Here is a 72,089-nt window from a genome sequence, read left to right on the forward strand (position 1 = left end):
CTGCAAAATTATAATCTTGACGCCTATGGATTAGCCATCATTTTACAATTTTAAAACCATGGCGACGGTTAAGGCATTTATCATGCCATTCTCTGTATGAAAATCTCATATAGTCGTCATGGTATAACTTTCAGAAGCATGCCAATAGTTCAGAATAGTTAGTCCACATGGTTTTAATCAGTAAACCATGATGAAATTTGATGTCACTATTAAAATTCGTCATTTTGTTTCAATTCTAACTTGTCGATTAGTTGTTGTCGGCATGTTATTTCTCAATCGAGCATGACGACTTTTCATTGATTAAATTATGATATTCTAAATTCCTTCTCTCATTTGAAGAATTAAACCAAAAAAACTTTGTGCAAGTCCATTTTAAGAAGTGTTTGACTAGAGTAATCATTTTGTTACAAAATTCTCGAAAATGATTTTTTTTTTTCAAAAAATTCATCCAATATAATTCATAAATTAAACCTAACAAAACTAATAATTCAAAAATTTACTTAACTAGTTTAATGTAATTATATTTACTTAAATAATTAAATAGATTAATGCTAATTAAATAGGGAAATTTTTATTATTAATAAAGATATATAGTTAAGGGGCATTGGATTTTACTTCCAAATGACCCTATTTGTTTTATAACGTAGCTCCCTGTTAAGAAACTTCATACATGGGATTCACATTTCAATAGAGGGGCTTCATATGGATTCCTAGTGACTAAAAGCTGGTTATGGGTGTCTTAATGGTAATCAACAAACCAATGACGTTTGAAACAGTTAGATTGATTGAAATCAGTAGAAGATTAGGTTTTAGAACCATTTACGGTTGGGTTTTCCCCAGGAAAACCCCAATCGTAACTGTTTTAGTTGGGTTGTTCCCAAAAAATCCAACCGTAACTAATTTACAGTTGGGTTTTACCCCAAAAAAACCCGAGTTACAGTTGGGTTCGACCAAAACCAAAAGCTAACCGTAAAACCAAAAAACCCAACCGTAATTGGTTTAAAATTGGGTTCCCTCAATTTAACCTAGTTGCAGTTAGGTTTTCATCATCACCTAACCGTACATTTGTCTTACGATTGGCTACGAAGGAAAAACCCAATCGTAAACCGTTCTGAAAAGTATGTAAACTCAATCTTTTTACTAACTTTCACCAATTTTGAGAAATAAAAAGAACAATGGTTGGATGATTCGAAATCTAAGGTTTTAGTTGGAAAAAAATCTCCAAAAATTATCTCTGTTTTTTTTTTTTGTAATTTTCCTACCCACCAAAATACTACACTTAATCTGATTTTTTTATCACCAACTATATAAAGAAAAACTTATCAATCTAATTATTAGTTAATTAATTATTATTTTTTTGATTAGAAAGGTTGATCGTATTAAATGAAAATGTAAAGAGGCCTAATCCCCATTTTATGTGTTTCTTACATTATCTGCAGTTGATGATTACTTTCCAGTGAGTTACAAGTTTTCTAAAAGAATTAAATTGAAACCATTTTTGACTTGTTCCCCATTTATAAAATAAAAGCTTCACTTCTGTAATCACCATTTTAGCTTCTCTTGGTCTCTTGTGAGCCACGACTCTCTTGTTTCGTTCATCCATATTGACCAGCAAATTGCAAATATTAATAAAGGCCAAAGTTTTCTGCCCCTATTCCTTCCTCTGCGAAATTTCCAAGCTTCCAATGAAGTAATGAGAGTCTCACCTTGTACCCATCTAATATCATATCCTCTGAGAAAATAATTCCACACTTTGGAGGCATATGCACAATGTAAAAACAGATGGTTCACTGTTTCTGGTTGCAACTGGCACATGAGACATGGTTGATTTTGTACCTGGCATTCCCTTCTTATCAAATTATCCAAAGTTAGTATGGAATTTAAAGTTGCTGACCACAAGAAGTACTACACTTTAGGAGGTACATATTGAATCCAGATACAAGAGACTGGAATTTGATACGGAAATGCTGACAACTGCTCCACCAACCATTTGTAGCATGTTTTAGCACTAAATACACCTGCAAGTGTGCATCTCAGCTCATCTGTAGCCTCATCATCTAAAACTGGGGGAGCACCCAAATCTGCAAACAATGCGATCATTTTTGTGGTTTCATTATGTGTCAGATTCCTGCTCAGTTGGATGTTCCATGCTACATTTTTCACTATGTCTTTGACAGTAGCCTTCTCCTGTTTTAACAATTTATACATATTTGGATATTTTAGCTTTAATGGCCGAGTCCCAGTCCATTTATCCCATCAAAAATTGATTGCATTACCTTTGTTAACTTTTGTGACTGTAATTGCCTCCAGAATTGGTTTATGTTTTTGTATGCCTTTCCAGATGCTTCTCCCTTGAGGTTCTGAGTTATCCTTTATCCATAAATCTTCTTCCCGAGCTTTCATTTTTCTTGTATCACTCTTCTCCATAAGAATTTCTTCTTTTCTCTTGTGAATCTCCATGACTATTTTGATAATAGATCTTTATTGGTAAGTCTGAGATTTCTGATTCCAAGACATCCCATTTTCTTTGGTGTGCATACTCTATCCCAAGCCACCAAATTAATCTTCCTTGCATCTGCTGTTGAACCCCACAAGAAGTTTCTCATTATCTGATTGAGTTTATTTTCCACACTTGCTTGCATAGGAAAAATAGACATATAGTATATGGGTAGACTTGGGAGTGATGTTTTAATCAGCAAAACTTTTCCTGCTTTAGTGAAGAATCTTCTCTTCCAAGGTGCAAGCTTCTTCTGGAATTTTTCAATAATTGCATCCCATATTTCAGTGCATCTTGTTCTTGCTCCAACTGAAAGTCCCAAATATTTTAGAGGTAAACTTTCAATCCTGCACTTTAGAATATCATCCATGGCTTCTATTTTGTGATCAACTCCTATACTGATGACAACACTCTTGCTGAAATTTACACTTAAACCAGTGATAGCTTCAAATATTTGAAAAATTAAGACTAAATTCTCAGCTTCCTCTTCTTTGGCATCTAAAAACACAAGAGTGTCATCTGCAAATTGTAGGCGTGATATCTGTATAGAGTTGATTGAGAATCCTGATATCATATTCAGCTGCACAACATTCTTCATCAGTTTTGAGAAAATTTCAGCTACTAGAATGCATAAGAAAGGGGAGAGAGGATCTCCCTGCCTTAGCCCTTTTTGGGGTTTGAATTTTGTTATAGAAACTCCATTTATTAACAATGAATGTTGAGCTGAGGTTACACACCATTCCATCCAGCTAACCCATTTTGGTCCAAATCCTGAGCTTTGAAGTACATTCTTTAATGTTTGCCAGCTAACATTGTCAAATGCGTTTTGAATATCAAGCTTGCACATCACTCCCGGAGTTTTACCTTTAAATCTAGAATCCATCAATTCCCCTGTAATTAAAATACTGTCTAGAATTTGTTTATCATCTATGAAGGCTCCTTGATTCTCTGAAATTAGTTTTGGCAGCACAGTTTTAAGTCTTTGAGAGAGTACCTTGGAAATCACTTTGTATATACTGCTCACACGACTAATGGGTCTAAAGTCTTGTGGGTTACCCACTTGCTTTTTTTGGGGAATTAATCTAATGAAGGAACAATTGGTTCTCCAATCTATCTTCTTTTGATCTTCAAATTCCTTGATAACTGCCATGAAATCCACTTTTATTACTGCCGATGCTATCTTGTAGAATTCCATATTATACCCATCAGGTCCAGAGGACTTGTTGCTTTTGAATTTTTTTATAAACTTCCATACCTCCTCTTCTTCTATCCTTCTTTCCATCCAAGTGCTCTCTTCAGTTGAGATTTTGGAAAAAAATTCTTCATTCAGCTGAGGTCTGCAAGTGCTGTCTTCTTGAAATAATTTGAAGAAGTAATTTGAGATTTAATTTCTTATATCTTGCTGACAAAAATTATCTTCCCCATTTATAACAAGCTTTTGGACTGTATTTCTTCTTCTCCTACCATTGGTTAGAGTATGAAAGTACTTAATATTGGCATCTCCCTCTTTGAAATGCTGAGTTTTTTCTCTTGCCAACCATTTTCTAGTATTGTTGAGATTTATTTTCTTTAATTCAGTTTTCCATTCCACTCTTTCATGATATTGTTGAGTAATATGAGCTGAAGTTTCCTCTACTGTGTTCATATCATCAATTAAAGTTTTGAGTTCTTGTTTCTTGTCTTCCATTTTCCCATAAGTAACTCTACTCCTTCTCTTCAGAAATAATTTTAAATTTTGTAGATCCAGAGTTAATTAAATTATTAACACTAACTAAATAAGTACTGTTTAACCATTATAAAAACATTTTAGATAAATGGTTTTGAAATTACTAACGAGTGTCGGACCCATGAACGGACACGACACGGTTAAGAAACTTCCCGACACTCGATGGACACGCCACATCACGTGTCGCGTAAAAAATTGATATTGGACACATTGCGGACACCAATTGGACACTTTCGGACATATCATAAATGATTTATTTTGGTTTACAAATTCAAAATAAACTAAATGTGAGGCTAATTTATTCTTGTTTTAGTCAAATCAAACATAGTTCATGAAAAACTTTACCATTATTACATTATTATTAATTTTATATAATTAGTAATAAAATATTTTAAAAATAAGAATAATTATTTTCTTGTGTAGATTGTAGTAATATTTCATTTAAATGATGTGAGTAAGCAACCCGTTTTTTTTTAGATTTGACGTGTACCCGTAACCGTGTCGTGTTGTAACTGTGTCCCGTGTCCGTGTTCGTGCAACATAGATTTGATCCCAAGGATATTACTAGATCTAGATGAAACAAATCTAACAACTATAGCTATTCAGGACACACAGATTATATAGTTAGAGTTACACTGAATAACAGTTCCAACTTCCAAATGCTCTTCCAACTTTTTCAAAAAAAAAGAAAAGAAAGAAGAAAAAAATCATCGCGTTTTTAGGGGCCACTCAAAAGGATTTAGGGGCCAACAATAAAACAAAAAAGGTCCCCCAAAGGGAAAATGTAGCCAGCCCTTATCTCGCGTAATTCGTAATGGCAAAATTACCCTTATATATTCGGAGGATATGATAACATTTTTATCCTCCGATTTCAATCGGAAGACAAAAATTTACCCAGACTTCCGATTGTAGTCGGTGCAGTATTAGAATGATTTTTGTTTCATTGTTTCCATTTCCTTTTCATTTTTGAGTTGTTAGAGTTATAGAGAAGAAGGTGAAGGAAAAAAGGGAAAACCCATTTTATCACTACAAAAATGGATGGATATGAAGAAGAATGTGAGAATCATGGCGAAGACGATTTAGGGTATATGTTGAATGATCCAAACTTTTGTGGAGAGGAAAACCTAGAAGACCCTTTCATGGAAGAAAATGGAGAATCGCCTGATATTGAAGCTAACGATGCATGTAAAACACAGGTATTGTGTTAAGAAACTCAAATACTCGATTTGCATGCGTTTGTGCGCTTTTGTAAACAAGAAAAACCGATTATTGCATGCATTGAATGCCATGAACTACCCAGATTCGGTAGATAATTTCTCGAATAAACTTACGAATATAACACACGGAGTACCAAATATGTATATTCGGTAGTTCCAAGATAGTAGTTTACTGCCGAATATGAGAAAAAACCCCAAACTGGTTTTCCAAAAAAATCTACATTCGGTAGTTATGTAGAGTTATTTACCTCCGAATGTCCCCAAAAACGAATTCCTCAAAAAATTTCAAAACTCGGTATTCTTATCCTTTACAATCGGTAATAGTTTAACATTATTTGACTGCCGAATATAACAGTGGCCTCAAAATAAAATTTCCGAAAACTTGAAAATCAGATGTTTATCGATTAAAGTTATCTCCCGGTTATTTATATTCGGCTGTTTTACTATATATTTTAGATTCCGATTATATCATTTTTTGCACTCAGTAAACTGTGTACATTCATTTGCATAAATCGGGTGTTTTGGGTAACTGATAGGATTCCGAATATAGTATATTCGGCAGTTTGACTTATTTAATGACCTCTGATTATTGTATAATAATTTGTTGCTTTCATATGCAGGCCGTTGAAGAGTTTGTTGATGATTTCTATTTGAGGCCCGACACTTCCCTATACTATGCAAACGATTTGGTATACTCATTACTACTTTTTTTTTTCAAAATTTATATGTTAAATGGTTATGCTTATTAGATTTGTTTTGTTTTATGCACGTTTAGACATTTGGAAGTAAGAAGGAGGCAAATGAATGGCTTATGAACAAGGAAAAAGATAACATGTGCGTGGTAGTTCAAAATAATCATGTTAGTGACACTCGATTTGAAATGATTTGTGAGCGAGGTGGGACGCGAAAGAGTCACGAGGGAAAGAATAGTAAGTACGTACGGAAGACGAATAGGAAATACGGAAGCAATACCAAGAAGATAGGATGCCCATTTAAGATTGTCTTCTATAAGCCCGATGGTATTAAAGGTAAAGAGTATAAAATGTATAAATTTGATAACGGTTGTCACAACCATGATGATCCGTTGGATTTAATTGGACATGTAATGGTTGCCAAGTTAAAACCACATCAAATGCAGACGGTGAGGTCTATGCGGATCCAAAAAGCGAGTGCGATCTTAAGTAAAATAAAGGCGGACGACCCCGACAACTTGTCTTCTTTGTCTACAATTAAGTCGGCCCTAGCTACGATCAAAAGGACTGAATGGGATGGTAGAACGGTCATGCAACAATCGGAGTGGTTAGCGGAGTTACACGGCTACACCTTGAGAAGGGAAGAAAAGGATGGTATAGTGGTTCGTATTTTCTTGGCACATCCCGAAATGATCCAATTGGCTCAATGCTTTCATCAAATTTTGTTGATATATGCTACTTATAAGACAAACAAGTATAACATGCCGTTGTTGAACATTGCTTGCCATACTTCGGACAAAAACACGTTTACGATTGCATGGGGTTTAATGGATCATGAGAACAATGTGAGTTTCATTTGGATGTTGGAGACGTTGAGGTCCATTTATAACGGTGATAATTTTCCAAGGGTTATTGTAACGGATAACGATCAAGCCTTAATGCATGCAATAGCGGTAGTGTTTCCGGAAGCCCAAAACTTGCAATGTACGTGGCACATTCAATGCAATCTGAAAACCAATTGCCATCATCATTTCCAAGCTAAAAGACCAAGGAAGGGTACAAAGAGGTCAAAGGAAGAGGATGAGCGCATTAGTAAATTAACCGTGGAAGAACGTAAGGAAGAGGATAGGTTATTTGAAGAAAAGTGGAAGGAGGATGGAATTATTTGGAAAATGTTCATGAAAGCATGGGACAAAATCGTTTGGTCGATGACCGAGGAAATTTACGAATGTAACTTGAAGAAATTTGAAGATGAATACGGCACGGACTACCCAAAACCGGTTGATTATTGTAAAAAACAATGGTTAACGATTAAGGAGAGGTTTGTGTTTGCATGGACATATGAATATCGTAACTTCAAGAACGAGGCGACAAGCATTGCGGAGGGGTCTCATGGTCGACTAAAGAAAATACTAATTGGTAGTCAAAATGGAGTTGTGTCGATCCAAGAAGCAATCCATGAATTCACCAATCGTGATCTCGTAAAGATTAGGAAATGTATGCAATTTAGTGTACACCAATTCCCGATGGAACATATTAAGGAAAAATTGCTTCTAAGGGGAGTTGTTCATAAAGTTTCAAGATGGGCAATAAATCGCATGATGAAACAATTGAAGTTATACAAAACTTATGATGACGAGAATACGGTTTGTGTTTGCAAGGATATGATAGGTATTGGACTCCCGTGTCGTCATAAGTTGGGTAGGTATGTTGAAGTGATTGACATCAATGATATTCATCCATTTTGGAAGCAATTAAATTTCACTCCGAACACCCCGGTAGTTGATGGTCCGTCTTTCTTGGAGTCGGAATTGTGTGCACGAATAGCCGAGCGTTACGCTAAATCAAACGGCACCAAAAAGCAAATATTGATGCATAATTTGGAGGAAGCCCTTCACCCTTGTTTTAAGGGAGGTTGATGAACCTATTAAGCAAAAGAACACCGGTGGGCCGCACACCGAAGTGTCGAGGACCATCCAAAGAAAAGAGTTGAAGGAGTATTTGTCTAATAAAAGAATATTGTCTAGGCACGAGCGTTGGGAAGCCGAATTTGAAGATGAGCCGGAACCTAAGAAAAGAGGTCGTCCAAGAAATGATCAAAGTGGACCAAGCACCCGACAAGTAAGGCCAAAGATCTCTACAGATCCTTCTCAAGTAAGTCAACCCAATGTTGTCGAACAAGTTGTTGAGCAAATGAACGCCTCGCAACAAACCCAACCAATGGAAATTCTTACTATAAAAGAGGACAAAGGTACTCTTCGTTGCCCTAGAGATCTTAATGGAAGACCAAATCGATCCACATATACAATATACAAAGAGTATTGGGAACAACTCCCTCAACTTATCATTCCATTTGTTTTGTCGACCGACGAGGTTGATGGGGATGGAAATTGTGGGTTTCACGTTGCTACGAAACAAATGGGTTACTTTAGAGAGGCGGATATCGAAGATGTCACCCAATGCCAATATTTAAGAAATAAGATGGCGGTACAACTAGTGAAGGACAAGGGTTTTTATATGGAGATGATGAGGCGAGTAGATAGATACGACAAAGAACAAGAGTTCAAAGACTTAGTTGCGCGTGTGAAGTGCCGAAAGGGATTGAAGACAATCAGATCCAAGTATTGGATGACAATGCCTAAATTTGGATATCTCCTAGCGGACGTTTTGAATTGCGTGGTACATTTCTTTGTTCCTCCTATGTATGGACTTAGCATGACGTTTGCACCCACAATAACGGCTTGCGACGAGTCGGTTAAAGATAGAAGAATCATAATGGCATTTGTGAATGAAATGCATTTTATCGGTTTAAGAGTAAAGAAAGATTGTTCGTTACCTCCGTTAAGTAAGTGGCACGATTACTTCCCGATGAACCATTGCAAGGATTGGGTGAAACAATACGAGTCCAACATGGTTGATTGGGATCGCGTTATGGACAACAAATTTCCCGCTGAGTTACTCAAATTGATCCCCTCGGATGATGACGATGTTTGATCGTTTTTTTCTTCGAACATATAATTTGTACAAGTTTTTTGGAAACTTTTTTGTGAAGATATATGATTTAATCGGTCGCAAAAAATACAATGTTGTCTCCCGAATGTAGGAATCGGGCTCTTTGATACACGTTTTGATTCCGAATATTATAATCGGTTGGTAATAATACACGTTTTGATTCTGAATATTATAATCGGTAGAACTCTTAAATATCTATCTACCAATTTGGTGGGTATTTCGAGGCACAACTATAATTTTTTTTGAAACTATGTAATCGGAACAACAGTATTATAACACTTCAATCCGATTAATCATATTCGGGAATTCCATATTTTATCAAACCGCCGATTAATATTAAAAACTTGAATTTACAGCACTCAAACATCACATGTTATTCTTTTTTCCCAGTTCGATATGCAACAATCAACGCGGCTTCGAAATGTAGAAACGACTCTCCTCTCCACTTGGAATAAGCATCTTGTGCCGCAAACCCGTCGTCTCTGTGCCTAGAAAGAATACGGTTGTACTCGGTGTACAATTTTATAACATGGTGCACCCTTGAAGAAACATGGTATGGTTCATAATTGTGGCGTGGCTTCTTGTACTTACCAACAAAAGGACCCAATGAAACGTTAATCCAAAATATACGATCGTCCTGCTGTTCTTTGGGTAGATCTTTCACAATGTAATAATTTTTTATCCATTCAGTCTCTTCCTCAACTTGTTTTAATATTTCTCTATGATGGAATTGTTCTTGACCTCGCTTCTTAGCCTTGATTTCCTCTTCCTCCTCCTTCGCTGCCACTAACGATGGTTTAATTTTTTTGGGTTGTTTGTTCCTTTTTTGTATTTCTTCTTCCATTGCTGCAATTGATATAGTTGTTCGCTTGCATCTTCGAAGTATGTTGTCGATTGATGATGGACTTGCCATTGAAAAGGTTTTTCATTATGATTTTTTACTCAATAATAACTGAGAGGGGTTACCCTCCTTATATAGATTAGAGTTCCAACGGCTCTAATTTTTGAAAATATGGCCGTTGAGGTTTCTGAAAATATGGCCGTTGAGGTTTCGTATCAATGATGAACTACAATCGGTTGCTAACGATACACGTATTCCCTCCGAATAGGACATTCGGTAGCGAACTTAAATTTTTTATCTACCGATTAGGTTGGTATTTCTAAACACGACTATATTATTCGGAGGATAATTTTTTTTTGTAAAGTCCCGAATGTACGATGGCCCAAAAATCAGAATTTGGGAAAAACTGATACTTTTCAAATTTTGAACTTGCAATAATCGGAAGTAAACTTAGTTACCCAAACTTCCGAATATGGTTTGTCTAACCTTCTATATTGGCCCTTGGAAACCTAGAGCCATATCATGGTTTGTTTTGAACTTGTAATATTCGGAGGATAATTTTTTTTTGTAAAGTCCCGAATGTACGATGGCCCAAAAATCAGAATTTGGGAAAAACTGATACTTTTCAAATTTTGAACTTGCAATAATCGGAAGTAAACTTAGTTACCAAACTTCCGAATATGGGTTGTCTAACCTTCTATATTGGCCCTTGGAACCACCTAGAGCCATGACATGGTTTGTTTTGAACTTGTAATATTCGGAGGATAATTTTTTTTTTTGTAAAGTCTCGAATGTACGATGGCCCAAAAATCAGAATTTGGGAAAAACTGATACTTTTCAAATTTTGAACTTGCAATAATCGGAAGTAACTCAGTTACCCAAACTTCCGAATATGGGTTGTCTAACCTGCATGGTTTGTTTTGAACTTGTAATATTCGGAGGATAATTTTTTGTTGTAAAGTCCCGAATGTACGATGGCCCAAAAATCAGAATTTGGGAAAAACTGATACTTTTCAAATTTTGAACTTGCAATAATCGGAAGTAAAACTTAGTTACCCAAACTTCCGAATATGGGTTGTCTAACCTTCTATATTGGCCCTTGGAACCACCTAGAGCCATGGCATGGTTTGTTTTGAACTTGTAATATTCGGAGGATAATTTTTTTGTAAAGTCCCGAATGTACGATGGCCCAAAAATCAGAATTTGGGAAAAACTGATACTTTTCAAATTTTGAACTTGCAATAATCGGAAGTAAACTTAGTTACCCAAACTTCCGACCTATATGGTTGTCTAACCATGCATGGTTTGTTTTGAACTTGTAATATTCGGAGGATAATTTTTTTTTGTAAAGTCCCGAATGTACGATGGCCCAAAAATCAGAATTTGGGAAAAACTGATACTTTTCAAATTTTGAACTTGCAATAATCGGAAGTAAACTTAGTTACCCAAACTTCCGAATGTACAACACAAATCATTGTCATTTATCTGCTCTTCTTTACTTTACGACCGTGACTACCTCCCAGTCCTGCACGACCACGGGTTTGAGCACCTTCAGCGCTCGATGAAGCTCGAGTTCTTTTACCCGTCTTTGATACTGCCACCTTGGGCGGATGCCTCTTCGTGACTTTCTCCCCAAACTGGGCAGCATAATCTTCGTTATCCATATTATCAACTAGGTCTCTAGCCTCTTTGATCTTCTCAGCTGGCATGGGATCTCCGCTCTTCAGGCATGCAGTTAACATTTTGGAAACACGCTTGAACCTAATCACCTGTTTTTTATACGTAATGACATAACATCAAACGGTAATTACCTAAGATTTATAGGAATAATATAAAATGAACAAAAATATAAGAACACGCACCAGTTTATCATAACCAACTGGTTTGTCTTTGATGATACAATTATAACTTGAACCCGCCGCAGTAGTGTTGGATTTGATACGTTGTTATACCAACTCATATAGTCTGGAGAATTTTCATCACCTCGGGTGGTTCGTCTACCAGTGTCGATAATGAAGTCATTCCTCTTATCCCAGTTATCAAGAACAGTAGGTGGGCCTGTGTGAATAATCGTGAGATTATCACCACTAGAAGAGCACAACTCCAACTCCAATTTGTAGTAATCCCTCATTTTCTCCACAGGTTGATGTTGTATATACCCGTGTTGTCGCATCACCCTAGAGGGGTTATACATCACATATCCTGTGGGGTGCCACAATGGTCCAAAATAAAGGGACAAGTCCGACCGAACATCTATATGCCCACTGGATCGATCTTCCTTGTATGGATCAAAGCATACGTCCGAGGCCTTCAATTGGTCCAAAATCTCCCTCATGCGAATCAACTGCTGCTCTTTTGTCCTAGAACGGCTGTCTTCAAATATATACTTTGTTCCTCTAGGAGTACCTTTGCACCACCCCGGGTTCTCTCCGGCCAACTTCAGGATAGGGAAGTGGTCATAGATCCATGCCTATATACATAAGAAACCAAGTTTTAGTAAATAGATTGTGTATATTCGGTAGTAATTTCCAAACATTATTTCCGATTATATATAATCGGAAATAAAATTGAGTACCTATCCACCGAATACCCAACATTCGGAAATAAATATGGATCATTTCCTAACGAATATGAGTCATTTGGAGTTCAGTAACCTATAGTTTTTCTGGCCTGTATATTCGATAGTAATATCAAAAGAATATTTCCGATTATATATAACCGGAAATAAAACTAAGTACCTAGCCACCGAATAACCAACATTCGGAAAAAGAGATGGATCATTTCCTACCGAATATGCGTCATTTGGAGTTCAATAACCTATAGTTTTTCTGGCCTGTATATTCGGTTCTAATATCAAAAGAATATTTCCGATTATATATAATCGGAAAACAAAATAAGTACCTAGCCACCGAATAACCAACATTCGGAAAAAGAGATGGGTCATTTCCTACCGAATATGCGTCATTTGGAGTTATGAATATGCATCATATGTATTGTCTACCGAATAACTATAGAGTGAGTTATAGAGTTAAAGAAAAAACCTGCAATAGAGCCACGTTCCCGGCAACTTGGCAGGTTCCTAGCCTCGAATCCTTTCTCAACTCTTCCATCAAGAATGCTAGGCATGCCGTGCCCCAAGAATAGTCACCGACTTCATGGAGAGGATCCAAAAGTTGTATAAGGTTGGCGTCGATCCGGTTGCCAGAAGTATTGGGGAATATGACACATCGCAATACACAAAGGAGATATGCGGTAGCAGCGTGGTTCACTTGCTCATCAGTTAACGTTCCATTCTTTTCCTTCTCCAAGGTGCCTCGGAACATATTCGTCAAAGCTGTAATGTTGATCTGTCTTGTTCTGTAACTTGCATGCCTCCTAAACTCTGCTGTTGTTGTCTCTTCATCCCAACCTAAGCACTTTTTAGTTAGAGCATAAAGTTGTGCCCAACTTAACTGCTTTGTGTAGTTAAACTTCACAGTTGTGCCTTGGTCGGGAAGGTTAAGAATCTGCACAACATCATCCAGAGTAATCGTCATCTCCCCAAACGGCATATGGAAAGTATCGGTCTCAGGATACATTCTCTCCACGAACGCCGATATGGCCACACGATCATGTTCCAACAATGAATTCTCGGCGGCATTAGCTAACCCCGAGTTGGGAACAATTGACTTGAACCTTTCACATTCACCGGATAAAGGCCACACAAGCATTTTTGTTGGTGCGGCGGTAGGTTTGAGTAGACGGACCGCATCTTGATGATCCTATTAAAGTAAATAAAAAAATCCTTAATACAAATATTACGATATAACACATAGACAATACATTAATAAAAAATAGTAATTTTATTACCTCGGTTTCGTATATTTCTCTGGCCCATGAGTCTTTGTATCTAAATAGCAATTTTCCTCTATCCGCCGGTAGCCCAAGGATTATGCCTGCTGGAATACCCTTCTTCTTCAAGTGCTGAGGGACAAGATGTGATGCTTTCTTAGCAATATCCTTCTTTACACCATCTTTTCCTTTTTTGGCTTTTTGGGTACCACTTGGTTGTCCTTCTTCTACTCTTGGCACTGGATCAACTGGTTCAATTTCATGGTGGGGTGTAACTTGTGGAGAAGTTGGTTCTGCACTTTGTTGAGCGGCTTGTTCAACACTTGGTTGCACCCCTTGTTCACTTCCTTGTTGTTCTACACTTTGTTCAGTACTTGGTTGCACTCCTTGTTGACTGCTTTGTTCTTGTAAGCTTTGTTGAGCACTTGAATTATCTTTGGCACTCCTTTCCCTCCTAGCACTAGCTGTCACTTTCTTCCTCCTTTCTCGACTTTGTCTAAACAACAAAAAAAGGAACAATATTTACAAACTATACAATCCGAAGACAAAGTATGGAAATATAACCCGAATGTACACATTCGGACGTAAAAAGACACATATTGTTCCCGAATACTAAACAATCGAAAGCTAACTAAACATATTTACAACCGAATATGCATCAATTGGAGTTCAGAAGCTCTAAATTTTTCATCCTACACAATCGGAAGAAAAAGTACAAAACTATAACCCGAATAAACAAATTCGGAAGTAAGAAGACACATATTTTTCCCGAATGAAAAACAATCGGAATATAACTAAACATGTTTACAACCGAATATTCATCAACTGGAGTTCGGAAACTCTAAAATTTTATCCTACACAATCGGAGGTATAAAACATTATATTGTCTTCCGAATAAATACTGGCCCCAAAATGGGATTTTTCCTATATCAGAAATTTTGAGATTTTTTCAATATATATATATATATATTCGGTAGTGAGTGTACTTCCGAATACTGTGTGTCTACTTAAATATATTCGGGAGCCAAAAAATTCATTAAACTACAGATTATTACCAGTTCGTATCCAGGAAGATATGGCCAACAATATTCGGCCGATAACCATCAAATATTTCTCCAAAATACTGTCGATGTTCTTGAGAAATGAAGAACATGACTACATTCGGAAGTAAATAAGCATGATATCGCCCGAATCTGGATAAATAACCGAAAACCCTAGATTTTTTTTTTCTCGATTCGTCGAATTAAAGCGAAATAAACCCCAAAAATGATAGATTCTTACCTAATTGGGGCCATTTGAAGTTGACGAAGTGTTTGACTATCGGAATCGCAACCACCGACTACATCGACGGGTACTTCTTCTTCTTCGCGTTCTTCTTCATTTGCAGCAACAATTTCTTTATTTCTTGCTAAAATCCCAATCTTTGGATCGATACCCCGAGCAACGTTTTTGGTTCTAGGTATGTGGGTTTCATTTCCCTTATCCATTGTTTTATAAACGAATCGACGATGTTTTGATTTTACGATTCGCGGCGATGTTTCGGTTGAACACAATAACGAGGGAAAGTTTTTTTTTCTTCCACAATCGGAAGATAATATGAAACTGGAAGAAGAAGAGTTGAAATGAGTAGAATTTTTTTTGATTTGGTTTTTATACAGTTTTACCAGAAGGGCATTTATGTAACTTCAATATCATATAGGGTATTCCTTAACTAGAGTCTTTGGCTGGGTATAAATTGATGGCCCCTAAATCCTTTCGGGTGGCCCCTAAAAACGCGAGTAAAAAAATCCCTGAAAATACCAAAATTCTCCAGTTTCGCCTGTAGCTGTATTTCTCCTCACTCACTCGTATACAATAGCAAAACCCTTGTTCGATTTTCGCTCAATTTCATCATACCTCATCTTTTTGATGCTGTTCTCGATATCCTCCATTCTCTTTCTGTAAACAAAAAACCCTAGAAAAGATTTTCTCATCCTCCTGGATTTTGTAATTTTGAGCTTCAAAACCTGAAGAAGATACACAGCTGAAGAGCTAATAATACCACTTCCGGTAAGTGATTCTCTTTCTTTATTTATCTGTAACTCAAAATGATAACGCTTTGATATGTGAAAATCAATAGAACAATAAGTAACACCATTGGAGCTATATTGAAAAGAACTTATACACCATGGAGTTTGAGCCTTTAACTATAGATAATGCTGTAATAGAGTTTGATATGGGTTCTGGGGAAGAAGATGGAATTGATATTGAACACCCAGATGAAGAAGAAGAGGATTATGGTGATCAAATAATGGAAGGTTCAATTAGTCAAGATTTCTTTGCTTCTGACTTGGACTCAAATCTTGAACCTTTTGAAGGTATGGAATTTGAGTCTGAAGAAGCTGGAAGGATTTTTTATAATTCATATGCCCGTCGAATTGGATTCAGCACTAGAGTTAGTGTTTACCATCGATCTCGTCGTGATGGTGCAATAATTTGTAGACAGATTGTTTGTTCTAGACAAGGTTTTCGGCATGATAGGGATAGAGATGGAAATAGCAGTGAAAGTCGATCTAAACGTCAAAGAGCAGTTACTAGAGTAGGATGTAAAGCGATGATCATGGTGAAGAAGCAAGATTCTGGAAAATGGATTGTGTCTAAATTTGTGAAAGAACATAATCACGAACTAGTACCTCCGGATAAAGTGCATTCCCTTCGATCACACAGGCACGTATCAGGACCTGCACGGAGTCTAATTGATACTCTCCAGGCAGCTGGTATAGGACCTAGTGGTGTCATGTCTGTTTTAATAAAGGAATCTGGTGGGGCTAACAATGTTGGGTTTACAACTGTGGATTGTCGTAATTACATGAGTGGGAGTAAGCAGAAGACTCTTGGGACTGGAGGTCAGCATGTTTTAGGTTATCTGAGAAAAATGAGAGCAGAGAACCCTAACTTCTTCTTTGCAATTCAAGGTGATAATGATCACTCCACTGGGAATATACTATGGGTTGATGCAAATTCTAGGATGAACTACAACTACTTCGGAGACACAGTTACATTTGACACTACATACAGGACAAACAGATACAGGGTTCCTTTTGCTCCATTCACAGGGTTGAATCATCATGGACAACCTGTATTGTTTGGTTGTGCTATAATTCTTAATGAATCTGAGGCCTCTTTTGTTTGGTTATTTGAGACTTGGCTTTCTGTGATGTCGGGAACCCATCCTATCTCAATCACGACTGACCAAGATAGAGTTATACGCGCAGCTGTGTCCCATGTCTTCCCAAACACTCGCCATCGGTTTTGTAGGTGGAGCATATTTAGAGAAGCCCAGGAGAAGTTGTCTACTGTTTATCAATCATATCCTAATTTTGAAGCAGAATTTCGTAAGTGTGTTAACATGACTGAGACAATCGATGAATTTGAGATGTGTTGGGAAACGCTACTCCAGAGATTCGGTCTTGTGGAAAATGAATGGTTTCAGTCGATGTATCTTGTTAGGGAACAGTGGGTTCCAGTGTATCTGCGGGATACTTTCTTTGGTGATATGTCAATAACTCAAAGTAGTGATAGTATAAACTCATATTTTGACGGGTATATAAATGCGTCGACAACTATACAGATATTGGTTAAGCAGTACGAGAAAGCCATAGCAAGTAGGCATGAAAAGGAAGTTAAAGCAGATTATGATACATTAAACACAGCGCCAGTGCTTAAAACCCCTTCACCAATGGAGAAACAAGCAGCAAGCCTCTTTACCAGAAGAATGTTCATGAAATTCCAAGAGGAATTAGTTGAGACTCTTGCTATAACTGCTACTAAAACCGAGGACTCAGGGACAATCACCACGTATCGAGTAGCCAAATTTGGGGAAGATCACAAGGCTTACTCAGTTTCGTTTCATGTTTTCGAAATGAAAGCGAGTTGTAGTTGCCAAATGTTTGAATTTTCAGGAATTGTCTGTAGGCACATGCTGGCAGTTTTCAAAGTAACAAATGTTCTTACGCTGCCATCTCAATATGTGCTGAAGAGATGGACGAGAAATGCCAGGAGCGGTGTGGTAGTGAATGAACGCGCTGTGGAATTGCCCAATAATTCTCGGGAGTCATTGACTCTGCGTTTCAACAATCTACGCCAGGAGGCAATTAAATTTGTGGAGGAAGGAGCTAAATCTTTGCATACATATAACGTGGCAATTGAGGCTCTACATGAAGTTGCCAAGAAAGTTGCTGCTGCAAAAGGGCCGGGTATTGGCGTTGGATCTCTGGTAAATGGAAGCCATCAAGAAGTTAATGCCAGTGAAGGAAATCAGTCAGGACAGTCTCAGTCTTTCACCCCGGTATGTCTTTTCTCATAATATATAGTCTGACATTTGAAATTTATATCCATTTTCTTCTATCAACAGTTACTGGTCAATTATCCCACCGAAACATACTCCTCTCTTTCCGTTTCTCTTCATTAGATGCATAGTTTTTATCCCAGCCATGCAAGCCCATTACCAATGTAGTCCTGTTGATGAAAGCTTGAATCTTTGAAAGAAATAAGCTGACATAATGTAGATGGATTGTTATTTATCCATGAATACATAGAAATAATTACTCTTGTTGTGGGTCATTTTACGATCATAGATTAGGATGCATTTTAATTAGTTGTATATGTTGCCACTTAAACTTTTGTTGTTGCATCTATAACTTATACACAAATGTTCCCTCTTTCCTTCTCTATATTTGGTTTTCCTGCAGCTAGAGATGATGTAATTTCAATCCTTTAAAGGGTGAATTTCCCTTATCATTGATGTACCTACTCACCGTAACATTTTCAAATAATTTGATTAGTAAATTTCCTCTCATTCTTGTCCTGGATATTGATTCTGCCTCCTGTAAGATGTTTATCTTAGCTTATTTTTTTCTTTCCCTGATACACTGCATTTATTCTTTGATGCGAAAGCTAGCCAAATAGCTGGCACAGAAACATTCTATATAGTCTAAAAGCGCTGGACATCTCTTTTCCATATACCTACAGTTAATTGACAAACACCTAATATCGTTAAGACATTTCCTTGTGTTAGCATTATACTGATTTCCTAAACCTTTTCAGTTTTCATGTCTACGGTAGTAATCCACTCCGATTAGTACTTTTAATACATAGCTCCAGATTCACTGTGTGTTTGCGTCTTTGCATCAATTGCAACTGATGCTTGAATTTTATTTTGTCATTTTGCTATATGGAAGAAGGGGGATGCAGTAGATATTGTTTAGATTATGGCGTCACTGGCAGTGGCATCACTATATGTTCGTAATATGCCGAACGCTTTCAGTACGTTTTTCATCTACGGCAATATTGTATTGAATGAGAAATAAAAACGAGGAGATTTTTCCTGTTACAACTGTTCCGCATCTAGATGTTTTTAAGTATAATAGAATAACCAAAAGATTTATCTGTTATGTTTTGGTTACTTTCATTTTCTTAATTTTATTAAACAATAAGGAAAACCATTCACGCTTCCTATAATGCTTAGGAAGTATGTTGGATATATTTATGGAAGTCTAATTGTGTGATCTGGTTTTCCGTTTCTGTAGGACGAGAAGGACAAGAAGATTTTAGAGTTGATGAATGAGCTGGACACCGTAAATCAACGATGTGAAATATACCGAGGAAATCTTCTTGGAGTCTTGAAATACATGGAAGAACAAAAGTTAAAGCTATCAGTAAAAGTTCAAAATGTGAAGCTTAACTTGAAAGACTAAAAAGTTTACTATGCCAAAGACACTGTCACGGAATTATCTACCTTCATTCATGAACTACTAGCACCAGATAGTTTGAAAGGTCAGGCATAAACACAATCTCTGTTTTCATTTATTTCCATTAGATTAGATTGTTACTGAATTTTATCTTTATTTTTCATTTCTCTTCTTCGATTTCTATAATGATGTGTAATGTAATGACGAATCATTAATGTTCTGGTTTCTGCGAGCTCCTTTGTGTGTTGGTTTAAAAGAGCTAAAACAGGACCACAAGGTTTTCTGGGTCAAAAGATAAATATGAACCAAATGAATGACAGAGATCTAACCACGATGCATCTTAGGCTATTTGCTGTGACTTCCTCCAAACAGTTCTTTTTGTATGTTTCAGCCCACTTCGCACCTGAAGTGTTGCTGTTGGTTTATAAAATCTCAGACTCGCACAATTTTCTTTGTTCGGTTTTTGTCTCCCCCTTCATTTAGCAGCATCATTATAGTGATCAGTAATGCATCGGCAAATCTTTGCCAGCTGATATCTGATCGGTCGTATTTCTGTTCAATAAATATAAGTTATTTACACGTGCCAGTACATCCTACGTCGACCAAACCGACGGGCATAATGATAAAATTTCACGAGTGAGCTCCACCTCCACATAATGATATCCACCGCAAAATGAATCGAATCCGCACCGTTTAACAGACGTGTCAGGTCATCATAACTGTGGCATTAATATTCGTATTTGATTACGACACTATAAAATAACACTAAAAAAGCTCTGGATAGTTCCTCTAATTTCGTAATAATTAAATTAGAAACGGAGGTAACATTTTTTATTTTTTTATTTTGAAATCGACTTCGATCTGTTCGTCACACTTTTCAACTCCTCCTCTTTCTCTTTGCTCGTAATTATAAAACACCTTTGGTTCTTAATGGAGGAGCAAGTTAACGGGAGTGTTGAAATTCCTCTTCTGAATTCTTCTTCTTCTTCCACAATGGAGAAAGATATTAGCATGGATGGATTAACAATGTTTAAATCAAAGAAAACTTCGAGTTTTCATAGAATAATTGCTCTTGCGATATGGCTTGGATCAATTCATCTCAATGTTTTCTTAGTTTTGACGGCTTTCTTCTTCCTTCCAGCTACACTAGCTTTCGCGTGCGTTATCTTCTCCGAATTCTATTTGTTTGTTTGTTTGTTTTTTCCATTTTCTGTTTAATGATTATTGTTGGTTCGCAGTGTATTTGGATTGCTTTTATTTCTTATGGTGATTCCTACAAATGATAAAAGTGTTATTGGCCGAAAATTGGCAAGGTAAATTTATACACTTGCTTATTCAATTTTATTTCTATTATTGTTTCCTCATTATCAAAATTCAATTTTATAAATTGTGTTTTTGTTTCCTTGTTATCAATAAATTGTTGATTTATTTGATGATTAGGTATATTTGTAAACATGCTACTGGGCATTTTCCAGTTAGTCTTGATGTTGAGGATATTAATGCGTTTGATCCAAATCAAGCTTATGGTGAGCATTTTCATTTTTATTTTATCTGCTTTTTTTTAATGAATTGTGGGATCTTCGTGACATCATTGGGTTTGAATATTCTGTATGATATTAGTTTGGTAAAGTTGAATTTTCTATGGGTCAGCATTGCGTGAAGCTTTGTAGTGTTTACCAAATGAAAAGGGTTTTATTGATTTGATAGTACTTGATTAAGTTTATAGAAAACAAGACAACATGCTGAGTAGAAACAAAATTGAAGATTTTAATATGAAATGCTAACTTTTCTAGAATCAAGGCTTTGTAAAACCATGAGTGAGTTTACAGTTTACAGGACACATTTGCTTCCCTTCTTTTTACAGAAAGTTTGATACACTTGCTTTTGAAGATTGAATAGGCTATCATATAAGTATCTCATTCTTGACGATGTCTTTATACTTGATGCAGTTTTTGGATATGAGCCACATTCGGTTTTACCAATTGGTGTAATTGCTCTTTCTGACCTCACGGGTTTCATGCCTCTTACGAAGATTAAGGTCCTTGCAAGCAGTGCTGTAAGTTTCGCTTATCACACTATCTGGAACTGAACCCTTTTTCAACAAATTTTTTACGGTCGAGACTTGATAATTTTCAGGTGTTTTACACCCCATTCTTAAGGCAAATTTGGACATGGTCAGGGCTTGCACCTGCATCAAAGAAAAGCTTTATTTCTTTCTTGTCTGCGGGTTATAGTTGTATCATTGTTCCTGGGGGAGTGCAGGAGACATTTCATATGGAACACAATTCTGAGGTCTCTCTCTTCTCTTCTCTGTTGCACTTGTTTTACTTACAGGAATATTTATGTAACTTCTACGGTAAAAGCTTTTACATGTTTTTCATGCTTGACTGTGGTTAGGTTTAAGCATCCTACTATCTGTTCATGTGCTTGTCTATGAGGGAAAATAAAGTAAGGACAAATACGTAATTTACAGAAGTGTCTGGTTTATGTTATGTCTGGTGTTATCAATAGAACGAGGACACTCTTACGCGTAGACATTCTTTCCAACATTCAAGAGTAATTCAATGAACTTTTTTTAACTGTTCTTTTGCATGGTGAACAATTAAGTGAACTAACCAACTTCATGAAAGTCTGTTCTTTGTTGGTGCATCGTCAAGAGTTTCTTTGTTGTTCTTCCCTCCCATGAGAAAGCACTAGTTGTTCATTATAGTTAGTTCCTTGGGTAATTTTAAGTATTCGAAGTATTGTACAGTTTGTTTATCCCGGATACTTATGCAGCAATTAATTCTTTTTTAGACTTCATGTTCTCTTGTCCATTAGGTTGCCTTTATCAAGAATAGGAAAGGATTTGTTCGTGTAGCCATTGAGATGGGGAGGCCTTTAGTTCCAGTTTTCTGCTTTGGTCAGGTACTCGTTGTTCTTTTCTTCTTCTTTTTAATCAAGGGTATGTTCTTCTATTCTGCCTGAAAATGTTATACAGATAAAATCATCATTCATCATATCATTTGGCAGATATTACCCTGTCAACCGATGAAATAACTTATGCTGAATCATTTATTTAGTGTGTGGGGTTCTCAACTGTTTAGCTTTGTACAGAGTAATGTATACAAATGGTGGAAACCGGACTGGGAACTATTCCTCCACATTTCTAGAGCAATCAAGTTCGTCCCGATCGTCTTTTGGGGAATGTTTGGGTATATAACACTTTTATTTCATCTTTCTTTACCTGACCATGTTCTCTATAATAAGCAGTAAATATTACTACTTCATACTAGATATTGAAATTCTCTTTTCAATGGCAGAACACCTTTACCCAATTCAAATCCCATGCATATTGTGGTGGGTAAGCCCATTGAGTTCAAGAAGAACCCACAGCCGTCAGTAGAAGAGGTATGCAATTTGAACTCCCTTTATTTTCTTAAACAAGCAAAATGATGCTTCATCAAATCTACCAAGAACAAGAACGTTGACCCCTCAAATAAGAATGGTCAATGCAATCATCTCTCTCTCTCATTTGTGGACTTCTTTTGCAGATCAATGAAGTTCACAGTAAATACGTTCAAGCCCTTCAAGAACTCTTTGAAAGACACAAGGCAAGGGTTGGTCATGCTGATCTCCAGTTGAGAATTCTGTGAATTTTAGCTTATGTTTCTGTATTACCTCATCTGTATTTATAGTACAAAGCCTTCAAAGTACCTTGAAGGTTGAAAAAAGGTTTTTATAACCGACTGTACAGTTGTTAGCAATAGAATAACAATATCAGTCCGTTTGAAGAATGCTACTTAGATTTCCACTGTAATAGAAACAGTTCTACAGTTTCATATTCAGAATCAATATGCAAGATTGTTTGTGGCTCTGTGCCCGTTAAATTTTTTGCCTTGTAAGTTATGTAGGTAACTCATTTGGAAGTAAGTTACTTTCGAAGTGAGGTAGAGATTAGGGAGGACCAACAACGTTATCTCAGTCACAAAACACATCAGCGTAGGTAGGTAAACAGTCCCTCTTAGTATCCGCTGAAAGAAAGTTATTAATACGTATCAAAAATTATTAATACGTTTCATTCATTCGCTGCGGTTCCAAAATGAAGAGGAACCTTGTTTTTCATTGATGCTAAATCTCACAGTTCACTATCAAAAGGGCAATATTTGCAATGTACAAAACTATGGTACCATGCATGGAAATCCTTCTATGGATTGAATTTCCACTGAACGGTAAACACACTTGATGGCAATCACACTTCTCGTGTTTTCGGAACAATTTGAAGCGGCAGAATCTTACTTTTAGAGGGTCTTTCCAGCGGCAGAATCTTACTTTTAGAGGGTCTTTCCTCTACCATCTGACATAAGAGACGCTGCCGCGGCAGCAGCAGTAGGAACAACCCCAGCTGAAACTCCAGGTTTTGACAAATGCAGAAGCCTGAAAGGAGATAACTGAACCCATCAGAATTTAATGTGATACATGACGAGCAATGAATTACAGAATGCAAATTGAAACAGCTTATGTATATACTGCAAAAGACATTCATGGAGGATAAATTCAACCCGCTAACTAATGGGTCATATCAATTGGAATTTTAGGATAAAGCCCCTTAGTGTACACTGACCACTCAAAAGAATACACAGATACTTAGGGAGATGTCATCAGGCATTTTACTCATTGGATAAGGGTCTAGTGCAGGTTAGTGTGGTAGTCCTTCCAACATTAACTAGAGTCAGAAGGAACATAAATTTGAAAATCATAAATTAAAACAAGGTAAACACTGTCTGTGTTCAGCAATGTATCATCATGCACTTGTCCATGTTCAGGATTGGTACGAGAAATCTTGCTGAGGTAAACCCTACTTGGTTGCACCATAAGTAAATGCTGCTATATGTGATCACAAAATGGTTCGGTACAAAGAGAAGAGAGGAATAAGGAGAAAAGAAGATACTTACGGCGCAAGATATTCAGAGAAAGAAGATATAGCAGCAACAACTTCACTATAATTGTCAGCAGATGCTGGGGCAGTCACTTCAACCAGTTGTATTCCTGGTGTAACCGGCACAGCCTCATCCGTCGCATGGAGCTTCAACATCTTATGAACAGATGTTACAGTGACTGTGATAGGAACAACCTTCTGAAAATGGAAAGCAAACCCAACCTTTAAAAGTTCATGGTCTAACTTGTAACCAAGTATGTAAAAGAACCGCAGGCCATTCTTGCTTATTTTACTTTCTATCATACTTCGCACTAGGACAGAAAGTTGTTCCGCACCAGCACCTCTCATGGCACCTCCAACCTGACGAACAGTCCTGCAATGTATTAAAATGCATTAGAGGTTGCTTTGTGTGTGTGTGTTGTGTGTGTGTATGTGTGTTTTCCTCTCCATAAGATGCAGAAGCATCAATTAAGGTCTCACCATGTTGGTTTTGGCTGCTCAAGATCACACAAAATTCGAAGTTCTGAACTTACAACTCCTGGGAAATAAATGAATCACACGCATCAGTCATAGCATTGTCAAATAAAACTGACCAGCTCCTCTGCTGTTAACCATAAAAAAAAAAGGTGTATGGACACATTTTTTTTTTTTAAGATAGCAATTTTGAGAATGTTCAAATGCTATGCTAGTTCACAGTTAGTATACAAAATGCATCAAATCAAGAACTCATATGTTTGATACATCTAGCAAACAAGATTTCCCATCTCTATACTAATTCTATTATCAAAATATTGAGTACTAATTCTTGATTTTTTGTAGCTTGAAGCAAAACCTTGTTCATTATTATCAAACGTCCCGCATTCATAAACTAGAAGGAAACAATGCTTTTATAGCTAAATCAGCACAAGTTACAAAACATTATGAATACCAAAACTTGCTCAGATAGGAATACAGATGCTCAAATTATCTAGTAGCACAAGCATAAGAAATGCTTTAGACAGCCAACAACTGATAAGACTCACCAAGGTTTGGTCCACTTCTTAGGCAAAACTCATGGATCTTTAGACGTTCTTTGGGAGCACCACAAAGGCCGTGAAGAAGAATTTCCAGAGCTTCAACATGCTGCAAGACCAAATCAAATTACGAAAGATATAAAATATGACAAAAAAAAAAGCTATGACTATCAGATTTCATAACACTAACCTAATCTCCAATTTAGGTCGAAAATAAAATTTTGGTGATTTGGTCCTTTGAAGTTAAGGTTCAACTTATTAGACTACCATCACTAAAGCACAATATCTTTTTGCTACTTAAGTATAACTACAATTAGCACTATTCTTCCAGCCTACCGTTTGCTTTCTATGTGACAGCGTTGAGATTCACTTGCGGTTTTGATAGTTTGTGTGCATGAGTTTTGGTATTTCCAAACTCCTAAACTGACATTAGAGTTTAAATTCTTGCTTTACAATAGACACGCCTCTGCATTCAATATTCAATGTCCCTGCTATTAGTGAATTTAACATTACTCTAACTAGTATGTGCATTCTATACCAACAACCATAGACTGAACTGGATGATTACCTAAGAGATAAACCCATGAAGAAAAAAATTAAGTTTTTGTTGACACCAACAAGGTATTTTCCGTCAATTTGATTAGGTCAAGAAGTATACAATCTTCATCATTTCAAATTTCCACATAATTTACAAGAATATTTTCGCTGCATTGTGATAAAAGCAAGCAAATTGTATTGAGAATGACATGCTTTCTATATAACCAATGAGAGCCCAAAAAATTTGGTAAGAAAGTAATTGAAATACCTGAGTCTCTATGATACCTTCAACCACGCATTCCATTGATGATTTTTCCTCAGTTTGGAAGGTTAATTATAGAGCAATAGACTCTGTGAGGGATTTTGTTGAGCAATTGATAGGAGAAAAAGAAAGAACAGGTTAGGGTTTCAGACTACTAATCCAGTTTGGGCTTCTGAGGGGAGTGTCAGAGAATTGACTCTTTCAGTTCTTTTACACTTGTGTTATGCGGAGTCGAAAGGAAAAAAAACTTGATTCGGGGAACGATAAATTTGGTTCTTCTAAAAGCCCGATTTTTCAGTCGCCGTTTTTTCTTTTATAGAACATCTCCGGTGCTTCGACAGATTTTACGGGAAGTCTTAACAAGACATTTTGTTTGGGTCATTTGTTCGTGTCCAAAAATACTGAGTATTATTTCTTGAATACAAAATGTTCATCGGTTCCGTTTCAAACAAAAGTTCGATTCCCTTTTTTTGAAAGAAAATTTCTTGTTTGGTCCTAGGCCCATATAGTTATTTATAATAGGGTCCAACCGGAATTTTTTTTATCCGGAGGTCCAAAATTAATTAAAACATGGAAATATCCATAATGCCCATTACTTCCAAACGTGTGTGTCTACACTGCTTACAAATTTGAGTACATATCTGGTACACTGCTTAAAAATTCGAGTACATATTTGCTATACTGCTTACAAATTTGAGTACATATCTGTTTGAGTACATATCTGTCGTACTGCTTACAAATCCGATTATATATCTGAATGCTTACAAATTCGAGTACATATTTGCTGCACTGCTTCCAGGTAGAGTACAAATCTATAAGAATCAATGATAAATAAATTAGAAAACGTATTACATCACATACATTGTAGGATCATACAATGTAGCAACCCAACCTTCTATGTTCCTCCAAATCCATTTGCAGCACACCTTCTTTCAAACACACGTCACAACCAATTTGTAACTTCATCAAGACCACCACCAATTTCACAAGCTTGCAAATCTGAACCAACAACAACTCCCGTTCCTATCATTCAAAATCTGTCATTTCTTGCAATAAGTTCTGAATTGCAGCTCCAGATCATCTCCATATCCAATTCCAGTACTGAATCAAACGTAACAAAGAGCATCTATTTCAGTATTTCATATACGTACTGAATCAAACATAACAAGGAGCACTTCCTATCAGTATGCGATATATGTACTGAATATTCATGAACTACAAATCAACAGTATGACAACAACATGTGACAGATCTATGAAAAATAAGAGAATCGAAAGACATATTACAGTATTTCACATAAGTACTGAAGGGTAAGACTAAAAAAGGAGCAAAAACACAGCAAATAGCACTTCCTATCAGTATTATACATACATACTCATGGATCGAACCAAAAAAATTGGAAAAACTTCAAATAAAACAAAATTAGAAGAGTTTTGTATCAGTACGCCATATATGTATTGTCAATTCATACACGAAAAACAACTGTAACAAACCTAAAAAATGTTATAATGTTGAACCAATGATAAATCACAAATAACCGCTACAGTTTTAGTTACCTGTAACCCTGGGAAAACAGCATTGTTAATCGCAGATTCCATATCAACCCAAAGAACAAGATCTTTCTTGAAGAAAATCATGCCACCTCTGGGACCTCGTAATGACTGCAAATTGAAACAGAAGACATAGTAAACAACATGACCCTTGAACCTAAACTAATAAAAAAAAATGCTGCTTGTGTTGGTGTCAGTAGTTGCAGTCTTGCAGACTTCATGAATGGGACTAGGTGTACCTTGTGAGTGGTGGTTGTTACAACATCACAATATTCAAATGGGTCGGCAAGTACAAATGCAACAACGAGACCACTTATGTGAGCCATATCCATCATGAGAAAAGCCCCAACAGAATCTGCAATATTCAAGAAACATAGCAGGAAAGGGAATTAGGTGTGCGTAATGGGTTAACTAGTCTGATTCTATGATCACTAAGAATAACAACTGTTGACAATCAAAAGATATGTGTATACCTTTCTCATTCGAGGATAATCTAAATCACGAGGATAAGCACTAGCACCAACAATGATGAGTTTTGGTCGAAAGAGGGTGGCAGTTTTCTCAAGCATATCATAATCAATAAGGCCTGCAAGTGAATTTGGTGATGAATGCAAATTATCAACGAATTATAAATGAACAACAATAGACCACATAGTCATTACACAATATAAGAATGCAGAGCAGCACCTGTTGATTCATCAAGACGGTAGGGCATCGATTCAAAATAAATCGAAGTCCCAGATACCCGTCTTTTAGGAGTCAGAAATCCATGTGACAAGTGACCTCCATGAGGAAGATCCAGACCCTGTGCCAGTTACATGAACAAAGCCCTTTGTTGACAAAGTGTCTCTAGCTCATCAATGTACTCATTGCCACCATAGTATCTACATTGCAGAATGAAATGATCAAATGCATTTCAATACAAATACAGGGAAAAAATACAACATTAAGCACCATCTTTACCTTTTACCAGAAAGCCCTTCTGAATACTTTTTTGTGAGACAAGAACCCACAGCTTCCATCACTGCGCGAGATGTAAAATTCTCTGAAGCAATGAGCTCCAAGATGTTAAACTGACGATTCTTCTCACTATCAATTATTGAACGTACTTCAGGGTCTGCCTAACTTGAGAAGGTAATCTATCCGCAGTAGTAGTACCCAACTTGGGAAAAAAAAGTTGAAGAACCTTTAGTAAAAAGATTGGGTTGTTGTACAACAGCACCCATTATTGCAGCTCCACTGTATGCCTGCATCTTCTTCACTTCTCCTTAAACATAACAAGGAGCACTTCCTATCAGTATGCGATATATGTACTGAAGATTCATGAACTACAAATCAACAGTATGACAACAACATGTGACAGATCTATGAAAAATAAGAGAATCGAAAGACATATTACAGTATTTCACATAAGTACTGAAGGGTAAGATTAAAAAAGGAGCAAAAACACAGCAAATAGCACTTCCTATCAGTATTATACATACATACTCATGGATCGAACCAAAAAAATTGGAAAAACTTCAAATAAAACAAAATTAGAAGAGTTTTGTATCAGTACGCCATATATGTACTGTCAATTCATACACGAAAAACAACTGTAACAAACCTAAAAACCATAAAAGCGTCAATCAAATCGATTTGATTATCAGAATACAATCAAAAAAACAAATCAAAAGAAGAAAAACCGAACAAAATAATCAAACAAGATGATTAGAAAGCATACCTGGAAACAGAAAACAAATATTCTCCTCGTAAATCATAACGATGCACCATCTTGTTCTTGTTCTTCTTCTTCTTCTTCTTAAAAGTAGACTAGGTTTCTGTCAGTACGGGATATACGTACTGTTGGTTCATACACAACAATCAGCTGCATGTCAAAAATAATTAACGAATCCGTGAAAAAACAGTATTGAAACACTTCTATTTCAATATTCCATATATGTACTTCTGAATCAAATAAAAAAAGGTTTTCAAAACTAGGTTTCTGTCAGTACTGCAGATACGTACTATTGGTTCATACACAAAAATAAACCGAAACACATCTAAAACCAACAAAATGAAACTGATATGATCAGATCTAGTGAAGAAATTGACAAAAAACATGATTATCCATATAGATCTGAACTATTTTTTAATAAAATAAAATAAACAATCAAACAAGGAGATCAAAACATAATCAAACATCCATTAAACGATTAATATTAGAGCCCTAAAATAAACATTACTAGATGAAAATTGATTATAAAAAAAAACTAGACTAACATCAACAATAAGAAAATCAACCTATATATCTTGCAAAAATCTTCACCGGAGGAGTTCTTCTATAATATACAAAACGATAGCTTTGGGATCAAATTGGCGACTCAATTAATGAAATCAAAAAAATCTCCAGCGTGAAAGCTTCTTTGGAGCAAAACCAAAAATTGAAAGAGAATGTGACGATAAGAACCAGGAGATTAAATATCTAGAGGTGGAAGGTTAATTTGGGAATTTCGAAATTACGCAGTACCGGTCCCGCACGTGTACCGGACCAGTGGATAAAAATTTTGGTCCAATTTTCTCTTTTTCCTTTTATTATGGACCTCTGGTTACTGGGCTTTAATGGGTGGACCTGCCATTAACTAAGACTACCATAATAGTACCTATTGGTAATTCCTACTTTTTTGAATGGGTTCTGCAAATCGGGACACAATAATGAGTCGACTCTGTTCTTAATTTTTTTGTTGTTTATCTCCTTCTTTCATAGATTTCTGCATCTATTAATCATATGTTTTGTGATTTTATGTTTTAGAAAACAATGATCCTTTAATCTCATTTACTAAGCATTGTTGTTCTAGTTTATAAGTATTTTCATTAACTTGATTTCATTCTTGCATAAACCTTTTCTTTTTCTCATTTTCTTAGTATGAGTAACCAACTATATATATGTGTTTGCAGTTTGTGGTATCCATAATGATGTTTGCCTTTTTTAATGTTGTGACCCATGTGTCTGTTGAGTTTGTCTTCAAGCTTTTGGCGTCAAAATTTGTTTGTGTTGGTATCAATGTTTTCTCTGGTTTCTGGTGGAAGAGTTCTCGTCTCTGGTTCAAATCGTTGAGTCACTACCCAAAATCATCCCGCTTTAATCCAAATTTAAAATAATTCAAACTTCTCCAAATCACTTATAACCAGAAAGTTTGGTTCCTGATTTCACTCGCATGGTTATCGACCAGCTATCATACTTATCATTTGAACAAATATTATGTTTCAACTCATTTCCTTAAAGATAGCCAAAAAATATTTGCACATTCATCTCAAATCTTTTTCTCAAACCCTAATCCTTATAAAACACCATTAAATCTTACACCTTGTTTTAATACCATCAGTATTAAATCAAATCTTTTCCACAGAATGGAGACAGGAAGTTCAAGCTTAGTTGGTGATTTAGTTAACAAGTTCAAGCAAGCAACACTGGATTTAGGTGATACCAATGAAGTTGTCGTCTTTCATCAAGAAGGTAACAATGGAGGAGAAGCAGAGTCAAACTGGGAAGCTAGTGTTATTGGCAATGTCATTATTGAAAGAATGATGAATTATCAGATTGTTGAAAATTTTATCAAGTTTACTAGGTATTTCATGAAACCAGAAGAGTTAAGAATAGTGGAAGGTGAGCCCAATATCATGATTTTCAAGTTCAGCAAATGGGAACTCGTGAATATAGTAATTGATGAAAGGCCCTGGATAATCAATAAGCACTTACTCGTGGTTCATGATTATATACCAGACACGGCGTACACGGAGAGGCATTAGGGTTTTCAGTAATTCTGGATCCAACTTAAGTATTTGCTGCCAGAACACATTAACACAGTCTCGGTTACAAAACTGGGTGAAGTTTTTGGTGAAGTAACTAGTATGAACCTGAGGGTGTTATACCAGTTGGTAGTGATCCTGTGAAGCTATGTGTAAACATTGATATATCTTTTCCTTTAAGAAGGGGTGTCAAGTGTATCACCAATGCTGGGGTAACACGCTGGCAAAGTTTTTCTATGAGAGACAACCTAGTGGCATATACCCTGAAAGATGCATGCCTGATTAAAGTTCACGAAAAACCATATTTCTTTGTAAAGTTAACAATCTTAGGAAGAAAATTTCAGTTGTATCCGCCAACTGTGCTCCTGCTCCTAAGAAGAAGTCAATAATTTTTTTCCCCTCAAAAGATGGTTTAGTCATTAATATGGATTTTCTTCTAAAGAAGTAGTTTCAGAAGATAATGAAGACATAAGACCAGGAGAGAGGCACATGATAACAGATGATGAAACTTTCACTTTAGATGGAGCTGAGAACTCTCTCATATCATCTACCACTGATAGTAAAACAGACAAGCAGACAACTCACATGTTCACAATTGGAGACATGCAAACAAAAAGCAAAAAAAGAAAGAGAATCAGATATCTGTTACTCATTATATCACTAGTTCTCAATTTTTTCAAATAATTTTGAATTACACCTGCTCAATTATTTATTTATTTTTTGGTTTTTTTTTTTTTGCACCTCATTCTAAGCTTTCAGAATCATACTCATAGCAAGTCCAATTTAGTTTTTCTTAACCCTTTTAGTTTTTTTCTCTCTTAACATTCTTAAGATGAAAATAATTTCTTGGAATGTGCAAGGCTTCGAGACCTCATCTACTAGGAATCACCTTAGTGATTTAACTAGAGCCTAAAATCCTGACATCATCTTTCTGTGTGAAACAAAAATTAGTCAATAAAAGTGTAAACCTCTTCTCAACCAATGTCAATATCCAAATCTAGATTTCATTGAACCTGATGGATTATCTGGAGGTCTTGTTTTGTTATGGAAAAATGGTTTCTTCTGTGGTATAGTTGGTAAAAGTGATAACATGCAATGTAGTTGTGCAAGCTGGTCATAGCAATCCAGAATTTCTTCTCACCTGTATGTACAATTTTGATAACTACACAAAAAAAAATCAGTGGAATTATTTACAAGAAATTAGCAGGATGACAACAACCCTTGGATTCTTTTAGGTGATTTGAATTTCCATCTTACACTAATATTAGTCCTTCTTCTTCCAATGATTGTTGGGTTAACAATTTTATGTCTAGTTGTGGTTTAGAAGACATTGGTTTTGTTGGGAAGCACCACACTTGGACCAATAATAACATAGGTACTTGTAGATGGTGGTTTTTTGACAAGGGAAAAACTTGTAAAAATCGCCTCTGAACCTACACCAGAGACATATATATAATTATATATGTACTAGAGATTCACCCAGCTGAACTCCTGGTTTTCTATATATATATATATATATGTTTATTATAAATGTGTATAAATTCCTGACCCGGCATCAAAATTATTGATTCGTACTTCTATATCATATTACACAAGATAATTGAGAATGCGTATCATGATAATGGCCATACTGGACTTCAATATGCCTGCAAGATTTTAGAGCTTCATCCAGCTGAACTCTCACTATTTTATGCACGACCATATGAATTGTCATGCATTGATCAGTCTACATTGATGCTGCAATTATAAATATTCAGAATAAGGTACTACGCTATTCTGAATTACCAGAAGCATAATATTTGGAATATTACTTCGAGTCGCGGAAATTCAAAGGCTGAATTCCTCGAATATGTTATGTATGCTATAAACAAAGTGCCAACGCCAACATGGCCGCAGTCCATAGCCAGGCTAATCTGGTTGGGTCACATAACCTAGCCACGACCGCCAATTTCTTATTTACCCAACTAGATATCCAGGCCGTGGCCACCAATTCCCTAGCTAGCCAACTAGCTAGTCAGGCGTAGCCTATCCGTGGCCACGACCATCTTTCCTTCCGGCCTAGCCATGTATCAGCATGGACTAGCCATCAGGCCACAACCTCCTTGTCTTCAGGCTAGCCTGTTCGTGGCCATGACCATCTTTACTTCCGGCCTAGCCATATCTCGGCTTGGACTAGCCATCAGGACACGGACTCCTTGTATTCAGGCCTAGCCTGTCAGTGGCCACGACCATATTTCCTTCCGGCATATCCATGTCTCGAACTGGACTAGCCATCAGGACACGACCTCCCTATATCCTGGCTTGGCCTGTCCAGTAGCCACGACCATTTTGTCCCCAGCCTAACTAGTTATGGATTCCCTAGTCTCTTGGCCTATCCAAGTTAGTAGCCACATACTCCCTATCTCTCGGCCTAGCCTAGCCAGTGACCACGTCTTCTAGCCATGACCGTGCCACGGCCACTTAGTTTGGCCTGGCCTAGCTAGTAGTCATGAACTCCTTTCCTCTCGGTCTAGCCTAGCCATATGACCACGGCTAGGTTGCTCCAAGCCTAGCACCCATGTCCATGCCAACTCGGCTGGCTATCGACTAGGTCTCGCCCTATGTCACGACTTAGCTAGCTATTAACTTGGTGCACTATGTTATTTATGTATATTATTATGGCTATATGATTACAATGCCATCTTATGGCAAACTCATTATTCGCCACACATAACCTTGGAGCCGAGTTGTCTCTTTAAGCTATGCCACTTCGACAACGTCTGGCTAGCTTACGCTATTACTCAGTCAAGTATATTGTTGGAAAACTGGATAATACTAGAGACAATCCATGACTCTACTAATTCCTACGAGAAATCAAAACATGTTACATGAGGGAATTATTCATGGGTATTGGTCTGGTGTTTACAGCAACGTGAGGCATGGCAACATCCCATGATAAGGAAGTTACAAGTAGTGGCAACGGTTGAGAGCGGTTAAAAGAAGTGGATAAGTAATGGAATGATGGTTTACGGGTTTCCAGAAACTTCCCTAACATCATGGGCGTAACCACACCATTATCCCACTATCTCCATCTCTCCACAACCTCCACTACTTACGAGGAAACAGTGAGTGCTCCCTACAACTATAAATAGACTACCTTGTCTATTCAGGATACAAAACAATCTTATCATTCCCAAGCTCTTCTTGTTCCATAGTTCAGTAACCTCACACCCAATTCAATCGCCATTGATTTCCTCAACTTTCTTTGTTTTCCCTTCCCAAAGATCAACCAATTTTCTCTCTTTGTAACCGAAGCAAAACGTGAACGACCAACTTCTTGGTTTAGGTTCGTTTTGTACGATTTTGATTTTAGAACCTAAAGAAAGTACTTTGACGATACGTTGTTTTACCTATGAGCGATTTTTGGGTATTAACAGTACTGACAATAAGAAGTCTATAATAGATTTGGCCCTTTGAAATAGTGAATAGAATGTTCATTTTCCAGACTCAAAGTTATTTCATCTAAATCAAATAGGCAGTGACCATAGTCCTGTTATGTTGGTTACTGATACCGCAGTTCCTAAGTGCTGTAAACCTTTTAAATTCTTTCTAACTTGGTTGAATGATGATTCTTGTTATACTATAATTGCTAATGCCTGGAAAATAACTATTAATGGTTCACCTGGACATCAACTGGTCAAAAGACTTATCAAAATGGAATAGAAAGCAATTTGGAAATGTGAATAAACAAGTGGATGATCTACAACAGCAACTGAATATCCTGCAAGCACAACTTTCAAACTCTAGTATTCAAGATCGGATCATCTTATCTTATACTATATTATACTAATACAAGAAAAGGGTGAAAGTGTACATTAAATGAATATTAACATATTTATAGAAATGCCATTATATAAAAAAAATCAAAAATTTAAAAACTTAATATCTTTCAAAATATACGATGGATTTTTAGAAAACTGGTATGTTATGAAAAGCTCTTTTCATATACTAATATAATGAAAAGATGTCTTTTTGGTAGGAGACCCCCTAAATTACAAAGTTTTCCTCATTTTGATTATTAAACTCTATTATATCATGTAAATTTAATACAAGCAAAGGATGAAAATGTACATTAAATAAATATTAACATATTTACAGAAATGCCATTATATAAAAAATATATCAAAAATTTAAAAACTTAATATCTTTCAAAATATACAATGGATTTTTATAAAAATGGTATGGTTGAAAAGCTCTTTGAATTATCTACGCAACGAGTAAGACCATTAAATTTTTATTTTTCTCAAGAAAATTTCATTGTTTTCAAATTTCTTATTGTCGAGTGATTTAAATTAAATCATGTGCATTTGACATGTGTTCGTACTAGTTAACATTAATAATGATCTTATAAGTGGCACAAGTTTAGAAGTGAGTTCTATCAACAGAAATCAAGGGATCATTTCATCAAAAGATATGGATAACAACAGTAAGTATTTTCATGCTAAGCGTAACAGGAAAAAATCAAGAAATAACATAAACTTCATTCAAGATCATAATGATATTTGGCTTCAATAAAGAGATGATATTGCATCTCATCTCACATTTCATTTTGAAGACATAAGTTCTTCCACCAATCCCATCATGGATGAGAGTATCTTTTTTTCCTGTGATTCCTACTATTATTTCTACAGAAGAAAGTTCTATGCTCATCAGATCCCATTTTTCAGATGAAATTTTGAGTACTCTAAAAAGCATGGAAAATTGGAGTGCACCAAGACCAGTAGGTTTTCAATCTGGATTCTATAAAATTCAGTGGCACATTGTTGGTGAATATGTTTGTTCTATGGTTAAAAGATTTTTTTTCTTTCTAAGAATATTCTCAAGCAGATTAACAAGACTTACATTTCTCTCAATCCAAAGAAGAAAAAGTATATTTATGCTGCAAATTACAAAACAATTTGGCTATGTAACACTTCATACAATATCATATCTAAAATATTAGTTAACATAATGAAACCATTAATGTAAAAATCATATCTCCATACCAAGCACCTTATGTGTCAGGGAGACTAATTAGTGACAACACTGTCATTGCACAAGAGATAATTCATTCAATGAAGAAGAAAAGAGGACAAATAGGCTGGATGACACTCAAATTAGACATGTCAAAAGATTTTGACAGACTAGAGTGGAGTTTTCTCATAAAGGTTCTCAATTACTTTGACTTATGTGATGATTTTCGGGATCTTATTTTTCGATGCATCAATACCACATCACTCTCTGTTATGCTTAATGGATCTCCATGTGAATATTTTTATCCAACTAGAGGTATTAGACAAGGTGACCCCTTATCACCTTATGTTTTCATACTTGCAATGGAATTTCTGCTCTAACTCAATTAGGAAGATCCACAATGATAAAACATGTACTTAATTCAGTGCCAAGCTATCAAATGGGTACTTTAAAGCTTCCTCATAAACTTATTAACAAGCTCACTACAATTGAAAGAAGATTTTTCCGAGTCCATAACTCAAACAGAGGCTCTAATACCTTTGCATGGCATAAGGTATGCAAACCTAAAGATATTTGAAAACGCGGGGATACCAATATACACCACCAATTTTTTATTAGCCAATCTGTATGGAAAAACTCAATACAACTCTGAGAGTTAAACTCAATCAAAGAATAGTATCTAGAGTTGTATATCTATCTCTCTCTCTTGCGATTTGAACGTTTACAAAATCAAATCCGTGAACCTAATCACAAAGAGATTACTTGGACGGTACCAAATACCAATGTCCAACAATCAACCAAGTCGTATCCAAAAGACTAGGTTAGATGTATTTATACTATGAATGATTAACGCACAACCTGTGATATTTCAATTATAAAGATAAACAATACAATGCGAAAAAAGAAATAACACAGACACCTGAAGTTTTGTTATCGAGGAAACCGCAAATGTAGAAAAACCTCGGAATCTAGTCCAGATTGAACACCAAAATGTATTAAGTATTTACAGACACTAGCCTACTACCAATTAACTTCGGACTGGAATGTTGTTGAGGCCTAAAAAGTATCCCACCGATAAAGGTACATTCGCGCTCCTTACGCCTCTTGAATCCCAGCAGGACTCCGTACAATTGATTCCCTTAGCTGATGTCATACCAACTAAGAGTTGTTTCAACTCAATTGAAGACTTTGAACCAATATGCCTCCCACAGATTAATCTTATATGTGATTTCTTGTTACGATCAAAAAGTTTGATCAAAGGTGATAGAAATCGATAGCAATAGACAAAGTCTAGCTAACCTCAAAATCCGGACTTATGCAACCTGAAGTGCAGCCTAGATTATTATTCACCTCACAAGTATAAAACTTGTGGAATCAACAAAGTTTGAGACGGAGAGAACTTTGATGATTTTTATCTATATTGATCGAGTGAGATGCTCAACAATCGATCAAGATCAGGATACTCGATTTATCAATGAAAGATAACTGGACCTGTCTTCAGGAATCCTTATGAAGTCTTTGTAGTCACTAATCCCTAGGAAGAGGACGACTATAATTACAACTTGGACACACTAAAGTAGTGTCGGGATTCAAAAGTCTCAGTTGCTTGAAGTTCCCCTTTTATAAATATTCATAGCATAGGTTGTTTTAGGTTTAAGTTAATATAGCTTTGGAACCAAGCAAACAATATTCGTCGTTAGATGAATCTTTGAATCTGATTTACATAAACAAGATATACACTTTGGTTAGGTGAAACCATAACCGAACCGTGTATAAATACTATGTTCAAGGTGGCTAGCTGAAACTAGCCGATTTGAACTTAAAACGTTAATACGCATTTTCATGAACACTTAAGAAATTAACCTTGAGTCACAATCATGTGATCAAACAAATCTAATGTTTCCGAGAATTAATCAAATGCTAATTATCTCATAGAAATAATTTAATCGCACTTGAAGATAATATACATTGTTAGTAAATGCAGAAAGTACAAATACCATAGCCGTTCATGTCTCAGGTCAGACAGAGTACTGTATCGGTTTGTAAACATTTAACCGAACCAAGTTCTGGAGTTAACAGAACAATTTAGGTATGCGTACCGGTTTGGAAACCTTAAGACTATGACCGGTTCCGGGGTCCACATAAGTATTTTGGTTTGCGTACCGGTATGGGTACTAAACCGAGTTCAGGAACACATAATTATTTTGGTACGTGTACCGGTTTGTAAACTAACCCGGTTTCGTGACCACAGTTCCTAAATGGGTTGCATACGAGTATGCATACCGATCCGGTTCACGAGTTGAACATATTTTTACATGGTGTACATAAGAATATGCGTACCACAAATCTGCAAGTCGATATATATATATATATATATAGCTACTCCGCGACGTGTACGAGTGCCTGTAATACAAGTTCAAACTTATAACAGTTTTCCCAGTTTGTAAGACTAATAACAATGTCTTGTATCTGAATTTATAGTAGTTACATAATTCTCTCTAAATCGATTCGGAACATTCCCGAATAACATCAATGACACATATCACTGTTCCAGGATATTTTCAAACGATAAGACTTGAATCGTGATTTTGATTCAGAACAATAAATTGTCCTCTAACAAAATTCATCAAGTATGAACAAATATGCATTAAGCTTAGTCATCATATTTAGAGAACTAGTTATCAAGATAAACTTGACTCGAAATTCTTGTCTATGCATAATAGTCTAATTAGTTATATGACGTCGTCTCAATGATAGAAAAGTGAATATAATTTGAGAAATAGGTTTAGTCTTCACTTACCTTTTGTTGATGAAGTTTTCCAAAAGATTTGTTTGATCTTCGCATTCAAACGATAGAACGCAAGGATGACTGCCATGATCCACTATTTCTCAACTTTTTATCCTAATCCGAGACTTAACTAACTATAAACTAGAAATCAAGATATATTTTTTGTAGATGGTGGATTTTGGAAAAAGGCTAAAATCGTAAAACCATAATTGTAGTACTCCTGATCCAGCAATCAGATGAGTGTTGAGACTCATGTCTCTCGTCGAAAGCATGAAAGCTCATGCCATAAAATCTCTGACTGAGAATGTTGTCTCTCAGAATTTATCTAGATGTGTAGTCTCTCAGTTGAGGCAATGGCACATCTCATGAATACTGAGCAATTTCGGTAATTACTTCTATATATAATCGAAATATTGGACGGCTCCTAGACATCTTGCCTGCTAGTATAGAGCAATAACGTCTTCAGGATGCAACAAGGTTTTCCCTGACTATATAAAGGAGATATGACATTTCAACAAGCTCATATTTCTCAGTTCTCAAATAATTAATGCTCCTAGACAGCATGCTTGATAGTATAGAGCCATCAGTTAATTATCTCTAATCGTTAACTGAATATTCAGCAATATTCTACGATTCTTCGTAATATCTCGTCACATCAATTCGTGGTTCTTTCCAGCAGAATTCCACGGTTTAGTGGTAAATGTTTAACGAACGGGCATCGGAGCCGCTATCGAGTAAGCCCCGACCAAAATGGTGCAAGTGTACTCAGCAATAATGCACAAACTAGCACCTGAATGCGCAAACGAGCATTCCAAAACACGAAGGAACGATGAACCTATGCAAAATAGGTTGAAAAATAATAAAAATAAAACATTAGCAAAGGCGCTAGGGGACTGGGCCCAGCGACCGACCAGTCACGCCATGGCCAGTCCCACACCCAATTCTATATTTTATCATACTTTGTTATTTTTCTCTGATCTCATGAAAACCTCTTCGTTCGAGAAAATCTCCTTCGTATCAAGGAAACTCCCCAGTCTCATGGTGTTTCCTCGCATCAAAGAAATAAAATAATTAAGAAAGGTGTCATGGGACGGGGTTCACTAGCCGGCCGGCCATGCCCTAGCCGTGGACGGTACCACACCTCATGGTTCCTTATTATTTTGTTATTTCTCTCATCCCATGAAAATTCCCTGATTTCATGATATTTCCCTAAACTCATGAAAATTATGTAAACTTAGGGAGAAAACGCACGGGACCGGGCTCATTGGCCGGCCGGGCATGCCCTAGCCGTGACCGGTCCCACACGCTCTTGTCTCATTATTTAAATATTATTTGTTTCCCTCATCCCATGGAAACTCCTTCACTTCAAGGAAACTCCCTAGTTTCAGCAAACTCCTTGAATTCATGAAATTTTCCTCAAGTCATGAAAATAATATAAAATTAGGGAAACTCGTGGGACCGGGCCCTAGCCGGCCGGTCATGGCCTGGCCGGTCCCACACGCCCCTTATTTTATTATTATTATTATTATTTTTATGTCTCCCTCATCTCATGGAAACTCCTTGATTTCAAAAAATTCCTTGGTTTCAACAAACTCCTTGATTTTATGATATTTCCCCAAAATCATGAAAAACATTATAAAATTAGGAAAAGTGCCTTGGGACCGGGCTCTTTGGACGGATGACCATGCCTAGGCCATAGCCGGTCCCACACTTCATGATTCCTTCATTATTTTATTATTTATTCCTTCATCTCATGAAGTTTTCCTGGTTTCAGCAAAAATCCCTGATTTCTTCATATTTTCTCAAAATGTTGCTCAAACGCGCATAAGAAAATATCGAAACTCTCAGGACTGAGACACAAAAATTATGGTGACACCGGCATGTCTCCTTGACCGACCAAGGCCGGCCCTGAGGCTTGCAAAAATCCGGTCCCACGTGTTTTAACAATTTTGACCTAATTTGCTCAATCGCTCATATTGGGTCCAAAATCTTCTTGAACAACTTGGAGTTTGCTCAAACGACCATCAGCTGGTCCCATGATCACCAAGGGACGATCTCATGTCCCCTTGGTCGGTCCCTCATCTCTCCATAATCAGGTTTTACTACCTAACGCTCACATGAGCATTATTTTAATAAATGATGAACCCAACATTTAATCATCCTTTCACCAGGTCTTCAAGAGACTTTGGTATCTTGCTCACTTGAGCATCTGGGCGCTACATGGTCGATTCATCATCCCATGTAGCCGGTCCCTCCTTCATTTCATGAATGATTTTCAATAAATCATCAATTTATCATCAATTCAGCAGTTGATCAAAATTAGGGTTTCAAATCCAAGGTTCATAATTCCAGATTCAAACGCTAATAATTTTATGTTGATCCCATGATCAACACCCTAATTAATTATACTCGGTTCAGCTGCCAGTATTTTAAATTTATCTTGGTCATGTTACCAATGATTCTTCAAACGAGCAACATTTGTTCAAATGAGCAACATCTGCTCACACCAAAAAATATTGGTTCAACTATTAATATTCAACAATTCATCAAATGGGAAACATATGCTCAGATGAACAATATTTGCTCAGATCAAGGGATATTGGTTCAACTATCAATATTCAACTACTCAGAACAATATTTGTTCATTTGAGCTATCAACATTTATTCGATAATGTATTTTTGTCTCAGCAGAAATGTTCAATTCATGATTCTCAGAACATTCGCAAATCACGTTCGACTTAGCAATACAAGGACTCATCATCCCATATAGTCAGCAACTGACTCCAGGAGATGTAAATCATGTCACATGGGAGGATATTAACTAGGGTTTTGGTCTGGCGGTCTACGGAACGTGTGTTCATGCACACGATGGGAATGTGAGAAAGTCGTGCAATCAGTTGAAAGAGTTAGCAAAATAGTGGATGGAAAATCAACCAAGTCTCCGCACGATGAGCAACTGGTTTTGACACAATTTCCCACTTTCCCACTCTTTGACTTCAACAACTATCACACTTCATGGGGTCAAGGTGTTTATAATTCCAGCAATATAAATAAGTCTCTGAATCCTGATTGAAACAGACAAGAATTTCTCGACAAGTTCATACAGACAATCTTTCGTCCACACGAACTCATCGTCTGAGAAATCACTTTCAACTGAGTAAATTCGGTTATTTAGAACTTTATTACGCAGAAAACACAACACACCTATAATTTCGATCACCATTGATCTCACACATTTTTCAGCTTCCCTCCTACAGATCGACTCATCCTCTCTAGTGACCGAATTGACTCTGGAACGACCACTATTTTGGTTTAGGCCGGAGTCCTACAGATTGATCTCTCGAACTTAAATCAATCCCTTCTTGCAGTGCATCTGTGTGAGGTTGAGCATTTGATCGGTTCAAGGAGTCTCCTCCGCACGGTCATCTCCTCGATTCCGTAAAAACCAGCAAATCGTTTTCCCCATATACAGATTAGCGACCACAGTTGGAGATCATTCTCTCGGTTGCAATCTTAGTATTCACAAAGATGCTGGTCTTAGGTCTGGGTTAGTTACAGGTTCTAACACAAACGACGCTAGAACTAGCAACAATAAAAATTAGGATATCCCGGAAACCATTCCGGCCTCTAACACTGACGGTGGTGATGTTATTCCTCCTCACGCTAACATGGAAGGTCACCCCCTGTTCGGACGATACCTTGAGGAAGTCAGGGGGAATCCACCACCTATCATGGCTGATTTCATCAAGGTGCAAGAGACTCTTGCAAAGAATCAAACTGACATGGCTGCAACACAGAAGGAGCTATTCAATTATCTCAAGACTCTCACTGACAAGATTTCAGAGAAGACTCAAGGAAAAGGAAAAGAAAAGGAAACATCCTCAGATGCTAATACTGAAGTAGTTCCAATTCATACAGTGGATGACAGCAAAGTATGCAAAGCTGCAGAAGATCGAAGGAATCATCAAATTTCATTACTCGGGAAGATTTGAAACGCCGCTTGGAGAACCATGGAAAATACAACACGTCACATATCCATCGTCACCAACCTCCATACCTAATGCTACGCAAAGGATTCCCCTTCCAAAAGGTTATGCCTCTCCAACCTTCACTTTATATGACGGAACAAGCAATGCTCGGGAGCATGTTTCTCGGTTCCTGGAAGCCTTGGGCGAACATGAGCATAAACATGTTGTTCGCCTCAAAGAATTTTCAAAATCCTTGAAGGGCAAGGCATACACCTGGTACAACAACATCGCACCAGGAACTATCAACAATTGGGGAGAAATGATTAACGCCTTCTACAGAAAGTACTTCTTTGTGTCAGAGCAGGTTACTCTCTCTGATCTTGGAAGAATGTTTCATAGGAACAATGAACATCCCAATGACTACGTGAAAATACTCAGAGTCCAGGCCCTGGACTGTCATGATCCAAACATCACGGAGCAACAACTTGTAGACTTGTGTATCAACGGCATGATCCCGGTCTATAGAGATTTTTTGGAACATCTTCATTTCCATACTTTCTCAGAGCTTCATGAAGTGGCAAATAGATAGGAAACTACTGCACCCGACTTACTGGAAAGAAAAAATCTACAAAGGCTGAAGAACCGCGATACGCTCGAGGTATCAGACGTCTGATAAACAAGAAGTACAACCTTTAGCCTTCCACAAACTCTGTCGCAGGAGGGAGAAAACATAAATCCGAACCACCGCGCAAGTATACCTCGGCTCTTTCAAAAGCACAAAGGAAGGATAAGCAAGATGCACAAGCCCCTGACCAGCGCACAGTGGCTCCTGATCAAGATGCACCTGACTTTCCCCTTTCCATTGAAGAGGTGATCGAACTCCTGGATGCTTGGATCCAAGATGGTGATATCAAGTTGCCATATGTTAAGAAAGAACCGACTGAAGAAGACATGGAAAGTCCTTGTTACTGCCGCTTCCACAGGTTCGTCGAGCATCCCACAAGTGACCGCAGAGTCTTAAAGCGCATATTCAGGGAAAAGGTTAAATCGGGAGAGCTTAACTTGGGGACTGAAGGAGTACACAGAGATCCTCTCCCAGTCAGGACTTTCTCCATCTCTGAACAACCAGTCAAAGAAGCAGTTCAGTCGTTGATCGAACATGTCTGCGAATTGCTCTATCTGTCGAAGGCGCAGAGGGGAGACATGTTCATGGATCTGAACCACATAGTGTCTGGGAAACGTCTACCGATTCCAAAAGTACCTCCTGAACCTCCAGCCACTAACAAGGAAATGTATGACTGGGGACTGTTCACCACAGTGCATGTTAAAGGACACGAATTCAAGAGAGCATTTGTTGATGTTGGAACTGACATCAACACCATTCCTTTGAAAACTCTCAGAGCCCCTGGCATTAATCGACAAGAAGATACACATTCTCTCATGTCAATTAAAGATCACAAAGGGACACTCAGAGATGCATACGACCACATCACCTTCAAGGTCAGAGAGAATTCGGTCTGCACTGAGGCCAAGTTTTATATAATCCGGGAAGATCTTGGATATGACATGATTCTTGGACGACCTTGGTTTCATACCGGAAAAGTGACTCTAATGCCTTTGATTGAAGAAAGCTCCGACTCAGAAGAAATAGAAGATACTCCATCATTCGAGCATCTGGAGGAAGTTAAATCCTTGGTGGAATTAACACGGAAACCTGGAGAAAGTGCACATTCTTTCATCAAAAGGTTTTGTACTCAGGCAAGTCTGATTCCTCTTCATGCGCCTGTACTACCAATGTTTAATTATGTTTCTCTGGTTCGAGGACTTCTTTTCACTAACAACTTAGACGTCGCAAAGAGCTACGATTAGATAGCTTCACCACGACAATATTACACTAAATGGTTGAATACAGAGTTTCTGCAAACTTAGTCCTTGCCCCGGATCTTTCAGACTTTTAAAGCACTCTCTCAAAAGATTTATTGATGAAGACATGGCTAAGCATGACAGACAGTATGTTGGATACTCCCCTCTGCACGAGTGTCCATATGTGCCGCAACCATGGAATCCCATCACAGGAGGAATTCTGAATTATCAGAAAATATTCAAGGCGCGGACGACCAAGCCTAACAAATTCAAGGAAGGAGATTTAGTTCTTAAAGCAACTAAGCGTGATCTCTATTCTGCAAGAAGCTCCAATTGGGAAGGACCTTTCATGGTTGCAAGATCCGTAACTGGAGGCTACTACAAACTTATCAACACAGATGGCAGGACCATGCCCGTGATCCATGAGAATTGGCTTAAGGCATTTGACGCATGAAATTGTTAAGCATCTGAGGTACTGGGCGTTTGAGCATTCATGACGTCTGGGATTTGGCATTTAGGATTTTCGTTCATTGTATTTCAATTTCTCCAAAACGTTTGCAATACTTGCATTCAGTATTTGAATTCAGCAATTTATCGAAGTTCAGTTCATTTTGCTTAAAGAAAATCTCTATCAAACCCAAAAGAAAATCCTCAATCACCTACCAATCTAAAACCAATCAATAACAAAACCAAAATAAAATCTCACATCTCTCAGAAGTTCAGAAGATTATGAAAAGGGAAATCAAAGAAAATCAGCAAAGAAATATTTTTGCTCCTCTGCATCCTTCAAGACTTGCAAGACCTCCTTATCCGTGTTCATCTCCTCAGTCAACTTAGCAATCTTGTCTTCCTTCTCCATCACGGCATCATTGGGAAAGGGTATGTTATTCTCACACGAGTTCTTGATTGCATCTATTTTCTTACGAAGCCACTTCACGTTGAAGCCAAGTCTTTCAGAATTCTCCAAGTTGAACTCTCAATCAAAGAGTACATCTGGAGTCACAGTATTTCTGTCCCTAACGCATATATCACTTACAACACGCAAGATGCCATTTACTTGCATTGTTAAAGCATAAGCGCGTCCAGGGTCTCTGGTAACAATGATGTGACCAAACTTCCTCCATATCTTCTCGTACAAGCCTGCATATTCAATAGGAACGCTGAGTCCACCAACTAGTTCATGATATGGAAGTGATGCATCAAATGGAGGATCAAAAGCAACTCCCGCACTTGGATATTCATGCACCACTATACGGTTCTCAATTACTGGAGCAACTTCTACGGTCATGGCAGCAATTCCTTCAGTCTTCTCTACTTGTGGCTCGGTTTCTCCTACTATGATAAGCACATAATTGCTACATTTTATACCCATATTTATATTAGTTAGGACTCGATATTTTAGCTAATAACATTATTTTAGTGCTTTTGTAGAAAGTACAAGTGAATTCGATCACTGGAAATATAATCGGCTACATTGAAAGCTAAATGGCGTTTGCGACTACAAAGATCAATGTTGCTGCTCACTATACAAGAACCTTGAAGGTGACTGGCCTGGTATTCCTATATATCAGCATTACTCAAGGTTCAAGCCTTCTCACGTATGTGATGGGAAGCGAGGATTGTTGTTGCTTGTTCAATCAAGCTAGGCCCACTAACGGATAGTGAAAAACAACGACGTGGCTCATCCTCCTACATAACTTTGTGGCATACTTTTTTCTTCACCAAAACCATGAGATGGATTTCTTATTTCTAATGCAAGCTGGTGGTGGTGTTAAGATGGTCCGATAGTGGAGTTGTTGAATTTTACTGGAGCTCAAGCTACTCGTCCAAAATAAGAAGCTGAAGCTGGTGTCGGTTAATGGTGGATCCAGTGTTATAACCGGCAAGCGGTAAGCAGCGAAGATGGATAATGGCAACGACAGTCGTGAACGGAGGCGGAGTCGAATTTTGGTAGTGTTGTGCAAGTTTATATATGGTGGCTCGTTGGTTGCGAAATGGGTTCAAGCAGATGATGGAAGTTGGCTTGTGCAGCGACTGCAATCGGAACTCGGAGATAGACTGGATGTTGCTGGATGATTTGTATTCGAAGTGGAGATGTATGTTGATGCTGGAAGGACAGTAAAACGGTACAAGTTGCAGGCAGTGGGTTTCGAGCTGGGAAGAGAAATTAAGCTACTGGTAGTTGCGAGATTTTGAATGACAGAAAATGAAAAGGTAACTGGTGTTGTGTCCGTGAATGGAGATAAGGTTGGTTAAGGCTTGAATTTGGAAGGACCGAGTTTAGACTTGGCCTGAAATAGAAATGGAGCAGTGGTCTTGGACTGGGCTTTGATAGTTCGGGCCAAGTAGGGAATCTCTGCCGCAAAACCTATTTAGAGATTTGTGAAAAGAAACAGAAGGGGGACCAGACTGGAGGCTGCGGCTGAGAGCCGAAGAACAGAAACTGGTAAAGAAAAAGGAGGCCGGTTTTGGGAGTAGCAGCTCTGTTAGTGACAGACAAAGAGGGAGAAAAGGCTGGCGGCTGCAGAGGCAAGCAGAAGAGCAAGGGACGACGAAGACGATTCTGGTTTGGTTGTTCTTCTTTTGTTATTATTTTTGATGGGTTTTAAGAAACCCATACTCATGTTTTGCTAGATTTTCTTTGTAAATAGGGTTTTATGGATTGAAACCATTTTGGGAATTAGGTTATTTTTAATCGAATAGAATTAAGAAGCAATAGACCATTATGATTTGAATGGATTAATTTTCGAATATTGTTTATTGATATATCGAAAAATGAGTCGTTGCTCTACCGGTTTAGTAATAACCTTTGTGCGTAATTGTTAGGTTCATAAAATATGTTTATCTTATTATTTGATGATTCATGCTTGGTTAATTTCTTTGATAGGTTATACTTAGAAAAGCCAAACAATATTTGTGAGTTTGAATTTAGTTTCGTATAACTTTCTCGCTAACACAATTTGATGGTGCTTGCTTGGGTTTAATCCTTTGATGTGCCATGCTTAGGGTGTCTCATTGATATTTGCGACTCTAATACATATAATAGGTGGTGTCGATAGAACGGACAATAAATATATGTTCGTAATTATGTTTCATTTCAGTAATTAAATAGAAGTAGTGGTGGATGCTATGAAACCCCGGTTACCGACTTTCTCATTGAATTCATTTTATTAATTTAGTTAATTTTATTTGTTTTTATTCTTTCAGAAAAATCCAAAAACATCATTGTCGGTTAGTCGATTGAGAATATTGATTACAGTATTTCCACCGCTTCTCATGGGAACGACCCGTACTTGCCTCTGTCTATTAGTTAGACGACGTGCGATTGCGGTTATTACATATAGGGTTCTCCAAGAATCCTTAACATATCAAAGAAACAACTGGGGACTTTATGGTGTTAGGTAACAGCTTACAATTCTTGTTCTTCCTTCTCCACCGTGAATGACTCTTTTTGCTTTTGAGAAGTTTACTTCGATTTGAGGTCTCACAGTACGACCGTCCTGCAAAAGAAAATTGATGCGATAATCAAAAGCACTTATTTTAATCTTATGAATAATATGTGAAATATACATACTGGTGAACGTCCTGGAGATGCCTTTCGCTTATCGCCGCCAGAGATGTGTTTCAATCTTAGTCGAGAAGCAATCATATCAGCAGAAGGAGGCTCTTTCACTAAAGGTTGGCCAACCATTACAAAATCGTGTAAACGATCAAGATGTTGATCCTATAAGTCTATGTAACCTGGAGTTACATATGTGATTCGTTCAGAACAAGAAAACCAGTAAGAACCTCTTTCCACACGTGTGCGATCTAAACAGGTCTTAAGTTGTTCCACTGATGGTTTGCTTCTTCGAAAAGTTGGAACGCATTGATCCATACCCATCTGACGAGCTGCTCTATCGATGTTGTATTCCTCTACTGAAAAGTCTCCATATATTGCTGATATCAAGTGACCTGGAGCACAACTCAACATGAAGGATCTTTCGCCATCGTTCAAGTCAACACCAGATTTCAAAGTCATACTTTCTTCAGTATTGAAAGTTTTCAACTGAGAAACATAAGAAGGAACTAGCACCCAGGGAAGAAAATTAAACTCGATTCATTGTCTAACACATCGATGAGATGTGTTTTGCATTGAGGTTGCTTTGTAGACCAGCGTATAATCCTTGCATTATCCTTCTCAGGAAAAATACGACGAGAATTAGCAGCATTCAACCCTTGCAAGATATTACGAGGAATAGGTGCATAATTCTTGAAGTGCTCCCACATCAAGGCCTGTAGAAACATCGTATTGGCGTATCATTCAATCTTCATAAAGCCATTCGAAACGCTGGAGTCTATAACCAAGGAGTACAGGTTAGAGTACAAAGAACCCAAGAATAGACTACCTATGGGAAGTTGTTCACCTTGAGCCATCTTAATGGAAAAATGGATTACAAACGTCTTTAGCAAAGTTCCGAGGTCTTCAAACACGTCCCTGGACATCCATTAACACAAGAAAGCAACAATAGATAACATACCGTCAGGTTTGTCAAGAGGGGTATCTCGTGGCCACCAGTGTGTTAACCAGTGGGCGTAACAACCTTCGCCAGATGTCTTATTAATTCTCTCCATCTCGACTGTCAATATGTTGGAAACTGCTGTCTCCCCTGCTGAAAGCTCTTCAGGAAAGTTACCCATGATTGGGAGGTGCAACAAAGCAACTACATCCTCCAAAGTAATAGTAAACTTTCCCCATCTGCATATGAAGGTATGATTTTGAATGCACCAGCGAGCAAGTAGATCTACAATACCTCGCGCATCATGGAAAATGAACAAATCTCCGGGTGCTTGGATAGCCATGGTCACCTGTGCTCTATCCAACATGGCACCAACACGAGGAAAACCCAGCATATCTCTCCCCCACCCAGAGAATTTTTCTAAAGGTCGTCGAGAAAACTATAATTTTATAATCGACGCAATAAAAAGTCCCCGTTCAAGACAAAATCGAATAGCTACTCGAGGAGTCACTAATTTTTTCTGAACAACGTCTCTGGGGTTTATCAGAAGGCGAAATGCTGGAGATTGAAGACGTTTTTCAGTTCCTTGCTGAACCGCGAAAAATGCATCATCTATATTTGGAACTTTTTTGAGCCCAGGAGTTTCTTCTTCTTCACCAGCGGAGGTCTCATCCATACACATATCGTCTCTGGAGGCATCATTTTCCTGGGAGCCAGACATCTTTGCAAAGTAGCTGTAATGTGTGCAAACATTATTTCAGAATATTGTCATACAAGACGCAAACTTCGACAATATGATGGATCTACACAATCTGAATACAAAATATTCATGCAGGTATCTACAAAAATGGTAATCCTTAACTCTTACCTCTTTACAATTCCACTAGCAGTAATTGTGATATAAGAGTTAACACTCCGAAATTAGTTCGTTCTTTGAAACATCCAATAACGAACAAAGCCTTATCATTTGAAAATTGAAACCCGATTTTTCATAAAATCATGAACATAATTTTCATAGTATAAAACATCTACAACTGAGCTATGAAACTTACACCAAGACAATATTTCATAAATAAATTGTCTAAGTTCAAAGGTAACTCAAAACCTATGTTTTGATTTTGCGAAACAATGATTAACGTGAATAATTCACGAAATTTTTTCAAAAACTCTTATTTACTCATGTAAATAAATATATGGCATTATATATGTCACGGTTTCACATTAAAAAAATTCTCTTTTCGTTCGTACGAGCATTTTTCTTTGAAACGAAGGTTTATTTCGGTCATGTGAAAAGTTCATACCTTTTAAGATAAAGTTTTGGTTTTCATGAAATCTCATAAACGAAATTTTATCACTGGACACAGGTCTATTTCAAAAAGAAAAATCTCTCAAGCTAGGGGTTATTACTAGTCTATCGAACTAACGATCGAACGAACATATGTTTAATAAAAATAGGGTTTTTTTTACAAAACTCACACTCATATATACATATGTAGAAAATTTTAATATGATCAAAGCATGAAGAATTCATGAATAAATCATGAAACTTCTGGAAAAAAAATTGCGTACCTGTCGGTGGCGCACGGTGATCGGACGGCCGACGACGGTGATTTCCGGCGAATTTTCCTGCTCTCTTCTGCTGCTGACGTGAAGGGAGGAAGAAGATGAAGGTGGTGGTCGGACGTGTGAGGAGAAATAAAATAAAAAAAGGAATTAATTCCCTTTTATATCAATTTTTATTTCCAAAACCTAATTTCACAAGGATTTCCTTTTCGGGCCGGGCCCGTAAATTCTAATTCGATCAAGGTCCCATCACCAAACCAGCGGCTCAACACCAATTTATGCTCATTAGACGATGCTATATCATGCCACTGGGATCTTCGTTCTAGTCATGGTCCCCTCGCACAATCGAAAATCCGGTAACGTCTTATCTTATCTTACGGCTAAGTTCAATTACTTATTTCGTTCATAACTGGAAAACCACCATTCAGTGCTGACTGAGGAACATGATTTTTCCTCACTAAGCAGGGGACTTAATATAGATGGTGGATTTTCGACAAAGGCTAAAATCATAAAACCATAATTGTAGTACTCCTTATCCAACAATCAGATGAGTGTTGAGACTCATGTCTCTCGTCGAAAGCATGAAAGCTCATGCCAAAAAATCTCTGACTGAGAATGTTGTCTCTCAGAGTATATGTAGGTGTGTAGTCTCTCAGCTGAGGCAACGTCACATCTCATGAATAATGAGAAATTTCGGTAATTACTTCTATATAGAATCGAAAGATTGTACCGCTCCTAGAAAGCTTGCCTGCTAGTATAGAACAATAACGTCTTCAGGATGCAACAAGGTTTTCCCTGACTATTAAAAGGAGATATGACGTTTCAACAAGCTCATATTTCTCAATTCTCAGATAATTAATGCTCCTAGAAGCATGCCTGCTAGTATAGAGCCATTAGTTAATTATCTCTAATCGTTAACTGAATATTCAGCAAAATTCTACAATTCTTCGTAATATTTCGTCACTTCAATTCGTGGTTCTTCCCAGCAGAATTCCACGGATTAGTGATAAATGTTTAACGAACAGTCATCTGAGCCGCTATTGAGTAATCCTAGACCAAAATGGTTCAAGTGTACTCAGCAATAATGCACAAACGAGCACCTGAATGCGCAAACGAGCATTCCAAAACACGAAGGAACGATTAACCTATGCAAAATAGGAAGAAAAATAATAATAATAAAATATTAACAAAGGCGCTAGGGGACTGGGCCCAGCGACCGACCAGTCACGCCATGGCCAGTCCCACGCCCAATTCTATATTTTATTATACTTTGTTATTTTTCCCTGATCTCATGAAAACCTCTTCGTTCGAGCAAATCTCCTTCGTATCAAGGAAACTCCCCAGTCTCATGGTGTTTCCTCGCATCAAAGAAATAAAATAATTAGGAAAGGTGTCGTGGGACCAGGCTCACTAGACGGCCGGCCACGCCCTAGCCGTGGCCGGTCCCACACCTCATGGTTCCTTATTATTTTGTTATTTCTCTCATCCCACGAAAATTCCCTGATTTCATGATATTTCCCTAAACTCATGAAAATTATGTAAACTTAGGGAGAAAACGCACGGCACCGGACTCATTGGCCGGTCGGCCATGCCCTAGCCGTGGCTGGTCCCACACGCTCTTGTCTCATTATTTTAATATTATTTATTTCCCTCATCCCATGGAAACTCCTTACTTTCAGCAAACTCCTTGAATTCATGAAATTTCTCTCAAGTCATGAAAATAATATAAAATTAGGGAAACTCGTGGGACCGGGCCCTAACCGGCCGGTCATGCCCTAGCCAGTCCCACACGCCCCTTATTTTATTATTCTTATTTTTTATGTCTCTCTCATCTCATGGAAACTCCTTGATTTCAAAAAATTCCTTGGTTTTAACAAACTCCTTGATTTTATGATATTTCCCGAAAATCATGAAAAATATTATAAAATTAGGAAAAGTGCCTTGAGACCGGGCTCTTTGACCGGCCGGCCATGCCTTGGCCATAGCCGGTCTCACACTTCATGATTCCTTCATTATTTTATTATTTATTCCTTCATCTCATGAAGTTTTCCTGGTTTCAGCAAAAATCCCCGATTTCTTCATATTTTCTCAAAATGTTGCTCAAACGCGCACCAGAAAATATCGAAACTCTCAGGACTGAGACACAGACATTATGGTGACACGAGCATGTATCCTTGGAAATAATACGGCCTTGAGGCTTGCAAAAAGTCGGTCCCACGTGTTTTAACAATTTTGACCTAATTTGCTCAATCGCTCATATTGGGTCCAAACTCTTATAGAACAACTTGGAGTTTTCTCAAATGACCATCAGCTGGTCCCATGATCACCAAGGGCCGGTCTCATGCCCCCTTGGTCGGTCCCTCATCTCTCCATAATCAGGTTTTACTACCTAACGCTCACATGAGCATTATTTTAATAAATGATGAAACCAACATTTAATCATCCTTTCGCCAGGTCTTCAAGAGACTTTGGTATCTTGCTCACTTGAGCATATGGGCGCTACATGGTCGATTCATCATCCCATGTAGCCGGTCCCTCCTTCATTTCATGAATGATTTTCAATAAATCATCAATTTATCATCAATTCAGCAGTTGATCAAAATTAGGGTTTCGAATCCAAGGTTCAAAATTCCAGATTCAAACGCTAATAATTTTATGTTGATCCCATGATCAACACCCTAATTAATTATACTCGGTTCAGCTGCCAGTATTTTAAATTTATCTTGGTCATGTTACCAATGATTCCTCAAACGAGCAACATTTGTTCAAATGAGCAACATCTGCTCACACCAAAGAATATTGGTTCAACTATTAATATTCAACAATTCATCAAATTGGAAATATATGCTCAGATGAGCAATATTTGCTCAGATCAAGGGATATTGGTTCAACTATCAATATTCAACGACTCAGAACAATATTTGTTCATTTTAGCTATCAACATTTATTCGATAATGTATTTTTGTCTCAGCAGAAATGTTCAATTCATGAGTCTCAGAACATTCGCAAATCACGTTCGACTTAGCAATACAAGGACTCATCATCCCATATAGTCAGCAACTGACTCCAGGAGATGTAAATCATGTCACATGGGAGGATATTAACTAGGGTTTTGGTCTGGCGGTCTACGGAACGTGTGTTCATGCACACGATGGGAATGTGAGAAAGTCGTGCAATCAGTTGAAAGAGTTAGCAAAGTAGTGGATGAAAAATCAACCAAGTCTCCGCACGATGAGCAACTGGTTTTGACACGACTTCCCACTTCCCCACTCTTTGACTTCAACAACTCTCACACTTCATGGGATCAAGGTGTTTACAATTCCAGCAATATAAATATATCTTTGAATCCTGATTGAAACAGACAAGAATTTCTCGACAAGTTCATACAGACAATCTTTCTTCTACATGAACTCATCGTCTGAGCAATCACTCTCAACTGAGTAAATTCGATCATTCAGAACTTTCTTACGCAGAAAACACAACACACCTAAAATATCGATCACCATTGATCTCACACATTTCTCAGCTTCCCTCCTACAGATCGACCCATCCTCTCTTGTGGCCGAATTGACTTTGGAACGGCAATTGTCTTGGTTTAGGCCGGAGTCCTACAGATTGATCTCTCGAACTTAAAGCACTCCCTTCTTGCAGTGCATCTGTGTAAGGTTGAGCATTTGCTCGGTTCAAGGAGTCTCCTCCGTACGGTCATCTCCTCGATACCGTAAAAACCAGCAAATCGTTTTTCCCCATCTACAGTTTTGACAACTAAATTTGACAAGAAGCTTGAGATAGCAACACTTGTGAGTTCGACCAAGCAATGATCTAACAATATTGGTGGTCTGGCTTTTAGGGAACTTGATAAACTAATTCTTGCTTTACTGACCAAGTTATCTTGGAGAGTTTGTACAAAATCCAGTAGTCTTATGGTTCAAATTCTTAGCAGCATGTACTTCAAGGATGGTGACATTTTACACATGTATATTGAAGCCAAAAATTGCTCCTACACGTGGAATGAGATCAATAAAGGCTTGTAGGTGGTGCAACAGAATTATTTTATGGAAGTCAATAATGGAAGGAAACCAAAAATTTGGTTGGATAAGTGGATATTAGGTCATGCACATCCTCCAGTTCCCATAAATGATACTTTCAGATTTTATGAAGATGTAGCTAAACTTGTTTTCCCTGACAGCAATTAACTCATGGAACTATAATCTTCTTGATCATCTCTTTGATGAAGTTACTTCAAGAAAAATACATGAAATGATATTGGATACTTCTAAAGATGGTATTATGGTCTGGATGCCTGCTAGAGACGAAAAGTTCTCAGTCAAAAGCACCTACAAGTTGCTTACTAAGTGTAATAGAGAAACCATTATCAATGGTAGAAACATTACACCTATGGTACAAAATTCTTTGTGGAAAAGAAATGTGGCTCATAGAATCATACTTTTTTCTTGGAAATGTATCTGTGAGATACTTCCTACAAGAACCATAATTACCATCTATAATAACAGTATGGATACTAAGTGTGGCTGATGTGGTCGAGTTGAAGAAACTATCGAACATGTTCTTATGGAATGCAGGCATGCTACGGAAGTTTGGAGAGGGGTAAATGTCAACATACACGCAATTAGAGACAACTACAACAGTGTGTCTGAATAATTGGCTATCTGGTTTTGATGGTAATTCTACATATGAGAAATGGTTATTCACGCTTATGATAGGTGATTGGTATCTATGGAAGGATAAATGTGATGTTGTTTTCCAAGGAGTCTTTTTAAATCTTCTTAAATTTGTGCATAAAATTAATTATCATCTAGCTTCACATATGTATGATTTCACCACTTGGTTCTTATACTAGCCCCAATATGGTTTCTCATTAGTGTCCTCCTTCTCCTGGCATCATTAAGATTAATGCAGATGTTTTTTTTGACCATTTCAAAAATGAACTTGGTACTGGTCTAATTATTCATAATCATGCAGGTGTCTATGGAGGAATCAGTGGGAGTTATTTACATGGAATCATAAATATTGAAGCAGGAGAGTGTATGGCAGTACAAGAGGCTTTAACTTAGGAAAACGAAAAGCAGCAGCTTATAAAGGTTTATATTGAGGCAGATGCTAAAGTGGTCATTCAATCCATCACAAACAACACTCTCCTCATTCAGTGGGAAAACAGAAACTCTTAAAGGAAATAAGACATTTAATTTTCAGTTTTAGTTATTGTAGGTTTACTTATGTTAGTTGTGATGATAATCAGGTAACGCATGTAGTTTCTAAATCGGTAAGGAGTTGAATATTATGAACTTATCTGCTGAAATATGTAGTCTTCTGGCAAAAAACAACAATTTCCTTTCAACTTAAGCAATAAAATTCTATTCTATAAAGAAAAAGATGTTTGATATACCATTATTCACTCGCTTTGTTTGTTTTCAATTTTGATATGGCTCCGATGGGTCCTATTCTTCTTAGTGATTTGCATATTAATGATTCATCCCATTGTCAATCTCATAGTCCACTGCAAAATAAAAAGAAAAACCTATTTACAACAAGCCGAAAATATAGAACACGCAATTGGGAGATATGAATCAATATTCCCATCCTTAGAGTTATGCTAAGGGGTTTTTTTTTTTGGAGGCGAAAATACTAACATATCCGTAAAAAAAAAAAAACTAAATCAAGCCTAAATATATTCTTTTCATTCCCATTCCCTTTTAAATTCTCTTCTCCTTTTCTGCCGGCTCCTCTCTTTAAGAACGATTTTTTCTCCATCATCGATTTCAACACGGTTTCATCGTTACTATCAAAAATTCTTCGACGATCAATCGATTATATAAGCATGACTCCTCAAAAGAAACCTAATCATCAATAATTTTTGTTTTAAAATAACTCGTTTACGTTAGAATAAAAATTATAACTGAAATTTTCCAGTTTTAGTCAATACCGGCGTTGTATTCATCATGAATACAACGCCGATTTTGAGTACCAGCACAATTTTAGTATGAACACCATGCCGTTTTACTATGACGACGTTGTGTTTAGTATGAATACCATGCCGAATTTAGATTCCGGCATGCTTGATAGAAATCTATCAATGCCGCCATGCTGATTAGGTCCCTGTCGGCATGGTATTCATATTTTTACCATGTCGACATTGAGTTTTTTCAGGTGTAATAAAGGCGAATTCAATGAAAAAATAATCAAATTTCAATACATTAATACCTGTACATGAGTAAACTTGTATGATCAGCTTGTTTACTTTCCTAGATTGGTTCTTCGCCTAAACCTTTGTGATCATACATATTGTTGCATCAACAAGTTCAATAATAACGATTTATACCAATCATTATCAAACTAATCTATTAATTTAACTAAATATGATTAATTACTAATATAATTAGTGAGTGCAAATTATGACTTACATAAAATATATGTATAGGGGTATCTGCGAATTACTGTTTAAATCCTCATTCTATCTTATTAGTGTATCCCTAATTATTTTGTATATCCCCTAATTGCACGTTCAAAATATACAAATACAACTATTGTGTTTTTTTTTCACATTTTTATACAGTAGAAATATTAAAACAACTTATTATTGCAGCTGCTCCTTGCATGCAGGGTTCTGGATTCTTAGACTAGTACAGATTAGGTCAATTTAACAGGGGTGTATTGGATTAGGATTTAGATAGATATCTAACAATCCTAAAAACTCTTAGGTATTCAACTAGGATATGTCAGGATTCATTAAATATCTGAGGTACTCAATTAGGATATGTTAGGAATCTTTAAATATCCGAGGTATTAAATTCAATTAAGATTTCTTAGGATGGTTGAGGAGAAGGATATATCAGGATTGTTATGGATATTTGTATGCAAATTATGCATATTAATATCTCATTATAATCTCAACCCAAACCACAAGAGTTACACAGATTGTAGTGGACAATTTTTTTTCTTTTTTTTGTCACATCATACTACGTCTTTTCCCCCACCACTACCATACAACACCAACCAACACTAGCACCACCATCGCCACCGACAACCACTCACCACCACCACTACTAACCACCACCATCGCCACCACACACCACCAACACTAGCGCCACCACCACCAACCACCACCACTGTCGACACCGACCACCACCAACAACCACCACCTCCTCCACCACAAATACCACATACCACCAGCCCCACACACCACCACCATCACCTCAATTTTATTGATGAGTTTTTTTTTGAAAGAGAAAAATGATCTTCACTTCTTATAAATCTAAATTAATCTTAACTCAATCCAATATGATCAAAAATTATATATCTATAAGAATCTATAAGATTCATTTAAGAAACCTTATAAATCTGCTAGATTCAGGTAAACTAGTATCTGTTTTTATCCATATAAATCCTGATCCAATACACCCGTGTAAATGTCTGAGTGAATTCTAACATAAGATGCTAAATAAGTCATTACAATCCAAAGCAAAAACACAAAAATTAGCTTGATGTGGACAAAGAATATCCTAATACACCGATGCCAATACACTACCACATTATCAAACTGCTGAAGGCAACTTCTTCCTACAGTGATTTGGGTGTGCAAACAAATTAATGTCTTGTACGCAATACGTAAAACCCTAGATTAAACGAGTAGAGTTTTGCAGTTTCTACCTAAAAACAAAATTTGGGTTTATTTGATTTGAATGCGAATTTTTTTATTATTAAAAATTCTTTTTGTAAGAACACGATAAATTCATGGGAAGTGTTGGCTTGTCCGTTTGATTAAGTTGCTCTTGTAGATACCAAAAACCACACACGACGCGTGGCGCCAAATGAAGGCCGGAGTAATATAACATCCCTAGGATAGTCTACATAGTATTTTAGCTTAGTTTCCTTGATTTGTAAGTAAAGGACATTTACGTAGTTTCGACCTATTGATCCTAGTATTTAAAGGAAAAAGCAAGAGAGAGAAAGGGATCAGATTTATTTTTCCCTAACTTCATCTTCTTCCCAAAAACTAGATCCAGAAGAGCTCCAAAAACTCATTAATGGAGTCTCATCTTGTAAATCAATTATTCATAGTAAAATCCATGGATGTAGATCCACTCAAAGATCGAACCATGTAAAATTTGTGTGTTTCTTTTATATTTTTAGCACTTCACATCATCATTTAATGTTCAAAGAAGCTAGATCTAGAAATTGTTGTATGGCTTGAAGATAAAATGAGTCAAGAACAAGGGAATAACAAATTGGGTGTAACTATGGATTTTCCGAAGTTACATTTTGGCGCTAGAAACAGGGAGTCGAAAGGATTTATCCTTGACAAAAAACAGATCTGCAAAGAATGATTAAATTCCTTGTGATACTTCGTCAAACTTTAGAGAAATCATTACCAGGAAGATTGAAAAACAGTACAAATACTATGGTGTTCATTTCGCAAACTAGAGGCAGAACAGTTTGTGAAAAATGGTGTATACTAGCAGCAGAACACGGGTTCGGGTCTCACTTCGGGCAGGGTTTTTGCTTTTTTGTTCACATACCGTAAACACTCCCTTCGTGGAACTAAAGCTACTTTGTGGAACTTAAAGCTACTTAGTGGGATGAAATCTACTTCGTGGAACTAAAGTTATTACGTGGAACTTAAAGCTACTTCGTGGAACCAAAGTTATTTCGTGGGATTTAAAAGCTACTTCGTGGGACCAAGTGGAACCAAAGCTATTTCGTGGAACTTAAAAGCTACTTCGTGGGACTTTCGTGGGACTTTTAAAGCTACTTCGTGGGAGGCCAAAGGTGTTGGGAAAACCAACACCAGCAAAACCTACTTCGTGGGAGGCCAAAGATTTGGGGAAACCAACACCAGCAAAACCTACTTCGTCATCCACCTTCAGCAGAAATAAATCCTTATCTCGTCAACTAACCCATGAGAGATACAACCAAAAGGATGTGTTCAACGAAGACGAATTTATGGCTTACTTGCCCAGCATTTGGTTAGAAATAACGAAGGAAGACTCGGGGTTCAACTACTTCGGAGGCAAACATTCAGCTAAAGAGCCGTGATGCTCAATAAATTTGTCGAAGCTAAACGAAAGATAGGGAAAATGGAAGGGAATACGACGGAAAGGGGTGAAATCAATCGATTCATAAAATGAGAGATAGGGAAAATGGAAGTGAAGACGACGGAAAGGGGTGAAATCAATTGATCCGCAAAACGAAAGATAGAGAAAGAAAATGAGTTACAAGACAGACCATTGTATAAATGGAGGTATGAATCTCTACCCTTTACTTGCAGGGAAGGAAGTACAAGAAATCCAGTGACCCAATGAGTACCAAGCTACGATCTGTGATTATTTAACAAAGGAGGGTTCAAACAAAGAGAATTCAGTTCGTATGGCATTATGGAGTTCGTAGCATCAGAAGAAACACACGAAACAGGATTGAAAGTGCCTTTCAACATGAACGAACGCAGGAGAAGCAATTATACGAAGAAGAAATCGTACAACTTCGTAGATCAACTCGACCAAGGACTCGTGAATATACTACTTCGTCAGTCAGGAAGTCCAACTCAGTCGACGAGGAGAACAGATTTGGTTCGTCATTAATCTCATCAAAGCAACCAAAGGAGCTAGTTTCATGAACCACTGGCAAGTCAGGAAAAATACGGAGTATTCTCACCTTAATATCTCTAAATTTATTAATTGCTAAAACGAAATTCACCAGAGATGGAAGAGAATGTCGATGAAGACGACGGAATCAGCTCACGAGGAGATGGAAGAGAATGACGATGAAGACAACAGAATCAACTCACAAGGAGATGAAAGACAATGTCGATGAAGACGACGTGATATTAGAACAGCTGAGAGAGACGCTTCGTCAAGAAAGAGAACGAGAACGAGATCTAGTGGGACAACACGTTAGATTGGCAAGACAAGACGACACGCCGACGCTGCAAAACCGCAAACTTGAGGAAGAGAGAGCAACTAGCGATGCGCGAGGAGGTACGGATTCGGGAGCAAAAACGGTTTCATCGGGAAGAAGAAACTTACGTTAAAGGGACAATACATACGAAGATAACGGAAACGAATAAAGGACAAAGAAGGATGCGACGAAGTGGACGAAAGGATGATTATAGTGCCAAAGAGGAAACGCGCAAAGTCGTTGATGTGATAAATCATTGACGAAGGGAAGGAATCAGCTCCAACCCAGCAAACACACTAACTCCAACCCAGTAAAGTGGCTCACTTAGATACTACACGAAGTACAATACAACTTCAAGGTTCACAAATAAAGCCGCAAAAGGAGTGAAATCAAAAGACAAATAAGAAAAGAAGTAATTCAAGTCCAGCAAGGCAAAATGAGACCTCAAAACAAGCAAGTAAGGCCTCGCATTAGGAGGCAAAATAAGATCCATGACGGTTTCAGAGAAACCTTAAACCCTTCGCCTAGGAAGGCTAGGAATCCTCGGCGTGCATCCTAGTTCGCACGAAAGTGTAAGAGGAAAAGTCCTAACGCATGTCGTGAACAACTCTCATAAAGGAAGTTAGGGGCAATGATAAGACCTATCCGCTGAGGGTCCCTTTTATGATGGCCTTCGGTAAAGGGTATAAAGTTATGACCAGGGAGCCGACGTATTCGGTTGAGCTGCGGGTGCCTGGGACGTCTGGAGTGTTACCGGCCATGTCCGTATGGCAAGTCCTGGCTTCGATGCACTCGTTACCAAAAAAACCCACCTAGGGTGTGACTTCGTAACCAATAGCCATATCGTCGAAAGGGATAAGAAGTCACGAAAATAACTGACTGTCGTAATAACTGGATGGGAGGAGACCAACATGCATGTTAGGGTTAACCTCATTTAAGGGGAAATCAGGGGGAACATAACCCTCCAGATTAGGGACATGTGTGACTAAAAAAGACGGCAATATCATGGGGCTATTATTCATGGAAATAGTTAGGCCTATCGTATTGTCGCAAAGTAAGACCTCAGTAGAGAATGTTAAGGCGAGGTTGATGGATCGTTATTCGCAAGAGTAATGAGCGCCTGAGACTTCGTCGAATTAAGACCCTTAATGAGAGGGTGGGGCGCGATAAGAACCTTAATTAGGAGGAACAATAAGACCTCTTATATCCACATACGAGTAGAAGACAACAAAAACCTTACCCGTAATAGTTTACAACACCAAAATATGTTCAAGAGGCAAAAGAAAAGAAAGAAAGAAAGAAAACAAAAGCAAAAGAAAAGAAAGAAAGAAAACAAAGTGAAGAAATATGATTATCAAGTAATACACTCCAAGGCAATAAAGCGATGCAATGCACGAGCTAAAGTTGAACGGAGACATGTATGAAGCGAACTTGGGTCAAAAGCGAAATCGACGGGACAAAGAAAATGAGCATGCAAAGAGCCATGAACGAGCGAAGATCAATGGATGAACGAAGAACCAAAACCATGTAACGAGGAACCAAAAACAACACGAAGCAAGATCGATACCTTCAATACTTAATGAATGTAAGGCATTAATCTAAACAAGGGCAGAGGCAAGAAAGGAGCCTCATATGGCTTTTCTTTCGGATAGCTTAAGTTCCTTCATCTACCCAAGCAAAAGGAGGCACACACGTACGGGTAAATGCATATTATACACTTCGTACGATTTTTTTTTCAAAATATATGGATTTGATATGAATCAAAGGTCGTTAAGCTACAACGAGGCAAGATAAGAACAAGAAGCGATACGATCAACTCCTCACCAAAGGCAACATCAACACGAGGTTATCATTGGAAAAGCTCGGACTCACACATACAATGAACTTCGCACAAGAACGAAGAAGAGGAAGCTTGGAAGAAAATCATCAAAACCAACTTTCACGATTAAAGCTCGTTAACAATGAGTGAATTGAGGGAGTATCAGGAGGAATACATGGCCTTGGAGGAAAAGCAGAGGAAAGATTAGCGAGGTTATGCTGATCCCGACAAAAGAAGGAACTTCTCGGCTCTTACCAAGAACGATACGCGCTGTGGAAGACGACTTAAAATACGAGAAAGGGGAGCCGTCGAACGTAATCTCTACGAAGTTGGTAGCTGCGTCAAGTGGAGATCAAGAACGGATTGATCAAAATCTTAGGAATGAGGATTCAAGACGAAGGAATTATGATCCACGAAATAACAACGCGGGATACCAGCAAAGGAATTACGAATCAAACGCCGAAGGAGCGATTAGCGAAACGAAAGAAAGAGATACAAACTCGGAAGCAATAACGATTTCGTCCCAAAGGAGAATCATGCCTCGAGCGAGAAGAACTAACGTGGTCTATGAATTGGCAAGCGAGATTGGAAGGGCGCGAAGCGAGATGCGGCAAAGAAATGAAGAAGAGACGAATCTGAGGAACCCCACAACAATTAAGTAGTGTCAAAGGAAAGGAAGCACGAAGTTCGAGTAGCAAGAAAAAAGATACTCTCGAAAAAGATAAATAGATGGAGCGGTTAAAAGAAGAGCTTTATCAAGAAAGACGAAGGAAAGAAGGGGCAGGGTGAGCGAAATGAACAGCAGGACTTGGAAAGAGCCATGGAAGAAAGTAAGAAGGATTTCAAGGAAAAGTAATATCGGACTCAGCAGTCAATAGCAATCGTAAAAAGGGGAACATCGAGTGGAACAACGAGCAATGCCTCAGCAAGGGAAAACGCAATAGAGTTGAGGAGGCCGCTGGAAATGATGAATAAACGTACAAGAAGTGGACCATGCAAACCTGAGATTGCAGCATTATTTTTTCTAAAGCAAATGGATAACGTTAACGAAGATATCTCGCTCAGTACATACTTCGTCAATTTTTAGCTCATTACATGTAACATGACGCTTCGCTACTTCTCACCAACATGAAGAATCAACAACCAAACATACCAGGGGAAAATCGAAGCGAAGCGATAAATGGTTCCAACAACAACTCATGATCTACAACAAGAAGGTCACAGAATGATACTTTTATTACGAAGCTTCAGAACTTCGCAACAAGATCAAGGAATGGTGCTTCTATACCACAAAGAAGCTTCGGAACTTCGCAAAAGAATAAGAGGCAAGTATATACTTTTCAAATTATTATTCTTTCGCTCGTTCAACAAAGGTCAAAGTCATCCACTCAAGCACCATACGTCTCGCTCCAAGAACTATACCAAACCGGATTTTTCCTTAAGGATCGCTCTTCAAGAAATACTCAAGGAAAAAAAGGACAAAATGTAGATATCAAAAACCACAGACGCGTGGCGCCAAATGAAGATCGAAGTAGTATAACATCCCTAAGATAGTCTACATAGCATCTTAGCTTAGTTTCCTTAATTTGTAAGTAAAAGACATTTACGTAATTTCAACCTACTGACTCTAGTATTTAAAGGAAAAAGCAAGAGAGAGAAAGGGATCAGATTTATTTTTCCCTAACTTCATCTTCTTTCCAAAAACTAGATCTATAAGAGCTCCAAAGACTCATTAATGGAGTCTCATCTTATAAATCAATTATGCATAGTAAAATCTATGGATGCAGATCTACTCAAAGATCGAATCATGTAAAATTTGCGTGTTTCTTTTATATTTTTAGCACTTCATTTCATCATTTAATGTTCAAAGAAACTAGATCTAGAAATTGTTGTATGGCTTGAAGATAAAATGAGTCAAAAACAAGGAATAACAAATTGGGTCCGGTAGTTACAGCTCTATATGCTTCTTTTTTAAATATTGGATTCATCTCTGCCTGGCATTTGATAAGGAAACGCCAAAAACTCAGTAGACATGGATTAGTAAGCTTGTTTTGAAATTGGAGTGTACAGCGACTGCTCAACAAAATTAAGAAGTGACACCAAAATTTGAATACAGTCTCCATGTGAAGTTAATTAATCCATACAAAATTAAAGCTCAAATGTGATGGGATCTTCTCAATCAACAATTTCAGGCTAAATACTATGCACCTAAATTTTCATGATAACCAAAAATTCTTGAAACGAAAACCTTGTCTAAAGTTGATTGAGCCTTTTAACACTTGATGCATGGAATGTAAACAAAACCTAGTTTGATTCAAATCTCGTATGTGTAAAGTAGGTGACATACGTTTACTCTGAAGTGGGAAAAAGAAGAATGCATATAGTCTCAAACTTAATCACGATCCACGGCCGCTGTAATTGACAATATTTTCTACCTCGACTCTTTAAGCATGCATGACACCTATGGTGAGTGCCAGAAAACGACTTTGCGAAAAGCTTCAATTGTTCTCCTTTTGTTTTGGAAAAGAGATACTAACACTTATTCTGTTTGGTCTATTTTTAGGCTAAAATGGAAAAGTGATACTATCTTTTTTTCAAGTACCCGAGGAATATATAAACTCCGCCATTTAACTACACAAAATACTACGTGGAATAACTGTGATCCAACTTGGTTCCATTACTCGTGCGTTCAACTAAACTCCAATACCACTAAATAATCTTAATTTTTCCGGTCCCAGGCTCCTAGCCTCAGACAAACTAGTTGGTTTCAGACCTCATAAGTCGTCGAGTATGTATATAGATCACCATATTGTGCTAGCTATTTATGTTTTCCATCTCAAGTTAGCCTCAACTACACTTAAAATTAAAACTAATACCGTATGAACGAGCTTCACTAGCTCTAATTATCCTAGTTGTAGTGTGGTCCATTTTATAAATCAATCTTTCGATATTATCTTCTAGAGTTGAACTAATACCCGTTAATTTGTCAAATTACAGCAAGTTGTCCAAATGCAGTTGGTTTTATACAGTCAAGAATCAAAATGGTCCTTCATAATCATTCTTAAGACACTTGCATTGAGACTTTAACACATTTTCACTAAAAGAATAATCAATCTTGGCGGCAAGAAAAAGAAAACAAAATTACATTAAGTCGACTAAGAACTGATTGATTCAGAAAAACAGAAAACCAGGATATTTGCTGAGAATGAACAAAACAAAATCATTAAGTTTTAAGTTCATATTTTGGCTGTACGCGAAACCTACACGGACACCGTTCAAAAGTCTGAAGTAATGCCCGTGTTGGTTCATCCTTGATGTAACCATCCTTCCCACGAGTTGAGTGTAAAGATCAAATCCCACTTGTTGTTTTACAAATTCGATAAAAAGAGGTAGCTAAGTTTTGTTACTGTGTGATGATCACGAGTATATTAGTAGTGGACCACTTTGATTTCTACTTTTATTGACTTCCAACTTCTTAGGAATTAGGAAACAAGTGTTACTAAAGTGGTTGAAAATTAAAAACCTAGTAATGTTTATCACCAACGAAAATAAAAATAAACTTTCAACAAATAAAAAAAGAGAAAAATATCGTTTGGTCCTTTTTTAGGTGGGTTCATGTCAGTTTGGTTCTTTAAGAAAACGCCTTTACTGTGTGGTCCATAATTATTTAAAAATATTAAACTGATAAAAGTATCCTTCCGTGTTAATTTTTACTTATTTTCTTGTAGCAGTTCATTCCAAAAATGAAGTCCATATAAAAACCTAAAAAAAACAGACTTCATTCCAGTATTGAAGTCCATATAAAAACCTAAAAAACAGACTTCATTCCACAAATGAAGTCCATATAAAAACCTAAAATAAAACAGACTTCATTCCAGAAATGAAGTTCATATAAAAAGCTAAAAAACAGACTTCATTCCAGAAATGAAGTCCATGTAAAAAACCTAAAAAAAAACAGACTTCATTCCAGAAATGAAGTCCACGTAAAAACCTAAAAAAACAGACTTCATTCCAGAAATGAAGTCTACATAAAAACCTAAAAAAACAGACTTCATTCCAGAAATGAAGTCCATATAAAAAACCCAAAAAAACATACTTCATTCCAGAAATGAAGTCCATATAAAAACCTAAAAAAACATATTTCATTCCAGAAATGAACTCCATATAAAAACATATACAAACCAGACTTCATCTCTGGAATGAACTCCATATAAAAACATCAGCAACATCATCTTCATCTTCTTCGACGTCTTCAACAGCAGCAACAAACATCATCATCACGAAAAAATATCAACAAATCATCATCAACACGAAAAACATCAACAAATCGATATTTCCAGCACGAGCAACAAACATAAATCATCATCAACATGAAAAATATCAACAAATCGAGATCTTCAACACGAACAGCAAACAAATATCTCATCATCTTCGTCTTCAACACGAGCAGAAACATCAAAAACGCATCTTCATCTTCGTCTTCAACAGTAGCAAAGAAATCAAAAACGCATCTTCATCTTCGTCGTTTTCATAATCTTTATATGATTCTTCGTCATCTTCATCTTCAACACCATCACCTTCATCAAAATCAAACACCAGCAGTAAAACCAGAGAAAGAAAATCAAGAACAGAGAAACTAGATCTGGAAAAATTAGGAGAGAGAAAACAAATCTGAAAATAAAGAGGAGAGAGAATGTAAATCTAAGAATGAGATATTTTAGTGATTTTGTCTATATATGTGTCCCCAAAAGGATATTTCTGCCACCACACAATGACATTTACATCATCTATGACATCAGCCTAGGACCAAACCATAATTTTTATGTCCAAACTATAATACTCCCTCCGTTCTTTTTTAATAGGCCAGTTTCTATAAATAAAAGTTTCAAAAAAATAGGCCAGTTTCCTAATTGGGAAAGTCAAATATTATTTTAATTTTTTGGGACCACTTTTCTCTTAACTTCTTTTGATGACAAGTGTCATGTGGACCACTTCACTTTACTTCTTTTGCTAACAAGTGTCATGGGGACCATTTCACTTCACTTCTTTTATTGACAAGTGTCATGAGGACCACTTTCAATGATTAATTCTCTTAATTTCCTTAAATTTCGCTAAAAACAAAACTGGCCTATTAAAAAAGAACGGAGGGAGTATATTTTATCAAAAAGGATCAAACAGACAGTTGACTGAGTTAACTGGACTAGACTCTCTCTAATATATTATTTCTAAGAACTATTGGTATTTCCTACTAATGGCAAAGAAGGTCTTTGTTTAGCCTACATGAGAGAATTGATTAATATTTACAACTTACACGACAAAGACACGAATTATATAGCCCGTTCGATCCCGTGTCCAAAAAGAAGAAATTAAGGTAAGGGTCACATGCATGATTCAAATCCAGGTTCGACGTATACATAATATACATTTGGACATCAAAGTAGAATTTTCTTATAAATAGGACTCTCCTTGAACCTTATTCTCTCCTAAGTTCAACCCTGTTAAGATAGAGTTGAGAAGAGAGAAAAAAATGTCAGGTAGATCATCAGATGTTGTAATAGTATTAGATGATGAATATGATCAAAGTCATAATCGAGTTCACGATGAGGATGAAAGCATTACTGTTAGTCATACTGATCAACAACTGATGATGACCAACAATAATAACGATTATGACGATGATAATGAGTTGAGGAAGCAGAATAAACGTAGTATTTCATGGCATAAATTAGGTCGTTGTGATTCACTTGAGGTTGAATCGGGCCAAGTTGGTAATAACCATCATCATCATCGACATGGTCATGCCGGATCCAAGGTACGTATATACGAGTATATACTAGTCATTTCGACGCATATTTTATAATATTCTCTCGGCGGTTCTCTTTACAATTTATTTATTTATTTACATAGTCAGTTGATTGGTCGACAATCTTGCACCTAGCTTTCCAAAGTATTGGGGTAATTTATGGAGACATCGGGACATCTCCACTATATGTGTACGCAAGTACATTCACGGACGGCATCAAGCACAATGATGACATCTTGGGTGTACTCTCTTTGATCCTCTATACAATTACTTTAATACCTGTCATCAAGTATATCTTCATCGTCTTACGTGCTACTGACAATGGCGAAGGTAACTAAAATTTCTTTTTTCTTTTCCAAAATCTAAATTTTAAACCAAACGATTGACAGATTGAGATTATAATCATACAACGTTTCTTTGTATATGCAGGAGGAACGTTTGCGCTGTACTCGTTGATATGCAGGTATGCCAAGGTTGGTTTGATACCGAGTCAACAAGCAGAGGATAGAGACGTATCAAATTACCAGTTGGAGTCACCAAATGATGGTGGTGCTCGCAGGGCTTCAAACCTGAAATCTAAGCTTGAGAATAGCTTATTTTCAAAGTACTTCCTCTTATTTGCTACCATGCTCGGTACTTCTATGGTCATTGGTGATGGTGTTCTTACACCTTGCATCTCAGTTCTATCAGCAGTTGGAGGGATAAAGGAAGCTACATCATTTATGACAGAAGGTAATTAATTAATCACGGCGCAAGACTCCCTCTTAATTTCTGATTTACCATTATGTTTGATGATATTGTTGCAGAATCATAAATATATAATTTTCTTCTTTGTAAATGCAGATAGGATTGTTTGGGTGTCAATTGCTATCTTGATTTGCTTGTTCTTGGTACAAAGGTTTGGAACAGATAAAGTCGGGTACTGTTTTGCCCCGTTGATTTGTATCTGGTTCGCGTTCATAGCTGGAGTTGGGGTTTACAATTTCTTCAAATACGATCCCAAAGTAATCAACGCATTAAACCCGAAATACATTATTGATTACTTCCGGAGGAACAAGAAACAAGCTTGGGTTTCACTAGGCGGAGTCGTTCTTGCTGTTACAGGTTAGTTATGTTTTCGATTTTGGTCCACTTTTCAGTCACAGTTTACAAATAGTACTTGAAATTTTGGTGACCATGTGATTACGAAATTTGAAATATGTTGTGCAGGAACTGAAGCATTATTTGCGGATGTTGGTCACTTCAATGTTCTATCTATTCAAATAAGTATGTGCGCAGTAACATACCCTTCTCTCGTCTTGGCGTACATCGGACAAGCTTCTTATCTTCGTCAACATAACGATCACGTTGCTAATACCTTCTACGAGTCCATTCCAGGTGAAAATTACATCTTAGACAATCCAAGACTTAAAACTTTCATCTACCATTTAGATAAACATTTGGTTATCGGTGATGTTTCCAGGATCTTTTTACTGGCCTATGTTTGTTGTGGCGGTTTGTGCTGCAATTATCGCCAGTCAGGCTATGATATCTGGGACTTTCTCCATCATTCAACAATCACTTTCGCTTGGATGTTTTCCTCGGGTTAAAGTCATCCATACATCAGCTAAGTATGCGGGACAAGTCTACATTCCAGAGGTTAATTATCTTCTCATGTTAGCTTGTGTAGCAGTCACAGCAGGATTCAGAACCACAGCAAAGATTGGGAATGCTTATGGTAAGACAAACTTGCTATACATTTTATGACATTCACAACTATGATGGAATCTAATAAGAACTTGATTGCAGGCATTGCGGTGGTGTTTGTGATGACATTAACTTCGTCATTTTTGGTGCTCATAATGATAGTGATATGGAAAACACATATACTCCTGGTCATCAGTTTCGTTCTATTAATTGGCTCAGTTGAGCTTCTCTATTTAAGTTCTGTTCTCTACAAATTCGATCAAGGAGGATATCTTCCACTAGCATTTGCTGCAGTCCTTGTTACCATAATGTATGTGTGGAATTATGTTTACCGAATGAAATACAACTACGAGCTAAACCACAAAGTTTCACCAGACAAAGTGAAGGAAATTACAGACAACACTAAATTATGTCGAATGCCGGGACTTGCTATGTTTTATTCAGAACTTGTTCATGGTATTCCACCCATCTTCGAGCACTATGTGGCAAATGTACCTGCACTGCATTCGGTTCTTGTATTTGTCTCCATAAAATCACTTCCGATAAGCAAAGTAGCAGCTGAAGATCGGTTCCTTTTCAGACGAGTCAAGCCATGTGAATTCAATGTTTTCCGATGTGTTGTCAGATATGGTTACACTGACGTCAGAAATCAACATGAATCTTTTGAGAGAATGCTAGTAGATAGCTTGAAAGGATTCATCGCAGAAGATTTATGGTTATCCGAAGTTGATTCCAAAAATGGAGTTCTTATTGGGAATCGTGGTGATCATGAAGATAATGCAGATGGTCATCACAAACCGATAATAGAAAGGCAGTACGAAGATAAGGAAGAGTTGGAGATGGTGGAGCAAGCGTGGCGTGCTGGGGTTGTTCACTTGATGGGTGAGAATGAAGTTGTCGCTCGGAAAGGTTCGGGTTTGGCTAAGAAGATTATGATAAATTATGCCTTCAACTTCTTAAGGAGAAATTTGAGACAAAGTGAGAAGGTTTTCGAAATCCCTCACAAACGTCTCCTGAAAGTTGGAATGACATATGAACTTTAGTTCATGCAGAGGTATAAACATATAAACAAGCTTGTCTATGCATGTATAACTGCTTTATTTATTTTCCATTGCCCAAGATCTTGATGTATGAAATGCTGTACAAGCTTAAAGGCTGTTGGGTAATAATTATAAGAAATGAAACTCTTTAAGAACATGAATTCTAGTTGTTAAAATATATCGTATCTTGCACGTTACGATATCCCATATCTTGTATATATTGTATAGTTATCCTGTAGTTACTCCGTTGTATTTTGTTACCTTATTTGTCGTCTGTAATCCTGTATAAGTGTATCGGGTTTCTATTTCTTCATCATCTCGCAATATACAGAAACCCTTTCATTAGATCTCTATGCCATGACAAATTATGCCATGGTATCAGAGCTAGGTAAGATTCAATAATCCACTTCCGTTGCTAATCAAAAGGAACCAGAATCAGTATCGTGATTAAGAAACAAGAAATCTATCTCATCCTTATCTCATGTTTAAAACCCAAACCCTATTATCATGTCGCGTGAAGAATCTCAACCCATCACTGTGAA

General features: G+C 37.3%; 4 protein-coding genes and 1 long non-coding RNA gene across 6 annotated transcripts; 3 read left to right on the top strand and 2 right to left on the bottom strand.

Moving 5' to 3' along the window:
• Positions 1-15,614: 15,614 nt before the first annotated feature.
• Positions 15,615-19,876, top strand: LOC113283573 (protein FAR1-RELATED SEQUENCE 5-like). The gene is made up of 2 exons (XM_026532890.1): positions 15,615-18,143; positions 19,384-19,876. The coding sequence occupies exons 1-2, from the start codon at positions 15,984-15,986 to the stop codon at positions 19,549-19,551; spliced, it is 2,328 nt and encodes a 775-aa protein (XP_026388675.1). The 5' UTR covers positions 15,615-15,983; the 3' UTR covers positions 19,552-19,876.
• A 355-nt stretch (positions 19,877-20,231) lies between these two features.
• On the top strand, positions 20,232-23,414 carry LOC113283574 (diacylglycerol O-acyltransferase 2-like). Its single transcript, XM_026532892.1, has 9 exons — positions 20,232-20,702; positions 20,784-20,858; positions 20,986-21,071; positions 21,495-21,601; positions 21,682-21,837; positions 22,366-22,452; positions 22,642-22,739; positions 22,848-22,935; positions 23,079-23,414. Exons 1-9 carry the CDS (start codon positions 20,476-20,478, stop codon positions 23,178-23,180), a joined length of 1,026 nt encoding a protein of 341 aa, XP_026388677.1. The 5' UTR covers positions 20,232-20,475; the 3' UTR covers positions 23,181-23,414.
• Positions 23,415-23,572: 158 nt separating this feature from the next.
• On the bottom strand, positions 23,573-26,640 carry LOC113283575 (mediator of RNA polymerase II transcription subunit 18-like). 2 transcript variants are annotated; one of them, XM_026532894.1, is made up of 6 exons: positions 26,282-26,640; positions 25,486-25,585; positions 24,944-25,001; positions 24,480-24,836; positions 23,852-23,961; positions 23,573-23,818 (listed from the first exon to the last, which is right to left on the bottom strand). In XM_026532894.1, the coding sequence occupies exons 1-5, from the start codon at positions 26,315-26,317 to the stop codon at positions 23,859-23,861; spliced, it is 654 nt and encodes a 217-aa protein (XP_026388679.1). In that variant the 5' UTR covers positions 26,318-26,640; the 3' UTR covers positions 23,573-23,818; positions 23,852-23,858. The 2 variants fall into 2 exon arrangements, with proteins under 2 accessions (XP_026388679.1, XP_026388678.1); XM_026532893.1 differs by having other exon boundaries at positions 23,573-23,961.
• Positions 26,641-28,127: 1,487 nt separating this feature from the next.
• On the bottom strand, positions 28,128-28,575 carry LOC113278101. The gene is made up of 3 exons (XR_003325294.1): positions 28,513-28,575; positions 28,299-28,411; positions 28,128-28,180 (listed from the first exon to the last, which is right to left on the bottom strand). It is a non-coding gene; the product is annotated as an uncharacterized LOC113278101 (long non-coding RNA).
• Positions 28,576-68,526: 39,951 nt separating this feature from the next.
• Positions 68,527-71,708, top strand: LOC113283576 (potassium transporter 5-like). The gene is made up of 7 exons (XM_026532895.1): positions 68,527-68,830; positions 68,926-69,151; positions 69,251-69,553; positions 69,665-69,925; positions 70,031-70,198; positions 70,284-70,538; positions 70,610-71,708. Exons 1-7 carry the CDS (start codon positions 68,546-68,548, stop codon positions 71,548-71,550), a joined length of 2,439 nt encoding a protein of 812 aa, XP_026388680.1. The 5' UTR covers positions 68,527-68,545; the 3' UTR covers positions 71,551-71,708.
• Positions 71,709-72,089: the final 381 nt, after the last annotated feature.

This window comes from Papaver somniferum, chromosome 5 (genome assembly GCF_003573695.1).
Source record: "Papaver somniferum cultivar HN1 chromosome 5, ASM357369v1, whole genome shotgun sequence".
NCBI lineage: Eukaryota > Viridiplantae > Streptophyta > Magnoliopsida > Ranunculales > Papaveraceae > Papaver > Papaver somniferum.

Coding starts and splice junctions, on each gene's coding strand:
- LOC113283573 (XM_026532890.1), top strand. CDS start 15,984: ATGGAGTTTGAGCCTTTAACTATAGATAATGCTGTAATAGAGTTTGAT. Junction 18,144..19,383: donor AGTCTCAGTCTTTCACCCCG/GTATGTCTTTTC, acceptor CCGTTTCTGTAG/GACGAGAAGGACAAGAAGAT.
- LOC113283574 (XM_026532892.1), top strand. CDS start 20,476: ATGGAGGAGCAAGTTAACGGGAGTGTTGAAATTCCTCTTCTGAATTCT. Junction 22,453..22,641: donor CAGTTTTCTGCTTTGGTCAG/GTACTCGTTGTT, acceptor AGCTTTGTACAG/AGTAATGTATACAAATGGTG. Junction 22,740..22,847: donor GTCTTTTGGGGAATGTTTGG/GTATATAACACT, acceptor TTTCAATGGCAG/AACACCTTTACCCAATTCAA.
- LOC113283575 (XM_026532894.1), bottom strand. CDS start 26,317: ATGGAATGCGTGGTTGAAGGTATCATAGAGACTCAG. Junction 25,002..25,485: donor AAGAAGTGGACCAAACCTTG/GTGAGTCTTATC, acceptor TTTATTTCCCAG/GAGTTGTAAGTTCAGAACTT. Junction 23,962..24,479: donor TTCTCTGAATATCTTGCGCC/GTAAGTATCTTC, acceptor ATCTCCTTTCAG/GCTTCTGCATTTGTCAAAAC.
- LOC113283576 (XM_026532895.1), top strand. CDS start 68,546: ATGTCAGGTAGATCATCAGATGTTGTAATAGTATTAGATGATGAATAT. Junction 69,926..70,030: donor AGTCGTTCTTGCTGTTACAG/GTTAGTTATGTT, acceptor TATGTTGTGCAG/GAACTGAAGCATTATTTGCG. Junction 70,539..70,609: donor AAAGATTGGGAATGCTTATG/GTAAGACAAACT, acceptor ACTTGATTGCAG/GCATTGCGGTGGTGTTTGTG.